This window comes from Rutidosis leptorrhynchoides, chromosome 10 (assembly GCF_046630445.1).
Source record: "Rutidosis leptorrhynchoides isolate AG116_Rl617_1_P2 chromosome 10, CSIRO_AGI_Rlap_v1, whole genome shotgun sequence".
Classification (NCBI taxonomy): Eukaryota; Viridiplantae; Streptophyta; class Magnoliopsida; order Asterales; family Asteraceae; genus Rutidosis; species Rutidosis leptorrhynchoides.
The window spans coordinates 4146383-4218471 of record NC_092342.1 but is presented as its reverse complement, the minus strand read 5'-3'; the positions used below and the strand labels follow the sequence as shown (position 1 = coordinate 4218471).

General features: G+C 33.4%; 3 protein-coding genes across 3 annotated transcripts; 1 reads left to right on the top strand and 2 right to left on the bottom strand.

Annotated features, from left to right (window-relative positions):
- Nucleotides 1-24126: 24126 nt before the first annotated feature.
- Nucleotides 24127-25974, top strand: LOC139872732 (protein trichome birefringence-like 34). The gene is made up of 5 exons (XM_071860653.1): nucleotides 24127-24545; nucleotides 24677-24845; nucleotides 24929-25125; nucleotides 25225-25392; nucleotides 25626-25974. The coding sequence occupies exons 1-5, from the start codon at nucleotides 24127-24129 to the stop codon at nucleotides 25972-25974; spliced, it is 1302 nt and encodes a 433-aa protein (XP_071716754.1).
- Nucleotides 25975-26871: 897 nt separating this feature from the next.
- On the bottom strand, nucleotides 26872-28342 carry LOC139872730 (uncharacterized mitochondrial protein AtMg00810-like). The gene is made up of 4 exons (XM_071860650.1): nucleotides 28226-28342; nucleotides 27961-28128; nucleotides 27103-27786; nucleotides 26872-27015 (listed from the first exon to the last, which is right to left on the bottom strand). The coding sequence occupies exons 1-4, from the start codon at nucleotides 28340-28342 to the stop codon at nucleotides 26872-26874; spliced, it is 1113 nt and encodes a 370-aa protein (XP_071716751.1).
- A 36129-nt stretch (nucleotides 28343-64471) lies between these two features.
- LOC139872103 (abscisic acid receptor PYL4-like) lies at nucleotides 64472-65554 on the bottom strand. Its single transcript, XM_071859911.1, has one exon. It carries the CDS (start codon nucleotides 65332-65334, stop codon nucleotides 64735-64737), a length of 600 nt encoding a protein of 199 aa, XP_071716012.1. The 5' UTR covers nucleotides 65335-65554; the 3' UTR covers nucleotides 64472-64734.
- Between the last annotated feature and the right edge of the window lie 6535 nt (nucleotides 65555-72089).

The following is a 72089-nucleotide window of genomic DNA, read 5'->3' as shown; positions in this document are numbered from 1 at the left end:
TTAATCCTGGTTCCTAGAAATAAAGAATGAAAGCAGGTCTGATCATAATTGATCAGAAAATTCAGCAAGAATGATCACATGCAAAGAGTGATCAGAAGCAGAAAACAACAGCAGATTAGCAAGCAGAAGAAACGCAAATGCAGTATAATTGCGTAGCAGATTGTGTAACAGAAAAGCACAATAAAAAGTAGGTTGATCAGAAGCAGTAAAATTGATCATAAGCAGCAGATTTGCAGTCAAAAAAATGATCTTATGAAAGATCGGCATAATAGCAGAAATTGAAATTGCAGAGGTTCCAACAGCAGAAACTCGCAAAAGCAGAGGGCGGGCAGCAGGTAAACAAGAAGTAGTACAGGTGAACTGTAGTAGAAAATCAATCACATGAAGCAGGTTTTTAACTGCAGAAAATTGCAGCAGCAGATAGCAGTTTAGAAGGAAAATGCAGTAAATTGCAGCATAAAAAGTTGTAGTTTTGTAGCAATTTAGAAGGGTGTAAATTGTAGTGACCCGAACTTTTCCATGTTGATATATATTAATTGAGATTGATATTTACATGATTAAATGTTTCCAACATGTTAAGCAATCAAACTTGTTAAGACTTGATTAATTGAAATATGTTTCATATAGACAATTGACCACCCAAGTTGACCGGTGATTCACGAACGTTAAAACTTGTAAAAACTATATGATGACATATATATGGATATATATATAGTTAACATGATACTATGATAAGTAAACATATCATTAAGTATATTAACAATGAACTACATATGTAAAAACAAGACTACTAACTTAATGATTTTTAAGCGAGACATATATGTAACGATTATCGTTGTAAAGATATTTAATGTATATATATCATATTAAGAGATATTCATACATGATAATATCATGATAATATAATAATTTAAAATCTCATTTGATATTATAAACATTAGGTTAACAACATTTAACAAGATCGTTAACCTAAAGGTTTAAAAACAACACTTACATGTAACGACTAACGATGACTTAACGACTCAGTTAAAATGTATATACATGTAGTGTTTTAATATGTATTTATACACTTTTGAAAGACTTCAATACACTTATCAAAATACTTCTACTTAACAAAAATGCTTACAATTACATCCTCGTTCAGTTTCATCAACAATTCTACTCGTATGCACCCGTATTCGTACTCGTACAATACACAGCTTTTAGATGTATGTACTATTGGTATATACACTCCAATGATCAGCTCTTAGCAGCCCATGTGAGTCACCTAACACATGTGGGAACCATCATTTGGCAACTAGCATGAAATATCTCATAAAATTACAAAAATATGAGTAATCATTCATGACTTATTTACATGAAAACAAAATTACATATCCTTTATATCTAATCCATACACCAACGACCAAAAACACCTACAAACACTTTCATTCTTCAATTTTCTTCATCTAATTGATCTCTCTCAAGTTCTATCTTCAAGTTCTAAGTGTTCTTCATATATTCTACAAGTTCTAGTTACATAAAATCAAGAATACTTTCAAGTTTGCTAGCTCACTTCCAATCTTGTAAGGTGATCATCCAACCTCAAGAAATCTTTGTTTCTTACAGTAGGTTATCATTCTAATACAAGGTAATAATCATATTCAAACTTTGGTTCAATTTCTATAACTATAACAATCTTATTTCAAGTGATGATCTTACTTGAACTTGTTTTCGTGTCATGATTCTGCTTCAAGAACTTCGAGCCATCCAAGGATCCGTTGAAGCTAGATCCATTTTTCTCTTTTCCAGTAGGTTTATCCAAGGAACTTAAGGTAGTAATGATGTTCATAACATCATTCGATTCATACATATAAAGCTATCTTATTCGAAGGTTTAAACTTGTAATCACTAGAACATAGTTTAGTTAATTCTAAACTTGTTCGCAAACAAAAGTTAATCCTTCTAACTTGACTTTTAAAATCAACTAAACACATGTTCTATATCTATATGATATGCTAACTTAATGATTTAAAACCTGGAAACACGAAAAACACCGTAAAACTGGATTTACGCCGTCGTAGTAACACCGCGGGCTGTTTTGGGTTAGTTAATTAAAAACTATGATAAACTTTGATTTAAAAGTTGTTATTCTGAGAAAATTATTTTTATTATGAACATGAAACTATATCCAAAAATTATGGTTAAACTCAAAGTGGAAGTATGTTTTCTAAAATGGTCATCTAGACGTCGTTCTTTCGACTGAAATGACTACCTTTACAAAAACGACTTGTAACTTATTTTTCCGACTATAAACCTATAATTTTTATGTTTAGATTCATAAAATAGAGTTCAATATGAAACCATAGCAATTTGATTCACTCAAAATGGATTTAAAATGAAGAAGTTATGGGTAAAACAAGATTGGATAATTTTTCTCATTTTAGCTACGTGAAAATTGATAACAAATCTATTCCAGCCATAACTTAATCAACTTGTATTGTATATTATGTAATCTTGAGATACCATAGACACGTATACAATGTTTCGACCTATCATGTCGACACATCTATATATATTTCGGAACAACCATAGACACTCTATATGTGAATGTTGGAGTTAGCTATACAGGGTTGAGGTTGATTCCAAAATATATATAGTTTGAGTTGTGATCAATACTGAGATACGTATACACTGGGTCGTGGATTGATTCAAGATAATATTTATCGATTTATTTCTGTACATCTAACTGTGGACAACTAGTTGTAGGTTACTAACGAGGACAGCTGACTTAATAAACTTAAAACATCAAAATATATTAAAAGTGTTGTAAATATATTTTGAACATACTTTGATATATATGTATATATTGTTATAGGTTCGTGAATCAACCAATGGCCAAGTCTTACTTCCCGACGAAGTAAAAATCTGTGAAAGTGAGTTATAGTCCCACTTTTAAAATCTAATATTTTGGGATGAGAATACATGCAGGTTTTATAAATGATTTACAAAATAGACACAAGTACGTGAAACTACATTCTATGGTTGAATTATCGAAATCGAATATGCCCCTTGTTATTAAGTCTGGTAATCTAAGAATTAGGGAACAGACACCCTAATTGACGCGAATCCTAAAGATAGATCTATCGGGCCCAACAAGCCCCATCCAAAGTACCGGATGCTTTAGTACTTCAAAATTTATATCATATCCGAAGGGTGTCCCGGAATGATGGGGATATTCTTATATATGCATCTTGTTAATGTCGGTTACCAGGTGTTCACCATATGAATGATTTTTATCTCTATGTATGGGATGTGTATTGAAATATGAAATCTTGTGGTCTATTATTATGATTTGATATATATAGGTTAAACCTATAACTCACCAACATTTTTGTTGACGTTTTAAGCATGTTTATTCTCAGGTGATTATTAAGAGCTTCCGCTGTCGCATACTTAAATAAGGACGAGATTTGGAGTCCATGCTTGTATGATATTGTGTAAAAACTGCATTCAAGAAACTTATTTTGTTGTAACATATTTGTATTGTAAACCATTATGTAATGGTCGTGTGTAAACAGGATATTTTAGATTATCATTATTTGATAATCTACGTAAAGCTTTTTAAACCTTTATTGATGAAATAAAGGTTATGGTTTGTTTTAAAATGAATGCAGTCTTTGAAAAACGTCTCATATAGAGGTCAAAACCTCGCAACGAAATCAATTAATATGGAATGTTTTTAATCAATAAGAACGGGACATTTCAGTTGGTATCCGAGCGTTGGTCTTAGAGAACCAGAATTTTGCATTAGTGTGTCTTATCGAGTTTGTTAGGATGCATTAGTGAGTCTGGACTTCGACCGTGTTTACTTGAAAAATGATTGCTTAACAAATTTTGTTGGAAACTATATATTTTTAACATGTGAATATTATGTGATATATTAATCTCTTAACGCGTTTGATATTATGTGATAGATGTCTACCTCTAGAACAAGTCCCATTGACTCACCTAATAATAATGAAGAGTCAAATGTAAATTGGAATGATTCGTGGACTGATTCACAAGTTCCCGAAGAGGAACCAGAAGAAGAGTCGGAACCAGAAGAAGAATCGGAACTGGATGAAGAAATAGAACCGGTGGGGGAAGTAATAAAACGGTTAAGTAAAAGAAAATCCTCAACCAACCGACCAAGGTTAATTATGGTCAATGGTGTTTCAACTAAGGAAGCAAAATATTGGGAGGATTACCAATTCTCCGATGAATCGGATTCTGACGAGAATTCCGATGATGTTATAGAAATTACCCCAACTGAATTTAAAAAGGCAAAAGAAAATAATAAGGGAAAGGGCATAAAAATAGAGAAATCTAATTCCAACCCCGATGAACTTTATATGTATCGTCAACCCCCGAAGTCCTTAAGTTGTAACAATGACCCGGGAACCTCTAAACCACCAGGTTTTTCTAAACCAATGTGGAAAATTACGGCTCGTATTAGGGGAACATCATATATCCCTAGAAACTTGACAAAACGAACCAACACCGAAGAAGAAGAAACAAGCGAGTCAGAATAAGATAGTTGTATTCGTGTGGTGTAATATATGTAATATAGTGTGCTTTTGCTTTATGATATATGTAAAAATTGCTTGTATTAATAAGTATTTTTTTTTTATGAATCTAACTCTTGTCTATTTTACAGTATAAAAACACAAAATGGATAGACAACCCAATATTTTAAGAGACCTACCCGGAGACATGATTGATGAAATCTTGTCTAGAGTCGGTCAGAATTCTTCGGCGCAACTATTTAAGGCGAGATCAGTTTGTAAGACATTCGAAGAACGTTCCAAGAATGCCTTGGTTTATAAAAGGCTTTCGTTCGAAAGATGGGGGATATCACATTGGGAAATCCATAAGTTACGATGTGTTTACTTTGACGCATATATTACGGGGAACCCAAATGCTATTTTACGCAATGGGTTAAGAAATTATTTTGACTCAATATATCCGAATATTGGACTTCGTGATTTAGAAAAAGCGGCTAACATGCAACATAAAGAAGCATGTTATGCTTACGGATTAGTAATGTTCGCTTCTCACCAAAGTGAGAACAAGAACATCGGGCTACAACTATTAAACAAAACGTTCCCACAAGTGACGGAGTCGGTAATTGGGGTAAGAAATGAGGTTTTTAGATTGTTACGGGACTGTTGGACATTACGTAACCCTCGTCCCTTTGACGACGTTACAACACGCTGTCTTATCAACGGCCATAACGGTTATGTTCCACAAGACCAAGGATGGGAAGTAATCCTAGTAAAACCAGAATGCATGACTTGTTTCTGGACGTATGAATTACGTGTCTTTATTGCCTTTGCTGAACGACTTGTGTACTAGCTAGAATTATCTTCACAACCATCTTGTATCAAATTTATTGTGTGCTATATTTCATGCTATATGTAAAATAAGCGGTATTGTAAGTTTGTAAAATATTGTGTAAAAGTTTGAACGCGAAATATTATTATAATCAGTTTTTCATATAGAATTGTAGTAGTTGAATTGTATATTAGCTACTAAGTATGAACTTAACGGGTAGGTACTACCCGAATTTAAACTTATAAAACGCTAATATGAAGAAAAAGCTTTTATAAATGAGTTCATATTATGCTACGAAATACTATTAACTACTCTTAATATTTTGTATGATTAACTTGTTCCATTTGACTATTTTGAAGGAAATGGCACCGACTACTCGACACACCGTGAATATGAATGAAGAGGAATTCCGTACTTTTCTAGCTTCAAACATAGCCGCAGTACAGGCTGCACTACATACCAACAATAACCTTGGATCTAGCAGTACAGGAAATCGTGTAGGATGCACCTACAAAGAATTCACTGCCTGCAAACCTTTGGAATTTGATGGAACCGAAGGACCGATCGGATTGAAACGGTGGACCGAGAAGGTCGAATCGGTGTTTGCCATAAGTAAGTGTACTGAAGAGGACAAAGTGAAGTACGCTACGCATACCTTCATAGGTTCTGCGTTAACATGGTGGAATACCTATCTAGAGCAAGTGGGACAAGATGATGTGTACGCACTACCGTGGTCAGCATTCAAGCACTTGATGAACGAGAAGTACCGTCCCAGAACCGAGGTCAATAAGCTCAAGACAGAACTTAGAGGGTTACGAACCCAAGGATTTAATATTACCACATACGAAAGACGATTCACAGAATTGTGCCTATTGTGTCCGGGAGCATTCGAAGATGAGGAAGAGAAGATCGACGCGTTTGTGAAAGGATTACCAGAAAGAATCCAAGAAGATATAAGTTCACACGAGCCTGCCTCCATACAACAGGCATGTAGAATGGCTCACAAACTAGTAAACCAGATTGAAGAAAGAATTAAAGAACAGACTGCTGAAGAGGCCAATGTGAAGCAAGTCAAAAGAAAGTGGGAGGAAAACGGTGATAAGAATCACCAATATAACAACAACAGCAATTACAAAAATAATCGCAATAATTATCCCAACAATCGCAACTACAACAAACGGCCCAACAACAACAACAACAACAACAACAACAACAGCAACTACAACAATCATCCCAACAACAATAATAACCGCAACAACAACAACAATCAGAAGCAGCTATGCCAAAGGTGTGAAAAGTATCACTCGGGGTTCTGCACCAAATTTTTAAACAAGTGTAAAAGAAATGGTCATAGCGCGGCGAAGTGTGAGGTCTACGGACCAGGGGTTAATAGAACGAAAGGAACAAATGGTGTCGGAACGAGTAATGGCGGAGCAAGTAGTGTCGGAGCAAGTTATGCCAATGTAGTTTGTTATAAATGTGGAAAACCGGGCCACATTATTAGAAATTGCCCGAACCAGGAGAACACAAATGGACAAGGCCGCGGAAGAGTTTTCAATATTAATGCGGCAGAGGCACAGGAAGACCCGGAGCTTGTTACGGGTACGTTTCTTATTAACAATAAATCTGCTTACGTTTTATTTGATTCGGGTGCGGATAGAAGCTATATGAGTAGAGATTTTTGTGCTAAATTAAGTTGTCCATTGACGCCTTTGGATAGTAAATTTTTACTCGAATTAGCAAATGGTAAATTAATTTCAGCAGATAATATATGTCGGAATCGAGAAATTAAACTGGTTAGCGAAACATTTAAGATTGACTTGATACCAGTAGAGTTAGGGAGTTTTGATGTGATAATCGGTATGGACTGGTTGAAAGAAGTGAAAGCAGAGATCGTTTGTTACAAAAATGCAATTCGCATTATACGAGAAAAAGGAAAACCCATAATGGTGTACGGAGAAAAGGGCAACACGAAGCTACATCTTATTAGTAATTTGAAGGCACAAAAAACTAATAAGAAAAGGTTGCTATGCTGTTCTAGCACACGTCGAGAAAGTACAAACTGAAGAAAAGAGCATCAATGATGTTCCCGTCGCAAAAGAATTTCCCGATGTATTTCCGAAAGAATTACCGGGATTACCCCCACATCGATCCGTTGAATTTCAAATAGATCTTGTACCAGGAGCTGCACCAATAGCTCGTGCTCCTTACAGACTCGCACCCAGCGAGATGAAAGAACTGCAAAGCCAATTACAAGAATTTTTAGAGCGTGGTTTCATTCGACCAAGCACATCACCGTGGGGAGTTCCTGTTTTGTTTGTCAAGAAGAAAGATGGTACATTCAGGTTGTGTATCGACTACCGAGAGTTGAACAAACTTACCATCAAGAACCGCTACCCACTACCGAGAATCGACGACTTATTTGATCAACTACAAGGCTCGTCTGTTTATTCAAAGATTGACTTACGTTCCGGGTATCATCAAATGCGGGTGAAAGAAGATGATATTCCAAAGACTGCTTTCAGAACACGTTACGGTCATTACGAGTTTATGGTCATGCCGTTTGGTTTAACTAATGCACCAGCTGTGTTCATGGACCTTATGAACCGAGTGTGTGGACCATACCTTGACAAGTTTGTCATTGTTTTCATTGATGACATACTTATTTACTCAAAGAATGACCAAGAACACGGTGAACATTTGAGAAAGGTGTTAGAAGTATTGAGGAAGGAAGAATTGTACGCTAAGTTTTCAAAGTGTGCATTTTGGTTGGAAGAAGTTCAATTCCTCGGTCACATAGTGAACAAAGAAGGTATTAAGGTGGATCCGGCAAAGATAGAAACTGTTGAAAAGTGGGAAACCCCGAAAACTCCGAAACACATACGCCAGCTTTTGGGACTAGCTGGTTACTACAGAAGGTTCATCCAAGAATTTTCTAGAATAGCAAAACCCTTGACTGCATTAACGCATAAAGGGAAGAAATTTGAATGGAATGATGAACAAGAGAAAGCGTTTCAGTTATTGAAGAAAAAGCTAACTACGGCACCTATATTGTCATTGCCTGAAGGGAATGATGATTTTGTGATTTATTGTGACGCATCAAAGCAAGGTCTCGGTTGTGTATTAATGCAACGAACGAAGGTGATTGCTTATGCGTCTAGACAATTGAAGATTCACGAACAAAATTATACGACGCATGATTTGGAATTAGGCGCGGTTGTTTTTGCATTAAAGACTTGGAGGCACTACTTATATGGGGTCAAAAGTATTATATATACCGACCACAAAAGTCTTCAACACATATTTAATTAGAAACAACTGAATATGAGGCAGCGTAGGTGGATTGAATTATTGAATGATTACGACTTTGAGATTCGTTACCACCCAGGGAAGGAAAATGTGGTAGCCGATGCCTTGAGCAGGAAGGACAGAGAACCCATTAGAGTAAAATCTATGAATATAATGATTCATAATAACCTTACTACTCAAATAAAGGAGGCGCAACAAGGAGTTTTAAAAGAGGGAAATTTAAAGGATGAAATACCCAAAGGATCAGAGAAGCATCTTAATATTCGGGAAGACGGAACCCAGTATAGGGCTGAAAGGATTTGGGTACCAAAATTTGAAGATATGAGAGAAATGGTACTTAGAGAAGCTCATAAAACCAGATACTCAATACATCCTGGAACGGGGAAGATGTACAAGGATCTCAAGAAACATTTTTGGTGGCCGGGTATGAAAGCCGATGTTGCTAAATACGTAGGAGAATGTTTGACGTATTCTAAGGTCAAAGCTGAGCATCAGAAACCATCAGGTCTACTTCAACAACCCGAAATCCCAGAATGGAAATGGGAAAACATTACCATGGATTTCATCACTAAATTGCCAAGGACTGCAAGTGGTTTTGATACTATTTGGGTAATAGTTGATCGTCTCACCAAATCAGCACACTTCCTGCCAATAAGAGAAGATGACAACATGGAGAAGTTAGCACGACTGTATTTGAAGGAAGTCGTCTCCAGACATGGAATACCAATCTCTATTATCTCTGATAGGGATGGCAGATTTATTTCAAGATTCTGGCAGACATTACAGCAAGCATTAGGAACTTGTCTAGACATGAGTACTGCCTATCATCCACAAACTGATGGGCAGAGCGAAAGGACGATACAAACGCTTGAAGACATGCTACGAGCATGTGTTATTGATTTCGGAAACAGTTGGGATCGACATCTACCGTTAGCAGAATTTTCCTACAACAACTGTAACATCCCGCCTTTTTTCGTTTACTTTTCCGTTATACTAATATAAAGTCCGTTATATGTTTATAACATCTCCCGTTGATACGTGTTTTAAATTATCTAGTTTAGGTAATTCACGCACCCGAACGAAAGTTGAGGGACTAAACTTGACAAGGGATCAAACCCTTGACTAGGTCAAAGGGTCAAACCCCTTTCACCCATTCATTATCATCTCCATCTCTCTATCTTTCTCTCTAGCAAGAACACACACCCAATTTCCAAATTCATTCAATCATCATCTAAATTCAATCTAGGAGGCTTACAACAAAATAAATTACATATTCGTGATCCTCTCTTCATCCTCTTCATTTTGGTACCAACTTCATCTCGTTTGGGTAACATTTATAAAACTCTAGATTTCTCTAAATTCGTGTTTTTGACTTGAAATGGTGTTAGTTAGTGTCTATGGCTCATTGTGATGTCGTGTATGTAATTTGTATGCTCGATCTCGTTGTTTTAGTATAACTAGCATGAACTTGAATTTTGGTGTGTTGTTCTTGAATTTTGGATGATCATATGTTGTTAGATGTTAAAAATTCATGTTCTAATTGTGTTCCTAGTATCACTAGCTTCAATTTGATGTGTAGGTTGATTAAGAAAACTTCAAAAGCATGATTATTGATTTTGAGATGTTTGACTAGGGTTTGATGGTTCTTGACATGAATTTTTGGATGCTTGAATGCCATGGAATGTTAATTGTTAGTGTTTAGTTGTAATGTATGCCTTATTACCTTCAAAACGGCATATCATATGTGAGAATTGGATTCCCGAAACTCAAAATGCATTTGATGAACTTGAAAATTTGAAAATAGACTTTTATTGATCACTTGACGAGAAATCGGTTGTTGAAAATGATGTTTTTGATTGATGATACATGTTTAGTTGTGTTCCTTGTCAAAAGAGCTTTCCAACGGTATAAGATACGCCTTCTAGTTGTTTACGGTTTGCGTTTTATGGTTGTTTGAAGTTTTGACCAAGACTTGAACATTTGAAACTGACCAGGTACCAGGCCACGCCTAATGTCGCGGCGCGACACCTCTGGCCGCGGCGCGGCATATGCCGTGGTCAGGTTCTGACCTCCATGTCCAAAATACGAAAAATGTTTGGCATACTACGGACCTCCGATTCACATGAAACTTGTTCTAACATGCTCATATATGATTAAAAACCTCAGAAGAATAGTTCGGGACCCGACCCGAACATGTTGAATTTTTCGTTGACTTTGACCCGACCAAGTTGACTTTTAATCAAACTTAATCAAATGGTTGTGCAATCGTTCTAACATGCTTTTATACTTGTATCTTGCATGAAACGTGACAATTTGATTCACATGCTACATAATCGAGTCGTAACGAGCCATAGGACTAATTGAACAACTTTGACCCTGCGTGACTATCGTTATTGATACAATCTATTTGTTTAGGTCAAGACTAGCATTATTCTTTGCACACGTTACTTGTCGAAGTACTTTTTGGTTCGTGCATACAAGGTGAGATCATAGTCCCACTTTTACTCTTTTTGAACTTACTTTTGGGATGAGAAAACATAAACGTTCTTTTAAACTACGTGAACACAAGTACAGGGAAAACAAACATTCTACATACGAGTTTGAACACAAATCCTCAATTCGATTATCATTAGTTACATCAGATGGTGTAAGCGAGAACTTATGTTATATGGCCATATGGGTTTGACAAACCCTCACTTCGGACGGTTCGCTACCGTCTACGGGTGAAATATATTTTCAGGAAACAGTGTATGTTATAACACTATTATTACGGGGTTCAACGGACGGAATGTTAAGCTTTGATAATTGAGTGCTCGTGAATATTAACTTTTAGAATGTACTATGACTTTATCGATGTTGCAAATCTTGTGGTTCAACTTACTTTTACTCACTTACTTATTTAAACCTATGATTTCACCAACGTTTTCGTTGACAGATTTCTATGTTTTTCTCAGGTCTTTGAACGCTATGTGAAACATGCTTCCGCTCATTATTTGATACTTGCATTGGATGTCGAGTATACATGCATTTCATGGAGCGTCTTTTGACTTTCTTTAAAACTGTGTCGCATAGGTTTCACATGTAACTATAACTTTGTAACGTAACTTTTGGATGAACAATTCTTGTAAACTTTGAAACAATCTTTATTTTTGAAAGGAATGCGACATATCTTTGGTCAAACGTCACGTTAAAGACCTATGACCACGCAACGGGACCTAAGTAGTCGACGCCGTCAATTGACGATTTGTCGGGGTCGCTACAAGTGGTATCAGAGCATTGGTTGTAGGGATTTAGAGTTCATTGGTGTCAACCCCGAGTCATAGGGTACATTAGTGAATCTAGACTACAACCGGCATATAGACATGAAGTAGGAATTACTTGACTATTTGTGCATTTATACTCGAACGTTTCTACTCATAACTAACTCTCGCTTCATCTAAATCTTTCGTTGTTTAATTTGATTGACGTGCCACCTTGACTTTATAGAATAATGTCGAATGCACATATGAATCAGGGTAATATAATTGCCGGGATTATATTACGGTGACTCATATGAACGTTCCGACATTACGACATAAAGAATTTAAGGCGAATCAAGGAAAATTTTCTCTTCATCATTATTCCATATCACGATTAGTATTGTTAAGAATACTAATCAACGATATTCTTGTGTCATGAAGGAACAATGGCTCACCAAGGTCAACACAATACCCTTCCCGAAACTTTAGAACAAGCCCTTCAACGAATGATAGCCACCGCCGTGGGTGAGGCCGTGGCCGATCACTTCTCCAACCACAACAACAATCATGGAGCCGATAATTCAAACGAGGGGTGCTCCTACAAAAACTTCATGGGGTACAAACCTCCCACTTTCGATGGAACCGGGGGACCGATTGCTCTCACCCGATGGTTCGAACAAACGGAAGCCGTTTTTAACATAAGCGGTTGTCAGGACCAAGATAAGGTCAAGTTTTCCACCCTCACTTTCACCGGTGTTGCTCTCTCATGGTGGAACATGTATGTACAATCAGTGGGTATCGATGAGGCCCTTACACTCTCTTGGACCGAATTAAGAGAAAGAATGATCACCGAATACTTCCCGCGCGACGAGACTCGAAGGCTCGAACAGGATCTAAGGAATTTAAAAACGGTCGGGAATGACCTCGAAGCTTATAATCAACGGTTTACCGAACTAGTCTTAATGTGTCCAAATCTCATGACTCCCGAATCCCTAAGAGTCGAACTTTACATGGATGGCCTCCCGAAGAGCGTTCAACACGGGTTAATGTCATCCAAACCCGCCAACCTACAAGAGGCTTTAACGATGGCCCGCCAATCTATAAAAACGGTGAATGAAATTGAAGCGCCGACACCTACGACCGAGGACCAACCGGGTAACAACAAAAGAAAATGGGAAGCCTCTCCATCGAGCAACTACAACAACAACTTCACCAAGAAGTCCTTCACCTCCGACGGCAAGAAAGGGTATGCCGGAAACCTGCCCTACTGTAACGAATGTCGCAAACATCATTTGGGTGAATGTGGCAAACCATTTTGCATCAGGTGTCAAAGAAGTGGCCATGTGGCCCATATTTGTAAAAGTACCATTACCGTCGCTCAAAAGACGCCCAATGCGCCAAGGGCGGTTGTTTGTTTCGAATGTGGCCAACCGGGTCATTATAGGAATGCGTACCCAAAGAAGAAAGCCAACCCCAACGCCCGCCGTTGAACTTTCAACATCGACACCTAGGATGCCCTAGACGACGATGGACTAGTCACGGGTACGTATCTTCACAACAACCCGCATATTTCATACTTATTCGATTCGGTTATCGTTAGACGTTTTATAACCAAGACTTTGACTCGTACTCCTTGCACTCCACCACTCCCCCTAGATATTGCTTAGGCCATTCAAGTGACCCACGAAAAACTATTGTGTGCCACCAAATTTATATCGGAGGATGTACGTTAAACTTATTGGGTGAATAATTTGAATTTTGACTTAACACCTATAGAGTTGAGGAGCTCAAAACCTATTCGTTAAGAAGAAATGTTTCCCTATCGTCTTGTATAGATTATTGTGAACTAAATAATTTCCGGTTAAGAACCGATATTCTTTTTCCCCGTATCAATGACCTCTTGATCAAGTACGAGGATCTCGTGTGTATACCAAATCGATCTCCATCCTTGTTATCATCAATTGAGGGTTGAGGGAGACGATGTCTCCTAAACCATTTTCTGAACTCGCTACGATAGTTGTAAATCTCTCTTAGTACCGTTCAGTTAATCTAAGGCTCCGTCTGTATTCATAAACCTCCGGAGCCGCGTGTGCAAACTTATTTAGACGAATCGTTACCGTACTTATAATTGATGTTCTAAACCTATTCAAGCGAAGAAGAAAACGAACAATGTCTCCGACTTACGCTCGAACACTTGAGAAAAGAGCAACTCTATACCGAATTCTCCAAGTGAGAATTTTGGTTAAACGAAGTTCAATTTTTAGACCATGTTGTTAGTGGTCAAAGTATCTCAATACATCTCGCAATCGGAACCACACGTAATCGGGAAACCCTCACGACTCAGACTTGTATTCGTAAAATCTTAGATCTCGCCGGTTATCACTGAAGATTCATTTCCGACTTTTCTCGTGTTGCACGACCTTTAAACTCGTTAACTCACTGAGGGAAAAATTTAAACCTCTCTGTGTCTGAACTTTGAACATGATCTTTCACACAAACCTTACTAGCTAAATTCGTTTAGCACACTGGAACTCAAATATGGAAATATTTCTACTTGAACGCCCGAAAGACATACTCTCTCGACTCGAAATCAAGGAAACAGAAATTCGTTAATTTGCTCGATAAATTTGAATACTTAATCATGGACCCGATCAACCTTCTCATCAACACGTGCCACGTTACATAGCCCTGTTATTTCACCATTTTCTGCCTGATATTACTGGAACTTAAGATAACACCCAATCCAAGGATGCTTCACTCTTCTTTGACTTATCATACAACTACGTGTACTATATCATTATCCCACCAAGCCTCAACATTCGACCACTAAGTGCGCGACATGGTTACCTCAAGGTGTGAACTCATCCTATTCTAAGTTCTCATTTCACTCCTGTCTTATTGCTCGCATTTCCGTGTAAGGAAACTTTTTATAAAACTTCTCAATGGAGAGAGAAACTCTTCACATTATATTAGTATTCGCCACGATGGTGAATAGTCCTAACAACCACTTTCGGGAACCGATGGATCTTCCGCGGTGCGGACCTCTTGAGAAACGAAACCTGTTCAAACGTGTATTAAAGAAAATTCTAGCTCGGCACGGCGTACCATCTCCATTAAAATTTCAGATCGGGGTACTCGTCTCACTTCTAAATTCGGGATGCCTTACAAGGAACTGTAGGGACACGTTTAAACATGAATGCCGTGTATCATCCACAATCAACAGACCAAACAAACGTACGTTTCACATCTTGGAAAGACATGTTACAAACTTGTATTGTTGCCTTTAGTTGTCTCCTCTCACACAGCAGTTACCATTCGTGTATTAACGCCGCACTTCCGAAACCCTATATGACCGCAAATGTCATACCCCTATTCGTTGGATCAAAGCATGTGGCAAGCAAATCACCGAATCCGAACTCATTCAAGAAATAACAGTTGAGATCGTCCAAGTCTGAGAAGGACTCAAGATGACCCGTAGTCGCCAAAAGGACTATACCGATATTCGACGTAAACCTCTCGAATCCCAAGTCAGTAACCGTGTAATATTGAGACCTCGCACCTTGGAAAGGTGAAATCCGTTTCGGGAATCAGGGAAATTTAAACCGCGAAATATTAATCCTTTTGAAACCTTGGGGCGTATTGGAACCGCTCCTACCGTTTAGAACTTCCGACTCAATTAAGTTTCCGTTTACCCTACGTTCCATGCAACAAACTTAGAGACGTGTCCTACGGAATAGGAACGTGCTACTCTCCTAGATAAACTTACTATTGATGACAAACTTCATTTTGTGGAGGAACCGGTTGAAATTGTGGACACCTCCGTCAAGACATTGAAACAAAGCCGAATCCCGATTGTTAAAGTCCGTTGGAACGCCAAAAGGGGACCCGAGTTTACTTGGGAAAGGCAAGATCAAATGCAAAGGAAGTATCCTCATCTATTCGTGAATTCGGAAACGCAAGATCTCGAGGAAGAAACAACGACTATTACGCCTACTTAAATTTCGGGACGAAATTTCTTTTAAGGAGTAGGTAATGTAACATCCCGCCTTTTTTCGTTTACTTTTCCATTATACTAATATAAATTCCGTTATATGTTTATAACATCTCCCGTTGATACGCGTTTTAAATTATCTCGTTTAGGTAATTCACGCACCCGAACGAAAGTTGAGGGACTAAACTTGACAAGGGATCAAACCCTTGACTAGGTCAAAGGGTCAAACCCCTTTCACCCATTCATTATCATCTCCATCTCTCTCTCTTTCTCTCTAGCAAGAACACACACCCAATTTCCAAATTCATTCAATCATCATCTAAATTCAATCTAGGAGGCTTACAACAAAATAAATTACATATTCGTGATCCTCTCTTCATCCTCTTCATTTTGGTACCAACTTCATCTCGTTTGGGTAACATTTCTAAAACTCTAGATTTCTCTAAATTCGTGTTTTTGACTTGAAATGGTGTTAGTTAGTGTCTATGGCTCATTGTGATGTCGTGTATGTAATTTTTATGCTCGATCTCGTTGTTTTAGTATAACTAGCATGAACTTGAATTTTGGTGTGTTGTTCTTGAATTTTGGATGATCATATGTTGTTAGATGTTAAAAGTTCATGTTCTAATTGTGTTCCTAGTATCACTAGCTTCAATTTGATGTGTAGGTTGATTAAGAAAACTTCAAAAGCATGATTATTGATTTTGAGATGTTTGACTAGGGTTTGATGGTTCTTGACATGAATTTTTGGATGCTTGAATGCCATGGAATGTTAATTGTTAGTGTTTAGTTGTAATGTATGCCTTATTACCTTCAAAACGGCATATCATATGTGAGAATTGGATTCCCGAAACTCAAAATGCATTTGATGAACTTGAAAATTTGAAAATAGACTTTTATTGATCACTTGACGAGAAATCGGTTGTTGAAAATGATGTTTTTGATTGATGATACATGTTTAGTTGTGTTCCTTGTCAAAAGAGCTTTCCAACGGTATAAGATACGCCTTCTAGTTGTTTACGGTTTGCGTTTTATGGTTGTTTGAAGTTTTGACCAAGACTTGAACATTTGAAACTGACCAGGTACCAGGCCACGCCTAATGTCGCGGCGCGACACCTCTGGCCGCGGCGCGGCATATGCCGTGGTCAGGTTCTGACCTCCATGTCCAAAATACGAAAAATGTTTGGCATACTACGGACCTCCGATTCACATGAAACTTGTTCTAACATGCTCATATATGATTAAAAACCTCAGAAGAATAGTTCGGGACCCGACCCGAACATGTTGACTTTTTCGTTGACTTTGACCCGACCAAGTTGACTTTTAATCAAACTTAATCAAATGGTGTGCAATCGTTCTAACATGCTTTTATACTTGTATCTTGCATGAAACGTGACAATTTGATTCACATGCTACATAATCGAGTCGTAACGAGCCATAGGACTAATTGAACAACTTTGACCCTGCGTGACTATCGTTATTGATACAATCTATTTGTTTAGGTCAAGACTAGCATTATTCTTTGCACACGTTACTTGTCGAAGTACTTTTTGGTTCGTGCATACAAGGTGAGATCATAGTCCCACTTTTACTCTTTTTGAACTTACTTTTGGGATGAGAAAACATAAACGTTCTTTTAAACTACGTGAACACAAGTACAGGGAAAACAAACATTCTACATACGAGTTTGAACACAAATCCTTAATTCGATTATCATTAGTTACATCAGATGGTGTAAGCGAGAACTTATGTTATATGGCCATATGGGTTTGACAAACCCTCACTTCGGACGGTTCCCTACTGTCTACGGGTGAAATATATTTTCGGGAAACAGTGTATGTTCTAACACTATTATTACGGGGTTCAACGGACGGAATGTTAAGCTTTGATAATTGAGTGCTCGTGAATATTAACTTTTAGAATGTACTATGACTTTATCGATGTTGCAAATCTTGTGGTTCAACTTACTTTTACTCACTTACTTATTTAAACCTATGATTTCACCAACGTTTTCGTTGACAGATTTCTATGTTTTTCTCAGGTCTTTAAACGCTATGTGAAACATGCTTCCGCTCATTATTTGATACTTGCATTGGATGTCGAGTATACATGCATTTCATGGAGCGTCTTTTGACTTTCTTTAAAACTGTGTCGCATAGGTTTCACATGTAACTATAACTTTGTAACGTAACTTTTGGATGAACAATTCTTGTAAACTTTGAAACAATCTTTATTTTTGAAAGGAATGCGACATATCTTTGGTCAAACGTCACGTTAAAGACCTATGACCACGCAACGGGACCTAAGTAGTCGACGCCGTCAATTGACGATTTGTCGGGGTCGCTACAACAACAGCTACCATTCAAGCATTGAGATGGTGCCATTTGAAGCACTTTATGGTAGAAAGTGCAGGTCTCCGATTTGTTGGAGTGAAGTGGGGGATAGACAGATTACGGGTCCGGAGATTATACAAGAAACTACCGAGAAGATCATCCAAATTCAACAACGGTTGAAAACCGCCCAAAGTCGACAAAAGAGCTACGCTGACATTAAAAGAAAAGATATAGAATTTGAAATTGGAGAGATGGTCATGCTTAAAGTTGCACCTTGGAAAGGCATTGTTCGATTTGGTAAACGAGGGAAATTAAATCCAAGGTATATTGGACCATTCAAGATTATTGATCGTGTCGGACCAGTAGCTTACCGACTTGAGTTACCTCAACAACTCGCGGCTGTACATAACACTTTCCACGTCTCGAATTTGAAGAAATGTTTTGCTAAAGAAGATCTCACTATTCCGTTAGATGAAATCCAAATCAACGAAAAACTCCAATTCATCGAAGAACCCGTCGAAATAATGGATCGTGAGGTTAAAAGACTTAAGCAAAACAAGATACCAATTGTTAAGGTTCGATGGGATACTCGTAGAGGACCCGATTTCACCTGGGAGCGTGAAGATCAGATGAAAAAGAAATACCCGCATCTATTTCCAGAAGATTCGTCAACACCTTCAACAGCTTAAAATTTCGGGACGAAATTTATTTAACGGGTAGGTACTGTAGTGACCCGAACTTTTCCATGTTTATATATATTAATTGAGATTGATATTTACATGATTAAATATTTCCAACATGTTAAACAATCAAACTTGTTAAGACTTGATTAATTGAAATATGTTTCATATAGACAATTGACCACCCAAGTTGATCGGTGATTCACGAACGTTAAAACTTGTAAAAACTATATGATGACATATATATGGATATATATATAGTTAACATGATACTATGATAAGTAAACATATCATTAAGTATATTAACAATGAACTACATATGTAAAAACAAGACTACTAACTTAATGATTTTTAAACGAGACATATATGTAACGATTATCGTTGTAAAGACATTTAATGTATCTATATCATATTAAGAGATATTCATACATGATAATATCATGATAATATAATAATTTAAAATCTCATTTGATATTATAAACATTAGGTTAACAATATTTAACAAGATCGTTAACCTAAAGGTTTAAAAACAACACTTACATGTAACGACTAACGATGACTTAACGACTCAGTTAAAATGTATATACATGTAGTGTTTTAATATGTATTTATACACTTTTGAAAGACTTCAATACACTTATCAAAATACTTCTACTTAACAAAAATGCTTACAATTACATCCTCGTTCAGTTTCATCAACAATTCTACTCGTATGCACCCGTATTCGTACTCGTACAATACACAGCTTTTAGATGTATGTACTATTGGTATATACACTCCAATGATCAGCTCTTAGCAGCCCATGTGAGTCACCTAACACATGTGGGAACCATCATTTGGCAACTAGCATGAAATATCTCATAAAATTACAAAAATATGAGTAATCATTCATGACTTATTTACATGAAAACAAAATTACATATCCTTTATATCTAATCCATACACCAACGACCAAAAACACCTACAAACACTTTCATTCTTCAATTTTCTTCATCTAATTGATCTCTCTCAAGTTCTATCTTCAAGTTTTAAGTGTTCTTCAGATATTCTACAAGTTCTAGTTACATAAAATCAAGAATACTTTCAAGTTTGCTAGCTCACTTCCAATCTTGTAAGGTGATCATCCAACCTCAAGAAATCTTTGTTTCTTACAGTAGGTTATCATTCTAATACAAGGTAATAATCATATTCAAACTTTGGTTCAATTTCTATAACTATAACAATCTTATTTCAAGTGATGATCTTACTTGAACTTGTTTTCGTGTCATGATTCTGCTTCAAGAACTTCGAGCCATCCAAGGATCCGTTGAAGCTAGATCCATTTTTCTCTTTTCCAATAGGTTTATCCAAGGAACTTAAGGTAGTAATGATGTTCATAACATCATTCGATTCATACATATAAAGCTATCTTATTCGAAGGTTTAAACTTGTAATCACTAGAACATAGTTTAGTTAATTCTAAACTTGTTCGCAAACAAAAGTTAATCCTTCTAACTTGACTTTTAAAATCAACTAAACACATGTTCTATATCTATATGATATGCTAACTTAATGATTTAAAACCTGGAAACACGAAAAACAACGTAAAACTGGATTTACGCCGTCGTAGTAACACCGCGGGCTGTTTTGGGTTAGTTAATTAAAAACTATGATAAACTTTGATTTAAAATTTGTTATTCTGAGAAAATGATTTTTATTATGAACATGAAACTATATCCAAAAATTATGGTTAAACTCAAAGTGGAAGTATGTTTTCTAAAATGGTCATCCAGACGTCGTTCTTTCGACTGAAATGACTACCTTTACAAAAACGACTTGTAACTTATTTTTCCGACTATAAACCTATAATTTTTCTGTTTAGATTCATAAAATAGAGTTCAATATGAAACCATAGCAATTTGATTCACTCAAAACGGATTTAAAATGAAGAAGTTATGGGTAAAACAAGATTGGATAATTTTTCTCATTTTAGCTACGTGAAAATTGGTAACAAATCTATTCCAGCCATAACTTAATCAACTTGTATTGTATATTATGTAATCTTGAGATACCATAGACACGTATACAATGTTTCGACCTATCATGTCGACACATCTATATATATTTCGGAACAACCATAGACACTCTATATGTGAATGTTAGAGTTAGCTATACAGGGTTGAGGTTGATTCCAAAATATATATAGTTTGAGTTGTGATCAATACTGAGATACGTATACACTGGGTCGTGGATTGATTCAAGATAATATTTATCGATTTATTTCTGTACATCTAACTGTGGACAACTAGTTGTAGGTTACTAACGATGACAGCTGACTTAATAAACTTAAAACATCAAAATATATTAAAAGTGTTGTAAATATATTTTGAACATACTTTGATATATATGTATATATTGTTATAGGTTCGTGAATCAACCAGTGGCCAAGTCTTACTTCCCGACGAAGTAAAAATCTGTGAAAGTGAGTTATAGTCCCACTTTTAAAATCTAATATTTTTGGGATGAGAATACATGCAGGTTTTATAAATGATTTACAAAATAGACACAAGTACGTGAAACTACATTCTATGGTTGAATTATCGAAATCGAATATGCCCCTTTTTATTAAGTCTGGTAATCTAAGAATTAGGGAACAGACACCCTAATTGACGCGAATCCTAAAGATAGATCTATTGGGCCTAACAAACCCCATCCAAAGTACCGGATGCTTTAGTACTTCGAAATTTATATCATATCCGAAGGGTGTCCCGGAATGATGGGGATATTCTTATATATGCATCTTGTTAATGTCGGTTACCAGGTGTTCACCATATGAATGATTTTTATCTCTATGTATGGGATGTGTATTGAAATATGAAATCTTGTGGTCTATTATTATGATTTGATATATATAGGTTAAACCTATAACTCACCAACATTTTTGTTGACGTTTTAAGCATGTTTATTCTCAGGTGATTATTAAGAGCTTCCGCTGTCGCATACTTAAATAAGGACGAGATTTGGAGTCCATGCTTGTATGATATTGTGTAAAAACTGCATTCAAGAAACTTATTTTGTTGTAACATATTTGTATTGTAAACCATTATGTAATGGTCGTGTGTAAACAGGATATTTTAGATTATCATTATTTGATAATCTACGTAAAGCTTTTTAAACCTTTATTGATGAAATAAAGGTTATGGTTTGTTTTAAAATGAATGCAGTCTTTGAAAAACGTCTCATATAGAGGTTAAAACCTCGCAACGAAATCAATTAATATGGAACGTTTTTAATCAATAAGAACGGGACATTTCATAAATAGCAACAGAACTAGCAGTTTAGGAAAAGCAGTCGCAGCAATTAAAAAAAAGGCAGAACCGTGAAAAAAATGTAGCTAGGTTTTCAAGATTAAGGAGGTGATTGTTAGTGTAATCTTGAAAGCCCAAAGATTTGGCCCAAGTTGCAGCCCAAGTTAATGTTGCTGAACAAGTGGCGGTTTGAATTGAATAAAGGGAAATTGATGAAAATACACTTTTTAAGGCTTCAAACAAAATACACTTTTTTAAAAAAATTGCCTTTTTACACCATTCGGTAGACGGGATTTCTGTCTACCACCTTTATCTGTCGTCTACTACCATTTTTACAAAGTAGTAGACAGTAACAACAAGGTAGTAGACAGTGAGAACAAAGCAGTAGACAGCCAATTTCAAAGTAGCTGACCGTCTACTGCCTTGTTGTTACTGTCTACTACCTTGTTGTAGGTGTCGACTGATATGTATTATTGGTGTCGACACCTACAACAAGGTAGTAGACAATAACAACAAGACAGTAGACGGTCAGCTACCTTGTAATTGGCTGTCTACTGCTTTGTTCTCACTGTCTACTACCTTGTTGTTACTGTCTACTACTTTGTAAAAATGGTAGTAGACGACAGATAAAGGTGGTAGACAGAAATTCCGTCTACCGAATGGTGTAAAAAGACAATTTTTTTAAAAAAAGTGTATTTTGTTTGAAGCCTAAAAAAAAGTGTATTTTGAACAATTTCCCTTGAATAAAATGTACACGTGAAGGTAGAATTGGTATTCTAGTGAGACCAAAATTGTAGGGACTTGCAGTTGGAAAAATAGTGGGTCATAGCTTGAAAGTAGGAGTAATATTTAGTGGGTCTTTATTGTAGTACGTGAGAGTTTAGTTAGTTTTATTTTTTTAGTATATATAGCATGTATTGTATAGAGTCTTTTATGTAGAGAATATTTACAATGTAGTCCATGGTGTTTTTTGTGTTCTTTAACTCTTATATATTTGTTTTATATTTGAGTGGTGTGCAATTAAAAGCAAGTAGGAATAAGTATGTTCCAACAAACTCTTCAAAAAGGGACGTTTTGGGTTCGAGTTTGGGTAAACATTGTATATATTTGTGAAAATTTCATGTAGGACGTGTGAATTTGCCTTAAATAACGCTTTTACAAAATTATTTATCATTTATAGCGAAGTGATTAGAGAGAAGCTATTAGTTAGAGTAACCGGGAAGGTTGATCCGGCCATTTATTTGAGGTTACCCAACTCATATATAATGGAATAAAAAAGAAAGTTAAGGTTGGGCCGAAGGAAGCCCAACTCATGGAATTGTAGATAGTGCTGTTAAAACTGGTTATGGATCTTTTGGATGTATTGAAATAGAGTGGAACTTGATCAACGTAGCCAAAATGCAGATAATTTGGCCTATGACAAGAAGATCTTCTCATATATCTGGATCTCAATCAAAAGTTTTAAACAAATCATATTTGGAATAAACGTATATTAAATTCAATGTTCGTGTGTAAATAATCATACTTTGCTAGTAGGAGTAATAAATACATGTTTCACCGTTTAATATAAGTCCTCAATATAAATTAATTCACCGTTTGAAAAACTCGCTCCATATTAAATAGCTCTTGGGATTGGTAACTTTGACTTCAGATTAGAAAGAAACGTTGACTTGTTTAATAATCTTTCTATATATGAACTACTGTATAAAATACTCCTCATTCAAAAGCACATAGTTGAAATTATAAACTAGTTGGAACTCATGCATTACATTTACACCTCATTATTATCTTCCTTAATGTACAAGGATACTATACTAACCACAATTAAATATGAATGATTAAGCTAGTTGCCTTTAATTTTTAGTCTCTAGGTGATTATTTCTTCTGTGTGTATCGATCTATGTGATCAAAAAGATTAAAGATCATAGATTAATGGGAAGAAAGCATCATGTTGTATTGGGATTATGGGACATGCAGACCGTGATCCAATTCAGCTTATTTATCTTTCTTTTAGGTGGATTAACTTTAATCATTTATACAAATAGTAATCAAGGATTAAAGACTAGCAAATTTGAAGCTGCTCTTATGAGCTCAAGTAACACTACAACCACAAAAAGAAATGCACAAGTTTTTGATCATGAGAAAAGCTTGAAGGTCACGCAATTGTCGTTCACAAACGGTTGTGATTTGTTCTCTGGCAGATGGGTTCATGATAATAAGAGTCATTACCCTTTATATAAGGAACACGAGTGTCCTTATATCGAAGGAACTTTCGCTTGCCAAACTTACGGTCGAAATGAATCTAAGTATCAACAGTGGAGATGGCAACCGTACAGCTGCGACTTCCCTAAGTCGGTCTCTTTTTCTCCTTCTCGAACTGTCGTTTTAGTGATACAAACATCACAAGTCAAATGTTACTAAATATAGTATGTACTATGTTCTATGATCTTTAACTAAGTGATGCCATTTTTTGTGGATGTAGGTTTGATGGGAAAGCAATAGTAGAGAAACTAAAGGGAAAAAGAATTTTATTTGTGGGTGATTCCTTAAATAGAAACCAATGGAATTCAATGATTTGCATGCTTCAACCATCAATTCCAGGTGTCAAAAAGGCTGGGGGAGATCTAAATTTGTACACATTTAAGGCTATGGTAATTAGTCTTAATTAACTTTCATTTGCAAAGGGTGTTATTTAACTTATGTATGTAATTAACTGTTTGTTAAAATGATGCAGGACTACAATATTTCAGTAGACTTCTACTGGGCTCCAATGTTAGTTGAATCTAACGGCGACAGTTCAACAAATCATCGCGTTGGCGATAGAGTTGTTAAAATTAAAGCCATTGAGAAACATGCTAGGCATTGGGCTGATGCGGATATACTCGTTTTTAACTCCTATCATTGGTGGAAATTGCCGGTAGTGAAGCTCTTGTAAGAGTTAAATTAATGTAGTTTTATGCACTTGATTAACTGTTTTACTAGAAAATTAACATGTTAATAACTTTGCCTCCTTTGTTATTTCATAATTAGGAGGAATGTGGGATCATTGTTGGATGATCCTAACAATGAGTATGATGAAGTTGATAGTCTTCTTGCCTACGAAATGAGTCTTAAAACGTGGTCCAAATGGGCACTTACCCATATTGACACTTCCAAAACCAAGCTGTTTTTTATGGGCGCGACAGCAACTCATTCGAGGTATGAAAACAAACCTTCTGTCATTATTATATACTGTATGTGTCCCAAATTGTACTATGGATGTTCCAAAATAATTGTTCACTTATGGATTTCATGAATCAATAAAAAAACTCTGATATAATTACCTGCAGTTTGTAGAAAGTATCTGGTAAACACTAAAGTTATATTATTATTTTTTTGTTGCCATTATTTGTTCATAAAATTAGGAATTAAAACATGTGTTGTTTTCGAAGGGCTAAAGGGTGGAAAGGAAAAAACCATGCAAATTGTTACCGAGAAACAGAGCCGGTGACAAATGTAACATTTCGTGAAAGCAAAACAAATCGACAAATGCAGAGTATATTGGATTCGTCATTGAGTAAATTGAAAGCAGCTGGTGTGAATGTACAATATATGAACATAACCAAACTAACGGAGTACAGAAAAGATGCACACACAACTATTTACAAAAAAATATGGCATCCTTTAACTGAGGTTGAAAATAAGAACCCGCAACGTTCATCCGATTGTTCACATTGGTGTCTTCCTGGAGTTCCTGATACCTGGAATGAGATTCTCTTGGCTTACATTTTAGGACGTTGATATCTCATATGGAACAGTTTTCATTATATCGTATATGGCTAAAGACTAAAGAGTAGAATATACGTTTTGAGCATTTACGTTTGTTTGTGTACATTTATATTAACATTCTTTAATTGGCTATCTATTTAGCTTGTGTTGTAGTTCATATGGCAATGGTCTGCCTCTCTTAACGATTAGAATTGTGTTTATGTATCGATTGTCACGTGGAAGAGGAGTTCTTTGAGAATTTAAGGCAGGGATTTTGTCTCCTTATTTGATGCACTTTATCCACTATGTTAGTGCGAATGTCGTGTTTGGTAGCTAGGTTGTTGTGTACGTGTTTATTGTGTTTGTAGATTAAGCTTGTATTTGATATAGATCAGTTAAACAAGGGACATAACTATTCACGCATTCATCTCCTGTAGTTGCATAACCCGCCCCCAACTACTGACCTGGAGGAAACCCGGATCAATCCGAGGGCATTACCGATAAAACCTTCCCTCCCCGCTGCCCCCGCACTAAGAGAAAGGCGACCTAAGTTGATACTTCAGTTTAGGGATCACATTGAGTGCAATGTTGCAACTCAACGGAGTCGAACTCTTGACCTCTCGCTAAGAGAGTCAGACCACTACCAGCTACGTTACAACTCAATGTTATTAATCAAAGTAATTAATATTGATCCTTACGTATATTTTCTTGTTAGTGCAAGTAGCAAGTTGCAAGTTTCTTTAATTATATTTATAGTTGTTAAGAGAGATAGTCGACATATGATTTTGGTGTATTATTTCTCAACGCCATCAACAAGTAACAGTGAGTACAAATACATGAAGTGCTAGAGCCCTACAAGATAAATGGACTAGAGCCCAATACAAATAATAATGGACGAATACAAATAATAATGGACTGCATAAATATAGTCTAACATTCCCCCATAGTTGGAGCGGTAGTGCTACGAACGTTCAAACTGAATCTGAAGTCATCAAACAACGCATACGGCAGGCCTTTGTTGAAGATGTAAGCAAACTGGTACCTGGATGGAACATGAAGGACCCGTACTTGACCCTGAGCACCAAGATCAAGAACAAAGTGGATGTCAATCTCAATGTGTTTGGTTCGCTGATGTTAAACCGGGTTGGAGGCCAAATATACGGAACTGATGTTATCACAATAAACCAAAGTAGCAGTAGTAAGAGGGCAATGCAACTCTCTGAGAAGATTACGAATCCAACAAGTTTCTGCAACCGCGTTGGCAACCCCACGATACTCTGCTTCGGCGCTGGAGCGAGAGGGTGTGAGTTGTCTCTTAGATGACCAGGAGAGTAGGTTGTTACCGAGAAAAACACAGTAACCAGAAGTGGATCGTCTAGTGGTTGGGCAACCGGCACAGTCAGCGTCAGAGTAGGCAACCAAGGTGGAGGTAGATGATGAGTACAACTGTAATCCAAGATCAGTAGTGCCCTGTATATAGCGTATAACTCGTCTAAGGGTGTGCATGTGTTGTTCTCGAGGATCGTGCATATTTAGGCATATTTGCTGAACAGAATAAGATATGTCAGGCCGAGTGATAGTTAGAAACTGTAGAGCACCAGCAAGGCTCCGATAGAGAGTCAGGTCCTGGACTGGAGGACCGTGGCTAGTACGTTTGGCACCCGATTCTACCGGGGTCCTGCAAGGGTGGCATGTAGTCATACCAGCACGCTCAATAATCTCGATAGCATATTTCCACTGTGAGAGTGACATGCCAGACGTAGTACGTGTGACGTGAATCCCGAGAAAATAGTTCAAGGGACCCAAGTCAGTCATCAAAAATTCCTTATGCAAGGAAGAAATAACCTGTTGTAGTAAAAACGTAGAAGAAGCAGTCAAAACAATGTCATCAACATATAAAAGCAGGTAGGCAGTGTCGGATCCCCGTTAATAAATGAAAAGGGATGTGTCACAACGGATTTGGTGAAAACCAATCCGCTGAGCATATCCAGCAAAGTGCTGAAACCATGCGCGAGGTGCCTGCTTAAGACCATATAAAGACTTCTGCAATAAGGAGACGTGATTCGGGTATTTGGGATCCTGAAATCCTGGAGGCTGATGCATATAAACAGTCTCTAAAAGCTGCCCATGAAGGAAGGCGTCTTGACATCTAGCTGATGAACGAGCCAGTGTCGAGTAACCACCAAACTGAGAACAGTACGAATCGTAGCTGGTTTGACTACCGGGCTAAATGTCTCATCGCAATCAATCCCAACATGGAGCGGGCAACAAGCTTGTTGCTTACGTCTGCGTTAAGCTTGTGCTTAAAGAGCCACATGGAGCGAACAATGTTCGTGTTCGATGGGTGAGGCACAAGAGTCCAAGTACTGTTGTTAATTAAAGTAGTATATTCATCAGTCATAGCTTGTTTTCAGTTAGGATCAGTGAGGGCATCAGGGTAGGTGTGAGGGACAGGAGATATGACAGAGGTGTGGAGGTTAAGGCGTTGAACGGGTTTATCGGTACCAACGCGTGTTCGGGAATCATGGGATGAGTGGAGATAGATGAGGATGTAGCCCAGTGGGAGGAGGTTGTGTCGTCGTGATAGAAGCGGGCATGGTGAGGATAGTCTCTGTCGGAGGAGGCTGAGTCTCCGTGGTAGTATGAGAGGGAGATGTTCGGTTGGTAGCCTCAATAGGAGGAGGCTGAGTCTCCGGGAGAGTAGGAGTGGTAGCAGTAGCCTCATTGGGAAGAGGCTGTGTCTCCGAAGGTGTCGGATGTAGAGAATATGAGAAGGAAAAGAGGCTGGATGGAGGATCAAGAAACTCATAAGAAGGTGGTTGAGTAGATGTCATAGAACCAAAAGGAAAAGATGTCTCATCGAAGGTGACATGGCGAGAGAGGATATTTTTGTTAGTGGTGAGGTCAAGACATCGGTATCCCCAATGGTTGGAGGGATACCCTATGAAGATGCAAGGGGTGGAGCGTGGTTCAAGTTTATGTGCGGTCGAGAGGTGAGGGTAGTATAGGAAACCAAAAACACGAAGAGAGGTGTAATCAGGGTTTTGTTGTATAGACGGTGGTGTGGGATATCGTGATTAATTGCGGACGAGGGTAGGATGTTGAGAAGATAGGCTGTCATGTGGAGAGCTTCTACCCAGTACGTAGGTGGAAGATGAGCCTGAAAGAGTAAAGTACGAATGAGGTTGTTTATTATGCGAAGCATACGTTCAGACTTCCCGTTTTGTTGAGAAGTGTGAGGGCATGAGAATCGAAACTGAATGTCATTAGATTGAAGAAGTTGGTGAAAGGTGGTGTTATCGAATTCGCCACCATTGTCACATTGAAAAGCTTTTATTTCTTGTTTAAATTGAGTTCGTACGAAAGCGCGAAAGTTTACAAATGTATTGAGAAAATCTGATTTATTACGAAGAGGAAAAACCCTTACATAATGAGAATAATGATCAAGAAATATAACATAATATCTTAAACCACTAAGGCTAGCAACACGAGAAGTCCATAAGTCAGAATGTATAATATCAAAAGTACCATTAACATTATTACTAGAAACAGAAAAAGGCAGTCGAACGTGTTTGTCAAGTTGACAAACATGACAAAATAAAGGTGTCGACGTTTAAATTGTAATTAGAAAGTTTGAATTCAGTACCTTTTTGTTACTCTTTGACCCGTGAATATTATTGATTACATTAACGATTATTTATAGATATAGAGTAACAAAAAGGTAATGAACTTAAACTTTCTAATTATAATTTAAAAGTTGTTATAATTCTGTACATTACTTTTTAAAAAGTTCTTTCAATTTTAATTCTCATTTGAATATTTGACAAATATGTATTACACATTATACAATATCATAAAAATATGGTTCATAGTGTATACATGAATAAAATTTTGATGCGTAGATCACTCGCATAGTCGCATTCTATTTATGTGATGAACAATATCATAAAACTTGTTGCAAGTTGGTAATAGAAAAATGTGACTTTAAAGGGGATTTGGTTGTTGGAAATAGGGGTGTTCATCGGTTCAGTTTTCGATTTGTTCAGTTTATTCGGTTCGGTGTATTTGATTTTGAAATTTTTTTGGGCAAAACCGAAAACCGAACCGAAAACCGAATTCGGATTCGGTTCGGTTTTCGGTTAAAACCGAATATTATGAAAAAGTTGAGAACGGTGGTAGTTTAATTGTGACGTTATTGATGTCTTAGTTATTTATATCCTAAAACAATGAGGTACTATTAAATTATTCAGAATCCGACAATTTATTAATATTTACAGCTTAATTATGGCGTTTGCTATTTCTGTTATTAAGAAGAAGAACATAACAATTTGAGTAACATAATTATAATGTGAGCTACCAAATCGTTATATGAGTGAGAACATATATTATTGATTGGATCCCAAATGAAAATGATATTAAAACATAAATAACGATTATAACGATTAAGCACCGCTTGTAATGGTCCAGAATTCGCAGATATAAATTTCGGAATGAACATTGTTAATGTTCTAAGAAGGAAATTGTAATGGCATGATCTTGACTTGTCAAATTACCAGAATACCTCGGAAAAGGCCGAATCATCAAGAAATATTTTCTTGATATTTAGAGATCAAAGAGAATACAAGAGTCGTGTAACATAGCACATGATGACGTTATGATCTGTGAATCATCATGTTCCATTTAGAAACTCAGCATGAATTACTGTAATATAATCACGTTGATCAAGTGTCATTATATTATACTAACTCATGCTTCAGCTCCCAACACTTCTTCAAGAATATTCCTATTTTAAACTCGAATGTTTCAGAATTTAGAAACTAAAATAATTTCTTTTATGATATAATACAGATAGCGCGAAGAGGTAAATGATTTCAGATAAGAATAATTATAAAAATATCTTCAGAAGTATGGATGATATTTATAATGAAATATACGATGATATCTTAGAATGTCTAACATTAGAGGATGATGAAGGATATTGTCCGCAGGGGTTTAGAGTCAGGAGCAAGGTATTCATTAATGACTTCAGTAAGTACTGAATTATTTGGATTCTTTGAAGACAGGTTCATCCTTTGTGATTTGTCCACAGCCTCCTTCATACTTTGCTCAATCCGTTTTCCAGTTCCAAAGCTTCTCTTTTTCTGAGCTTTGCCAATATACTATCCTTTATCATCCAACTTTTTACTGTTAAGGTCATTTACAGTTTTTGCTGCTTCATCAGCATTTTTCAAAATTTCAAGAACTGGTTCGCAGTTTAGGGTGTTTTTCAGAAATTTCTCATTCAAAGAATGTAAGTCTTGGAGGTAGACGTTGTGTGTATATGTAATTGTTGATGTAGACATGCTGCGAGGTTTCAAAATACTGATTGCTGATTCTCAATAATTGGTATGGCAATTCTTGTTATAAGGTACGAATGAGTATATGATAGGGTTTCGATAATTATAATGATTTTTTTTTTTTTGGAAAGTCAAAGATCAGTGAAGTTGTTGGTAAGTTTATTGCTAATGTGGTGAATATAAACGATTCCCCAGTAACGTTGGCGAAAGGGCAACGTATCTATCGAGAGCCACTCATGTGCCGTTGGGGTGTTACAGAGTGGCTCTGATACCATTCTGTAACACCCCAGCTTAACATGACCACAATATTGTCCGCTTTGCCCGCAGGCGCACGGCTTTTTCTTGGCCGGTCAAAACGACAATAGTAGAAAAGGGGGAAAAAAAACCAACCACCCCCTCAACTTTCTCCCAACTTTCAAATCCAACCCCTCTTTCAGGGGTTAAACATGAAACTTAATATTTTACTTAAAAATCTTAATTAATCTTCACCCATTTTTTCAACGGGACATATCTTTCCGCTCGCCTCGCGTTAAATTTTTTCGAACACACCGCTCAACTCAAAAAAACCTTATGAACACAACGGGACTAACTATACGCGAAACGGACACTTCTAAAAAAACGTTAAATATCTCGGATATATTTAATACATACACACACACCTAGGTACTATCTATTCTGTAAATACATAACGCTCCGTTAACTATGAATGCGCAACCCAGAAGCCCCGCAGCATCGCGCGGGCCCATTTTACTAGTTACTCATATTACCGTAAACTTACAATAACTTGACTTTATGCATAACTACAAAATCTCCACTCATCTTTGATTTATATACATCAAACATACATATATTCCCCCTCTATATAAAAAGACGAGTTAATGAATGGTAACTCAATTTTGACTTAAAACATTTGTATCATGTGCTTACATATATACCATCAAGAACAAACACTATAAATGATCACTCTTGGTAAATTAAAGGGTACTTTAATAAAAACTCACCAACTAAAACTCACCTAAATTTTTGACGAAATTTATTTTTTGTTCGTCGCGAGTTAGGTTTCATCACTATAACCATTAAACTCAAAATAATTTTACGAAATAAACGCAACAAATTATCAATATATATAACAGCCGGCAGCAATGAACAGTACCGCTACAGTACTTTTTTTTTAACGAACTTCGTTTAGTAGCAAATTTTCTGGCCCAACGAAGTGGGCCAACGGTCACTTCCTAGTTATATATGAAACGGAACTATATTTTTGAGTACTAAATATGAAAGTGAATTGTACCCTTATATGGCTGAAATGACTGATAACTTTTGTAATAGTTAAACTTGAGGACTGAACTGAAAAATTAATTTAAAACAACCAATTTGGGTTTTACCCACTTCAATTCATTTTCTTTGCGTCTATTTTTTATTTTTATTTTTGACAATCGAATTTAGCAAACCTTTTTCGTCGCGGAGCGAGAACTCTTCAACTAGTTATACATTAACTATTAACTAGTTATACATCAAAATAGAAGAAGAAAAATTAAAGACAGTAACTCCAATATCAATCATTATAATCACTGTTGTAAAAAACCCGATTAATCGCCGACTAATTCACGATTACTCATTTTTAAGAGCAATCCGTTCCGATTTTCCAAAATTCTTTTAATTAATCGGTCAACGTCGATTGATGGGTCAAATTCAAATTTTGTAATAAAAGTAGTTCAAAGTCAAAATTGGTCAACATTTTAACACGAATTTAAAATAAAACTTTAGAGTTTTTGAACAAAATGAATAATTTTAGACAATTTTGTTAAAGTTTACGCTTATGTTTATGGTTTTCTTCTATATTTACACATATATTTATTGAAATTTAATATTTTAATGTATAAAGTACAATCCGATTAATCCCCGATTAATCTCCGAATTGCCGATTAATCCTTCCAAAGTCCCGACCGATTAATCTCCGAATAGCGAATTTTGCAACCTTGAATTTATAATCACTTGTAAATATATTTTAACAATTTATATCGTACTATAAGGACAAAAAAGTTATACGGAGTATATTATCTACATATCTAATAGACAAAACCTTGTAGCACTATTCATCAATAGTAATCAGGGGTATTTTTGTCATTTCACCTTTTTTTTTGTCTCCAATGATAAAAGAAGCAACTTTCGTAAAAGAACCAACCATTTAATGTTACCAAAAGATGATGAAAAAAATTCTTTTTTACAAAAAAATCAACTAACTTTTTTTTCCTTCTTCAACGATAAAAGTGGCAACTTTCAAATGAACAACCCTTCAATGCTACCAAAAGATGTCGAAAAACATTCTTTTTTACAAAATAGATCAACTAACTTTCTAAAAAAATACCCAACGCTAAAAGAAGCAACTTTCACAAAAGGAACAACCCTTCAATGTTAGATGTCGAATTTTTTTTTTTACAAAATAGATCAAGACTTTTTTTTTTAACTCGCATTCAAAATGGTGCCCCCGACGCGAAGCGAGGGCTCCACAACTAGTTTATTTTGAAAGTAAAATAATCACATAATCTAACCATTTTTCACAAATATAAATATTTCACAACCTGAGCTCTCTAAGATGATGATTCAAACCGACTTTGGCCTTTGATTCGTGTGACTATATACAACAACAACAACAATAATAAAACTCAATCCCGCACATGCGAGATTTGAAGAGGTGAGATGTAGACAATCTTTTCTCTATCCTAAAATAAAAGAGAAGTCATTTCTCCACCCGGAGTGAAACACTCGCAAGAGTAGAGAAAGTCTTCCCTCTCTCTGTTCACCAGATAAAGAGATTGCTTCCAAGAAAACATCCAACCAATAAGTAGGAAAAAAAAGACATCATGGAAAATAATAAAATCAAGTTTCCATGAATTTTTAAATCATGTCTGGAAGAATCACACGAGTTTTACAGTCAAATGACCCACAAATGTAACATAAATGTTCGAAATTATCAATCTAGGTAATATGATTTTCCCTAACGCCCTGAAAGAATCAAATACTTTAGTTCATTCTCAAAAAGTATTACAGTAGTATTTTTAAAAAGTGTGAAATTGAGATAATATTGCCCAACTTCTTAACGATCGTTACTTAAATTTCGTTAAGTTCTTAAGTTTCGTTACACGGTTAGTCCCTAGAACAAAATAAATAAAAACAAAAAATAATAAATAATAATAATAATAATTAAAATGGAAATAATAAATAAAAATTAAAAAAGGATACTGAAATGACTATTTTTGTAAGATTTTAATTATAATATATTTTAATTATAATTTTTTTTTTGTTTCATGGACCAACCGTGACACAAAATTTGACGACATTTGAGCACCTAACAAAATTTAACTAACGATCGTGAATTAGTTGGATAATATTACTCTAATTTCACATTTTTAAAATTATAATTCTTGTTTGAGAATGAATTAAAATATATAGTCTTTTTAGGGCAGTAGGAAAGTAACATTATATTAATTGGTAAATTTGAACACTTATATTACTCTTTTGTGCCATTTGCACTATATATATACACTAGTTTTATGAGCATGTACGTTGCACGAAACTTTTATAAATTAGTATACGATTACATTAGTATTGACAGGTTGCAAAATTCGCTATTCAGGGATTAATCGATTTGAACTTTGAAAGGATTAATTGGAAATTCGGGGATTAATCGGGGATTAATCGGATTGTACTATTTACATAAAATTATTAAATTTCAAAAATTATATGTGAAAATATAGAATAAAACCATAAATATAAACATAAAGTTTAAAATAATTGACTAAAAATGTTCATTTTGTTTAAAATTTTAAAATTCTAGTTCAACATCATGTTAAAATGTTGACCAATTTTGACTTTGACCGACTTTAATTACCAAATTTGATTTTAACCCATCAATCGATGTTGACCAATTAATTAAACGGATTTTTAAAAATCGGAACGGACTGCTCTTAAAAATGATTAATCGGGGATTAAACGGTGAGTAAACGGGTTTTTTGCAACACTGAGTATTGATACTCACCAAATGTATAATACAATTATAATAAAAAATCGTTTATCACTGATAACATTTGTATCGAAAATATTAGTATCAAAAGCATTGTATACGATAGCATTAGTATTACACACACTTTATATAATGTATGATAACATGAGTATGATGTATTGAAAACATTAGTATCGTAAATGTTAGTATTGAATACAATTACAATACAACAATCAGTTGTTCTCATTAAATGTCGCAAAGTTTAATGAACATAGAGTGTTGTGATAACCCAGAAATTTCCGACCAAATTTAAACTTTAATCTTTATATATTCCCGACACGATAAGCAAAGTTTGTAAGTTGAATCTCAAGAATTTTAAACTATGTTCGTACAATCATTTAACCTCGACCAAATTCCCATGATTCACGAACCATTAAATGAACGTAAATGATCATATATGAATATGTGTATATATTAAAAATTGATAACGTTAACGAAATATTAAGTATAAATACTTTACAATATAGTATTTGGTTCCATATGTTTGTCGATGGAATTCCATAGTAATCAATTGATGTAGTTTTCAACTGTACGAAAACACTTTTTCATATAAAAGGACTTGTCTATCTAAACTGCCTTTGAATAAATAAACGTAAGTTGAAATATTGGTTGTAACGTGTATTTAAAACGTGTTCATTAAATATATATGTTTTCAAATTAAGTATACGGTAGTAACACCCGCCTAGTGACGCATTTGATATTTAAAAACGATTAGTACTTGTATCCATTTAAATTCTTAAAAAGAAAAACGTTACGCGCTAAACTATTTTCCTAAATGAAATGAAAATAAACTTTGAAAAATAAATAGTTTTGAAAAACTAAATGTTATATTGTTAGATGAAAGATTTTGGATACAAAATTTATATTTCTAAAAATGTATGTATATATATATATATATATATATATATATATATATATATATATATATATATATATATATATATATATATATATATATATATATATATATATATATATTAACCTCGTCATAAAACGTCTTAATTTAAAATAAAATATTTTGGTAAACAACGAGTCACTGATTTATAGAAGCAAATGACCACGATGGTCAAATTTTATAAGATACATTTTTACAAAGTAATTTATTGATGAATAAATCAAACTACTACTAAAGGTACACGTCGCGTAACGTAAAAGGCTAGTTTTCTAAACGTACGAAAGTGCGCTCGAAAAACCGAAAGTGGTACATGAGTCGAGTGACAACGTACGAGTCATTTTTGTAAAAATTATATTTTTACCATACACGTAAATATAATATAATATTTAATTAATTCTAAAGATTAAATATATTATATATTAAATAATATATATAAATCAATATATTACGTATGATATAGAGTGTTGGCAGGAGTTGTTAATGCATATGAGCTGGGTTAAGCAAGCATGCGATCGCATGCAAATCTCAAGGAACCCCCATGCGATCGCATGGGGGAGTTGGTGAGGTCAGGTCTTTAAAGTTCGCTCGATTTCATTTTTGGGATTAAATTTTTTCATTCACTCGCACACACACATATACTCCCTCTATATTACTTTATTTATTATTAATTATATTACTATTATTATTTATATTAAGATTAATATTATTAGTAATAATATTATTAGGAGTATTGGTAATATTATTAGTATAATTTACATAAAATACTACGACAAGGGGTGCGCGCGAGTTATTTCAAAACACGTTTTACGAGCGGGATAGGGCTAAGAAAATTATGGGTTATAGCTATGGAGGTGATGGGTATGGTTCATGGGTATGCTCGTGAGGTCAAATTTAGTGTTTGTCATCTCCGTTGCGTCTACGTACCTTTCCTGCAATATTGAATCTCAATATTGATACGTGAGTACTCGTAAATTAATTTTTACATATCAATAGTATATCCCTGACTAGTGCTCGAGTAGTTAGGATTATGCATGCTTGTACTTTTGATATTGCCCTTAGTTAGGTTGTGTTGAATCTCGAATTAGCTACACCTGCGGTTGAGATAAGGTATAAGATATGCATGTCGTTGGAAAGCTAGCGAAAAATTAAGAACTTTTCCTTTAGATGTCGAATGGGTTCGATGAACGGATTAGAAGATATAGTCAATTGAATTTTGATATTATTATTAAAAATGATTATTATTATTATCGTCGTTATTATTGTCGTTCTAGTGTTTATCAAACTATTATTATTACTATTATTATTATTATTATCATTAAAAAGTATTATCATTAAAAATTGTATTTTTTTTATTATTATTATTATCGTTAAAATTATAATTAGTACTATTATCATGTTTATCATTAAAATAGTTATTAGTAATAATATTATCATAACATTTATTATTATTAGTATTATTATAATTAAACTAATGTTAGTAACACTTAGTTATTTTAATTACTATTATTATCATTAAAATGAACGCGACATAAAAGCTGATTTAAAAACTATTAACAAAATTAATTAGAAAATAATGTGTATGGGTATCATGATGAAATTTAAAATATTGTAAGAAATTGATTTAGATAAAATTATCGTTTTTCATTATTTTTATCACTATTATTATTAAAAGTATTATTAATATTGAAAGTACCATTTAAAAAAAATTATTATTTAAGAAGAGTATCATTGTTAATATAAAAATTTCATTATTTTTATGAATTAGAACTATCATTTTATCATAATATCATTTTTAGTAAATATAAAAATTAATATTTTTATTAATAAAATAATAATAATTATTATTACAAAATAATACAACTTTTACTTATTATTATTACCAATGTTATTTTATAAAATAAATAAGTAATACAAATAATATAATTACCTTAATGAAACCTATCATAATATTTTTATGAACTTTATAAATTTTGTTACTTAAGATATATAAAAGTATATTTTTATATAAAATTATAATTATTAATAAAAGAATTATATTATTTACTCTAGTAAAATCTTTTAAAAATATTTAAAACAAAACGACGATATTTAAAGTATATAATAATCATGTATAAATTTTGGAAAACATTTTGAGTCAAATTAACTTTTGTTGACTTTTGCGTATTAGTCTCGAGCATTAGGATTGTGGTACACTATGACTTGACTTAATTTATTAAATAAATATTGACCAACACATAAATATATATAATTAATATAGGTTCGTGAATCCGAGGCCAACCTTTCACTTGTTCAATGACGTTATATGTATTTTACTACGAAATACAGTATGGTGAGTTTCATTTGCCTTTTTACCCTTTATATTTTTGGGCTGAGAATACATGCGCAACTTTTATAAATGTTTTACGAAATAGACACAAGTAATTGAAACTACATTATATGGTTGAATGATCGAAGCCGAATATGCCCCTTTTGCTTGGTAACCTAAGAATTAGTAAACCGATCTACTAATTGACGCGAATCCTAAAGATAGATCTATGGGACCGACGAACCCCATCCAACGTACTGGATGCTTTAGTACTTTGATGTTGTTTTATATCATGTCCGAAGGATTTCCCGAAATGATAGGGGATATTCTTATATGCATCTAGTTAATGTCGGTTACCAGGTCTTCAATCCATATGAATGATTTTTGTCTCTATGCATGGGACGTATATTTATGAGAAATGGAAATGAAAATCTTGTGGTCTATTAAAACGATGAAAATGATCGATTATGATAAACTAATGAACTCACCAACCGTTTGGTTGACACTTTAAAGCATGTTTATTCTCAGGTGTTAAAGAAATCTTCCGTTGTGCATTTGCTCATTTTAAAGATATCACTTGGAGTCATTCATGGTATATTTCAAAAGACATTGCATTCAAGTCGTTGAGTTCAATAGAGATTATTATTAAGTAAATAACAGATTAGGTCATTTATAGTTGGATATTATGAAATGGTATGCATGACTGTCAATTTTCGATGTAAAGAAAGTTTATCTTTTAAAAACGAATGCAATGTCTGAAAAATGTATCATATAGAGGTCAAATACGTCGCGATGTAATCAACTATTGAAAATCGTTTATAATGTATATGAACGGGTCCTTTCAGTTGGTATCAAAGCGGTGGTCTTAGCGAACCAGGTGTGCATTAGTGTGTCTAACTGATAAGTCGTTAGGATGCATTAGTGAGTCTGGACTTCGGCCGTGTCTGCATGTCAAAAGTTTTGCTTATCATTTCTAGTCAGAAATCATCTGCTTATCATCCTTAGAAAATTATCTGCTTATCATTATTAGTCTAGACACGTCTTGCTACATTAATTGCATGAGTAGTGAATGGACAAAATTCATATCTTAGCGTATCTGCTAAATCATATCTTATCGTATCTGTTACTTTAGACTTTGCCTGATATATTCCGTAATTTATGAAATCTTTTGCTCTACATATATAGATATTCTATGTAATTAGAATACCATCCGATAGCCGGAAGATCATTTCATATCGAAAAAAAAATCCTTTATCCAATCGTACGAAATGGAATTCGTCGTTAGTTCAAGTCACTCGGATTCCGAAATGGAATCTCACTTAAGCTCCGAAAGCAGTGTGACCGAAATGGATCAATCAATCAGTCATCACCTATTCTGGATGAATTGGGGATGGGTTCGTAGCCTCCTCAATCATTGGAGACAAGAAGAAGGCGATCCTTTCCATCCACCACATTGCCCTCTTGACGAAGAACCTGAAGCACTTACCGGCGAACCTGTCCGAAACACCATTTTCTCTCTCATTTCCAGAGTATCTCGTCACGATTATATATTACATCAAATTTTAGATTTTATTTATCATCTCATCCAAACCGACAATCACCCCAGTGTAATAGAGGAAGTCAACGAGCTTCGCGCTCGTGTAGTGGCTTTGGAGAATATGGTGCAAAGGTTACAAACACCAGCAGCAGCATAAACAGTACCACCATCAGAAACATCAACAGTACCACCACCATCCATAACAGCAACATCCGTATCTCACACCTCAAATTCACAATCTGTCCCACGAACATCAACATCATACGCACCATAGATACCAAGGAGTACCAACAACAATAACCGATGAAGTATTGATCCATAACTTCATTAATATTCTGTGAAGAATATGTGATTCCTAATAGTTAACGATGAAGTATTGACCCATAACTTCGTTAATATTCTACGAAGAATATGTAGTTCCTAATAGTCTTAGAGATTACTTATTCTAGCTCAAACCGAAAATCATATGAGTTTAATATCATATTAACTCATTAAATCTATGATTACATCTGAAGAAAATATATATGTATATTTGTTTTCATAAAGATTGTAATTAAAAATTCTTTCGTACAAACTGTTAATGATGAAAATATTTTAACAAGTAGGTAATACCCGAGGAATATTTAGATTTCATATTAATAAGTTACATTGTACATTCTTCGAATATGATTCAACAGTCATTTACTATCCTATTTACATTCACCGATATACGAATCTGTTCACCACAAAATAACCATTTTCATTCAAATTTCATATTTAGATTTTGACTTATCAGAATCCAAAAAGTGGCATAAAGAAGAAAACATTGGACAAATAAAATTTGTTAGAAACAAATAATTTAACTATGAGAAGAATTTTGTTAAGAATCCACGCTAACTGTTCCTAGCTAACTGGTTACATTTTATTTATCGTAATTTAATTATCGCAATTTACATTCTCGCAATTTGCATTCTCGCAATTTACATTCTCGCAATTTTGTTTATCATCATTTAATTTCTGTGTTATTTTACGCACTTTAAATATCGGGACACATATACAAAGTTTTGACATATCATATCGACGCATGTATATATATTATTTGGAATAACCATAGACACTCTATATGCTGTAATGCTAGAGTTCGCTATACAGGGTTGAGGTTGATTATACAATAATATATATATATACTTTGAGTTGTGATCGAGTCTGAGACATGTACACGGGTCACGATACGTATTATTTAATTCGAATATTATATATTAAACTATATATGAATTATTGAATTACTAACCGTGGGCTATCAACTGAGGACCAACATTGGACAATTAAAATGAAGTAAAATATTGATTATAACATATGAAACTAAACAATTCTTCAAGTTTTCCACTTGATTTCATCTAAAACCTCAATTGTATCTTAAACGATTACAATCTGCGTTCAAATTTTTCGAAATTCCTGAAGACACTTAAAATAATGAACAATCGAGATGATAATCCAACCACATATTACCAACAGTTGTATACCTAAAAAGCTCTCGAAACCAAAGTTATAATTCGACACGTATCCATGTCAGATCTTTTGGCATTTACTAGCAAAAACGACTTTTCAATTCCGTTTCAAAATAGACATTTTTGTCACAGCTTCTGCAAGTCAACTTCGACTTTTCCGTCAAAATAGCCTTATTATAACCTTGATATATACGTTGCCTTTTCGCCATTGTTAATGGGGAACCTTTTATATCTCACCACATTAGCAGTAAATTTACCAACAACTCCGTTGATCTTTGACTTTCCGAAAAATCACTATATTCAGTGAAACCCTATCATTTACTCATTTACATTTTATAACGAGAATTACTATACCAACTACCGGGAATTAGCAATCAGTATTTTGAAATCTCGCAGCATATCTACATCAACAGTTATAAGTATACATATAATCCTTATCTCATAGAATTATGATCTTCCACTCTGAAATTTTAAAAAGCACCCAGTCTACAAATCAATACTTCAAATTCTGAAAAAGCTGAATACAGCAGCAAAAACTGTACAAGCTGAATACAGCAGCAAAAACTGTACACGACCTTAACCGTCGAAGGTATAAAGATAAAGAATAGTAAGGTGGTAAAGCTGAGAAAAATAGAAGGTTTGGAACTGGAAAATGGATTGAACAGACTATGAAAGAGTCTGTGGACAAATTACCAAGACTAAATCTGCCTTCAAAGAATCCAAATGATTCAGTGCCTGCTAAAGTCATTTACGAATACCTTACTCCTTATTCTAAACCTTTGCAGACAAATCTTCATCATCATCCATCAATATTAGAAATTCTAAGATGTTATCATATCTTTCATTATAAATATCAGCGATATTTCTGAAGATATTTTCACAACTAATCTTATCTGAAGTCATTTATCCCTTTGCGCTATCAGTGTTACATCATATAAGAAACTATTAGTTTCTATATTCGGTAAACTTTCGAGTTTAAACTATGAATGTTTTTGAAGTAGTGTTGGGAACTGATGCATGAGTTAGTATAATATAATGACACTTGATCAACGTGATTATATTACAGTAATTCATGCTGAGTTTCTAAATGGAACATGATGATTCACAGATCATAACATCATTATGTGCCATGTTATAAGACTCTTGTATTCGATTTAACCTCTAAAATATCAAGAAAATATTTCTTGATGATTCGGCCTTTTTCAAGGTATTCTGGTAATTTGACAAGTCAAGATCGTGCCATCACAATTTCCTTCCTAGAACATTAACAATGTTCATTTCGAAATTCATATCTGCGAATTCTGGACCATTACAAGCAGTGCTTAATCGCAAGAAGAAGAAACGAAAGGACAAACCTCCGAAATAGAAATTGGGGTATAAATCGCAGCAAATAAAAGAGAGCATTAACTGTGGATGACAATGATTATATAAGACAGAAGCAGAGACTTTGAAATATAAGGGAAGATATAAAGCCCAACGACAAACCAGAAATTATAAACCATATATATCGATGCATATAGCAATATAAAGACATGGGAGAACTAAAAATACTATAAACCCAAGAGTATAGTAGAAGTAAATAGATTATTCCGGCGGTAGATGAAAAAGAAGAATGACCGATATGAAAGTTAGAAGTATATCGAGAATCAGAACTGGATGGAGCATATTGATGAATACTTTAAAATATGAGTTGAGGGAGAAAGAATAGAAGGTGATGAAACATGACTAGGAACTTAGAAATCAACATATTTAACTCACACAATGGCGGAATAAGTGAATCAAACCCTCTAGTGAATAGGTTAAGCTTTTTTGGATTAATTTAGTCAAACCACAACTAAATCAAGTGTGATTAGATCAACACCTAGAGCTATTATTTGAAAGGACCCGTCCTAATCCATCCGGACGAAGTCCATATCGATTATAAACGATTCCCAACAGTTGATTACATCGCGAGGTACTTGACCTCTATATGGTACATTTTACAAACATTGCATTCGTTTTGAAAAGACAATCTTTCATTACATCTGAAGTTGACAGACATGCATACCATTTCATAATATATCCAACTATAATTGACTTAATAATGATCTTGATAAACTCAACGACTCGAATGCAACGTCTTTTGAAATATGTCATGAATGACTCCAAGTAATATCTTTAAAATGATCAAATGCACAGCGGAAGATTTCTTTCGTACCTGAGAATAAACATGCTTTCAAGTGTCAACTAAAAGGTTGGTGAGTTCATTAGTTTAGCATAAATAATCATTTCATAATTTTAATAGACCACAAGATTTCATATTTCTAATTCTCATAAACATACGTCCCATACATAGAGACAAAAATATCATTCATATGGATTGAACACCTGGTAACCGACATTAACAATATGCATATAAGAATATCCCCATCATTCCGGGATCCTCCTTCGGACATGATATAAATTTCGAAGTACTAAAGCATCCGGTACTTTGGATGGGGCTTGTTGGGCCCGATAGATCTATCTTTAGAGTTCGCGTCAATTAGGGTGTCTGTTCTCTAATTCTTAGATTACCAGACTTAATAAAAAGGGCATATTCGATTAGATAATCCAACCATAGAATGTAGTTTCAATTACTTGTGTCTATTTCGTAAAACAATTATAAAAACAGCGCATGTATTCTCAGTCCCAAAAATATATATTGCAAAAGCATTTAAAAAGGGAGTAATGAAACTCACCTAATGTATTTTGTAGTAAAAATACATATGACTATTTTGAACAACTGAACAATGCAGGGTTGGCCTCGGATTCACGAACCTATATCATTTGTTTACTTATTAATATACATAACTGTAATCGAATAAGTTTACATATATATAGAATTTATTAATTATTTCATTTTTATATTAATAATATATATATGCTTCATATATTCATTCTGTATATAGAAATATTAATTTTTGTTATGTTATATATATTAAATATATTATTTTTTTTAAAATAGTTATTATAATAATATTATCGTAATATTAGTAATGGTAAAAATAATAATAATAATACTTATAATAGTAGTAAAATGATAAGATTTATATTTTTAAGTGATGATAGATAAAAATCATATTTGTGGTTATAGTCATAATGAAGTTTTTTTTTTCTTCATAATATTTGTTTTAATAATAATAATCTTAATAATTATAATATTAGTAATAATAACAATAATAATAATAATGATAATATTAATAATAAGGATATTTATAAGACTTAATAATAATAATAATAATACCACTACTTAATAATAATAAATATAATCATGATACATATAATAATAACAATAATAATAATAATGGAAATAAAATAATAAAGTATACCCTTTAAATTCTTTGAGTAAAAAGAAATGCTGCAAACAGGACTCGAACCTGCGACCTCTCGCGACCCATAACCACTCATAACCACTCTTCCATGTCTGTTTATCTGTTTTAGTAATACCATAATTGTATTTAACTCTTATAACTATTTATCTCTTTTCTTCTTAAACTTGCAGCTGATTATCATCAAGTAATACCATTATCATCATCGACTACATCCTATCCTATGTCATCATCAATCATTATCTATACCATATTATTATCTCATCTTCATCATATGATTACTACATCATCATCATACTTAAACTATCATCTATCATCTATTATCATTATAATAACATCAATATCATATGGTGTTTTCATGATCATAATCGTATTATCTAATCATAACCATTATCCTACTTCATTGTGACATCAATTAAACTTCAAACCCGTCTTCATAATCTCTTTCACTTAATCTTAATTGCTATCCTAATCTTCATGATGTTATTATCATCTTTACCATTCTAGTCGACCCCAAAAAAAAAATAGATTTTAGGACACAAGGGTGGCCCAACAAAACAGTCCTTGAGCCACTATCTAAAAATACGTCCACCCTTGTGTTAGATTAGTTATGCTTTGTGAAACCAATAGTTGGAAGTGAGGCTTGATCACAATCATAAGCTTTTCTTAATCAACTAAAGCACGTTCCTTATTATATCTATTTAGTTCGGCCAGCATGAAAAGAAAAAAAAATTCGCATAATAAGGCTTCAATACCAATTGAAATCTGGCCCACCTTCCATAATCTTGCATAATCTATTAGCTTTTATTTTGTATTGTTATTTTGGGTTGGTTTGTTTGATTCCTCTTGGTCGACGACAACAGCAACAGTGCACACATAAATGTCGATTATTATTATCATCATAATCATATGCTTTGGCAACATAAAATATACATGGCCCAATTTACCAACTACATTTGTTTCTATACTCTTTTAATAATCAAAGGGATTACCTTCTTCAAAAGTGTCGGCCATTAACATGTTCCATATGCATCCACTTGATGATTTAATTAAAGTTATGAGTTTTAATATTTAATACATCATGTCGTCCTTTACAGTTGGAATTAGGAAGGAACCGAAAACAGGAGCAAGGATAAAATAGTTGTAGTCGTGGTTTGTATTTCGAATAGAAACAGATTAAGCAGGTGCAGCAGTTTCAAATGGATTGTTCGATTGTTGGGTTCAATTTCCTCAAAAGTTGTTTTAGAGTAAACCGAGAGAAACAAAAAATATATATACATGCGTATAATAGTAGCAGTTTTGTGGCGATGTTTTAAGAGAGATAGAAGATGAAAGTGAGCATGATGGTTTTGTATTTGCAGTCGTGAAAGGAACTAGATGGGTGGTGAGTTTATGTTGGTTCCAGATGGTGAGGGTTTACATGAATGAAAAATAAATATATGGTGGTCTCGGCTTTTGGCGGTGAAGACAGGATATGAATGAAAAAAAAAAAGTTTGTAACACTTGCTTTGTGAGGTGATTCATATTATGAAATTCGAATTATTGGTTCAGTGGAGTAGTTGATTTGTTTGCTTGTAGGGTTTGAGTGTCACAAGTTAAATAGAAATAAAGTTTGAAAGTGATCTTTTATTATATATGTATTTGTATATCTATATATCTGTAATTCTGTAATCGTATATGTATTTACATATAATCGGTATTTATATCTGTTATTTTATATAATTAATTCTTAAATGTCTTAGTAATAATAATACATGTTAATATTAATAGTAATAATTCTCATAATTACACTAATATTAATAATAATTATTATTATATTAATAACGAAAATCATAATTATAATATTGTTAATAATAGAAATAACAATATTAATAATAAATGATAGTTTTTATAATAATATTTATATTAACAATAAAAGTAATTAAATACCATTAATAACAATGTAAATAATGAATTTCTTAATAATAATAATAATACAATTATTAATATTAATATTAACAGTAAAGTAAAAATAACAACTTTGTTTTACTTTGCATTTAAACTTAGTATTTTAATATTACCTATCATTATTTATATAATATGTATATATATTTGTATAGATATTTATTTTAAAAGCAATTTAATTATTTGGTATTTTACATAATTAACTCTAATGATGAATTTACATTTTAAATTTCAATTTGTTACATCTACCTACATTTATACACATATACATATTTAGTTACAAACAATAGTTCGTGAATCGTCGGATATGGTCAAAGGTTAAATGCATCCCGGTACACAGTTTAAAATTTTTAGATTTACTTAAATAGACTTTTGCTCATCGTTTTGAAATCCAATAAGAATTAAGTATAAATTTGGTCGGAAATTTCCGGGTCGTCACATTATTCACCACCTGGGTGATTTGGACTGAGAGAGAATCGGAAAAGCTCACCAGATCTGAGTGTGTGTAACAAATGAGAGGCTTAACCTAAAATGAAGAACATAAGACTTTATATACCCCTGTTGTTGACTCACCCGCACGATTCATCCATCACACGTACGAGTTGGCTTCATCAGCCGTACGGGTGATCACTCACTCGTGTCTTCTCATTTAGGTTGTAATTGTGACTTAGCTCATGTGACAATCGCTCTAAATCCACTTGGACGAACACGTCATTCATCGATTTCATTGCGAGGTATTTGACCTCTATATGATACGTCATTCATATAGATTTCATTGCGAGGCACACCATAAATGAATATTTAAATCAAAGGTTTTCGACAGCTGATGATTTCTACATATAGACAATCACCTTAAATAATAGTTTACAATAGTACTTCCGTTGACATTGCAGTCAAAATAAGATACATGGTGATGATTTGGTGAATGCAACGTTTCCTTGAAAAATATGCCATGTATGACTCCATGCACATAGCTTGTCTAACATATAAGCAAACAACGAAAGACTTCTAGGGAACCTGAGAATAGACATGCTAACAAGTGTCAACACAAAGGTTGGTGAGTTCATAGTTTTAATGTTGCGCATAATCTGTATATAAAGGTGGATCACAAGATTTCAGTTGTTCAATCCAGAAACTTTTATCAAAATATTCTACGAAATTGAGCACCCTGGTAACTAAACTTAACGTATATATAATTTTTACCCTTTGTATAATCATCTTAATAATACACGCAAACCAACGTGTACGCTTCTCAAATAGCATACGTCCGTTAAAAGGCTAGTGCTCTAGCTCGGACGGGGATATCAAGCCCTATGGATCCATATACTACTACTCGCGCCCACCAGTTCTTATAACTGGCAGTTAACAGTTACCAAAGCTAAGGGATTTTCGGTTCAAACTCAGTGTAGAATTTAGTATGTACTTGTATCCATTGCGTTTAAAATAAAGTGCATGTATTCTCAGCCCAAAAATATATATTACAAAAGCAATTAAAAAGGGATCAATGAAACTCACCTTAGCAGCATATAAAGTCGTTCACCAAAATGTGATCGAAACTCAGATTACCAAATAACCGTAGATCTCAACCTAGAGAACATATGTTGGTCAATAAATATCTATCAAGCTAGGTCAGGTCATAGTGTATCACAATCCTAATGCTCGAGATCGACATACAATAGTTATCCAAAGTCGTTTCAAAAAGTCAATTTTGACAATAGTTCAACAAAACGAGACGTGCCTTATAAAAGGATTCATTTACTCGGCTGGTAATATTCAAAAATCCAATTTATCAATCTTACAAACAAGTGGTTTAAATATTAATTGCAGATTCAAAAGCAATTTCAATTAATGTCAATCATAATTCAGTTGATCATATCTTTTAATTCGTTCACCGAAATTACGCGATTTCTAAATGAAAAGTTATTGGTTTTTCGCCAGCTTTCCAAAAACATGCATATCATATACCTTTTGTATTTACTTCGTGATTCATCATAACTGTTTAACGACAAAATTTAGCATACAAGCATGCATAAATATATATACTCGAGCACAAGACATGGATACACAATTAATATATAAAAGATAAAATATGAGTGCTTACGTATCAATATTGAGATTCAATATTGTAGGAAAGTACGTAGACGTAACGGAGATGATAAACACTAGGTTTGACTTGCGAATATTACCCACGAATATTACCCATAACCTCCATAGCTATAACCCATAATTTCCTTAGCTCTATCCCGCTCGAAACCCATTTTGAAAGTGACACGTTCATAACCTCGTCGTAGTATTTTATGTATAGTACTAATAATAACGATATCTAAAAATACTAATAATAATAATAAGATTAATAATAATAATATTAATCTTAATAATAATAATAATAATAATAATAATAATAATAATAATAATAATAATAATAATAATAATAATAATAATAATAATAATAATAATAATAATAATAATATAAAGGGAGTATGAGATAGATAGAAGTGAAGAATGCATCATAAATCAGAAAACGATCGAATTTATAGATGTGGCCAGATTTCAGACCCCATGCGATCGCATGGGTTTTATGCCTATTTCTCATGCGATCGCATGGCCCCAAAATCCAGCTCACAATTTTTTAACATTTAGCTTGTCGACATATTTTTATATAATATTTATAATATATTTAATTTAAATAATTAATTATATATTATATTAAATTCACGTGCATAGTTGACTTGTAATTTTTGTTCCGATAAGTCGTACGTCATCACTCGACTCATGTCTCGGTTCCGGTTTCTCGAACGCATTTTCGTACGCTTAGAAAACTTGCATTTTACGTTTCGTGTCACGTACCTTTGTCAAAATATAGCCTTAAATTATCCCTAAACTATACCACTCAAAGTATATCTTAAACTTTCGAGTATTTTGGTCATTTACTTCTATAAATCATTATCTCGCTATTTGTTAATATATATATATATAATAACAATTCGTTTTATGACCAGTTTAATATTATATTTTATATATTTTCAATATTAATATATACGTTTTAAAATACATATCACAAGTTATTCATATATCTAATTCCAACTGTTAATATTCCTTATTATTGTATGTCTCCAAATTACGTTATTTAAACAAACACTTTACCATTTATTTCGAATATTGTTAAAAATGAACGATTTCTCAAATCAATGTGTACCTCACAACAGAGACTCATAATAATATCATAATCTTTAAGGGACTCAATAAATATCTTTTAATTCAATCGTTTGGCATAATCTTTTAACTCCGTAGTTAAATATATCAATCAGATAATCAAACCAATAAGGTTAATGCACAGTATCATTTTCATAACACTTTGTTACGTTTTCAAGTTATAGTATATATATGTATCTATTTACATATATTTGTTCGCAAATCGTTGAGAACAATCGAAGGGTATTTGAATAGTTCATGAATTTTAGGATTCAACTTCATAGACTTTGCTTATCGTGTCGGAAACGTTAAAGATTATGTTTAAATTTGGTCAAAAATTTCCGGGTCATCACAGTACCTCCCCGTTAAAGAAATTTCGTCCCGAAATTTGAGTGAGGTCGTCATGGCTAACAATAAAAATGTTTTCATGACGAATATGTGTTGATAAATAGAATTTTTATCACCGTTGAATAATATGGATACAAAAAATCCAATTACTCGAAGCGTATGAGGGAAGTTATCGTAATAGAGTGAAATGGAGAATAGAGATTCGTCTTATCTCTTGACGTAGTAACGATTGATTTTCCGAAATTTAAGGAATAGAAAATCTTCATAATTTAAATAAGATTTGATTCTTCGGAATTTAAGGAAATTCGGATTTCCTTTGATTAAATGCGTAATCTGCCTTGATTGCCATGTCTGATATTTTGCTATAAATTGACCTCTTCCGTTTCATTTATTTTCACCACTCCTATAATCTTCTTCCTTATTTCATACTTACAAAATATTTGTGAAAATGCTTCATCCAGTTCTGATTCTTGATATTTTCTTGACTATCATATCATTCATTCTTCTTTTTCATCTGCCATCAGATGAGGTTATTTTCTTCTACTATTACCTTGAGGTTATATTGTTTTTCATTCTCTCGTGTCTTTATATTGCTATACGCATTGATATACACGGTTTGTAATTTCGGGGTTATTTTCGGGCTTTATATTTTCCATTATATTTCGGAGCTTCATGCTTTCGTTTTCTCTTCCCGACTTTAAGTCAAGCGAATAATGGTCCAGAATTCGTAAGTATGAATTTCGGAATGAACATAATTAATATTCTAAGAAAGAAACGGTAATGGCACAATCTGACTTGTCAAATTACCAGAATTACTCGAAAAAAACCGAATCATCAAAAAAAATATTTTCTTGATATGTTTAGAGGTTAAATAGAATGAAAAAGTTATGTAACATGGTTCATGATGAGGGTGTGATCTGTGAACCTTTGTCACGTTCCATTAGAAACTCAACATGACTTACTGTAATATAATCACGTTGATCAAGTGTCATTATATTATACTAACTCATGCTTCAGTTCCCAACATTACTTCAAAACATCCATTTTTCGAATTTTTTAGATTTTAGAAACTAAATTAGTTTCTTTTATGATGTAACACAGATAGCGCGAAGTGGTAATGATTTCAGATAAGAATGGTTTCGAAAAATATCTTCAGAAATATGGAGGATATTTATAATGGGAGATACGATGATATCTTAGAATATTTAAGATAAGATGATGATGAAGAATATTGTTCGCAAAGGTTTTAGAGTAAGGAGCAAGGTATTCGCTAATGATTTCAGCAGACTCTGAATCATTTGGATTCTTTGAAGGTAGATTTAGTCTTTGTGATTTGTCCACAGCCTCCTTCATGGTCTGCTCAATCCGTTTTTCAATTCCAAACCTTCTCTTTTTCTCAGCTTTACCACCATACTATTTTTTATCATCAAACTTTTGACTGTTAAGGTCGTTTACAGTTTTTGCTGCTTCATCAACATTTTTCCAAAATTCGGAGAACTAGTTTCGTAGTTTGGGGTGTTTTTCGGAAACTTCACATTCGAAGTATGTAAGTCCAGGAGGTAGACGTTATATGTACACATATAACTGTTGGCGTAGACGTGCTACAAGATTTCAAAATACCGATTGCTAATTCTCTATAGTTGGTATGGCAATTGCCGTTACAAGATGTGGATGAGTACATGATACAGTTTCAATGAGTATAAGGATTTTTCGGAAGGTCAAGGATCAATGAAGTTGTTGGTAAATTTACTGCTAATGTGGTGGAACATAAAAGGTTCCCCAGTAACGAAAACGTATATGCCAAAATTACAAGTCTGAAAGGTCGTCGTTGACTGGTTGAATGGTTGATAATACTGGATACTTTGAAAAGGAATTGCAAGGTTATTTTTGGTAAAAACAATGCTAAAGGATCTTGCATAGTTTTGAAGTCAAAGTATAGCTTTGAAAGATGTAGAGATCTAAGAATGATGTCACCGGTTCAGAGTTATGGCTTGGATTCTGATCCGTCGATATCAGAATATGTGATTGAATTTGCATGAAATGATTGTGTATCATTGTAAAGATAGTGAGTATAGTTAATGATTTTTGAATCAAAATTGAAGAATGTACAGTGTAACATATTAATTGTGAACTTAAATATTTCTCGAGTAGTACCTACCCGTTAAAGATTTCACAATTAATACTTTGTACAAAAGAATTTTTATTACCGTCTTTATGAAAATATATGTATGTACATTTTTTTCAAATCTAATACAGATTTAATGAGTTAATATCATATTAAGCTCATTTGATTTTTGACTTGACTTAGAAATGATTAATCTCTAAAACATTAAAGATTACATAATCTTTGCGGAGTATTTCGCTAATGTAATCGATACTTCATTATTTATACTTATTTCTCGGTGAAGGATGTTGATGCTTGTGGAATCTTTGTGAACCTTACAAGGTACAGATGATATTTTCTGGAAAGTTTCGAGTACATCGAAAATGAAAATGTAAAATCAATTATGTAATTGAATAATACACTTGGTTTGTTAGGAATGGAATTTATTAATTTGAAATAGAGATTGTAGTTAACGATGGCTAAGTTGTTAATGAAAGATGTACCTTATATCATATTAGTAATATGAATTAACTGAGTAATATTTACCCTTTTTCAATTCATACATAATAGCTTAGTACGAAAAGATTTATGATGGTTTTAAAATTTATATATATATATATATATATATATATATATATATATATATATATATATATATATATATATATATATATATATATATATATATATATATATATATATATATATATATATATATATATATATAAGATATACATATAAATTCTTTAGAGGAATTGAGTTATTACTTCATAACTCATTGATACAATATACTCGTTGTTGTCTCGTAATGATGTCCACGGTGCTTTCTTGAACTGGCAGAGCTTGTGATGTTAGAGGCGATGTTGATAGTACTGACTGTGCTGGTGAGGCTAAGGGTACTATTGATGTTGTTGGTAAAACAAGTCTAGCTTGTACCTTACGCACAATTCTTGTCAGGGTTTCTATTCTTCCTTCTATCATTTCTATTCATCTGATTTACGGTTAGAACTGGGATAAAAAATCTCTAAGATTTTAGAGATTACCTAATCGCCGTAGAATATTTCTCCGATGAAGTTATGAATCAATACTTCATCATTTATTGTTGTTGGTACTCCTTGGTACCTATGGTGAGTATGATGTTGATATCCGAGGTACAGATTGTGATGTTGAGGCGTGTGATGGGGATGTTATTGTTGGTGGTGGTAATGATACTGTTGGTGTTGATGATGGTGGTACCGGTTATGTTGTTGGTGCTGTTGCTGGTGTTCGTAACCCTTGCACCATATTCTCCAAAGCCACTACCCGAGCACGAAGCTCGTTGACTTCTTCTACTACCCCCGGATGATTGGCGGTTCGGACAAGTGGATGAATAAGATTTACAATATTGGATATTACGCAGTCGTTGCGAGCTGTTCTGGAAATGAGGGTGAAAATGGTGTTACGAATAGGTTCGCCAGTAAGTGCTTCAGGTTCTTCGCCAAAAGGGCAATGTGGTGGATGGAAGGGATCGCCTTCTTCTTGTCTCCAATAATTAAGTAGGCTACGAACCCATACCCAATTCATCCAGAATAGATGATGGCTAATTGGTTGATCCATTCCGGTTACACAGTCTTCGGAATTCAGGTGAATATCCATATCGGAATAGCTGTCAGAGTTTAAGGAATTTGAACAAGATACGGGATCCATCTTGTATAATTAGGGAGATGATTTTTTTTATATGAATTAGATTATAGAATTTAGTTTGGTATTCTTCAATACATAATTTACATATGTATATATAATACCAAATTCCATAAATCACGGAGAAATTTTAGGAAGATGTCAGGAAAAGTTTACAGTAACAGATACGCTAAGATATGAATTTTGTCTATACACTATTCATGCAATCAATGCAGTAAAATGTGTCTAGACTAGGAATGATAAGCAGGTAATTTTCGACAAAAAATTATAAGCAAAACTTTTGACATGCAGACACGGTCGAAGTCCAGACTTACTAATGCATCCTAACAACTATCAGTTAGACACACTAATGCAAGACCTGGTTCACTAGGACCAACGCTCTGATACCAACTGTGACGATCGCTCTAAATCCACTTGGACGAACACGTCATTCATCGATTTCATTGCGAGGTATTTGACCTCTATATGATACGTTTTGTAAACATTGCATTCTTTTGAAAAGGCACACCATAAATGAGTATTTAAATCAAAGGTTTTCGACATCTGATGATTTCTACATATAGACAATCACCGTAATATAATTATTTACAATAATACTTCCGTTGACAATGTAGTCAAAATAAGATACATGGTGATGATTTGGTGAATGCAACGTTTCCTTGAAAAATATGCCATGTATGACTCCATGCACATAGCTTGTCTAACATATAAGCAAACAGCGAAAGACTTCTAGAGAACCTGAGAATAAACATGCTAACAAGTGTCAACACAAAGGTTGGTGAGTTCATAGTTTTAATGTTGCGCATAATCTGTATATAAAGGTGGATCACAAGATTTCAGTTGTTCAATTCAGAAACGTTTATCAAAATATTCTACGAAATTGAGCACCCTGGTAACTAAACTTAACGTATATATAATTTTTACCCTTTGTATAATCATCTTAATAATACACGCAAACCAACGTGTACGCTTCTCAAATAGCATACGTCCGTTAAAAGGCTAGTGCTCTAGCTCGTACGGGGATATCAAGCCCTATGGATCCATATACTACTACTCGCGCCCACCAGTTCTTATAACTGGCAGTTAACAGTTACCAAAGCTAAGGGATTTTCGGTTCAAACTCAGTGTAGAATTTAGTATGTACTTGTATCCATTGCGTTTAAAATAAAGTGCATGTATTCTCAGCCCAAAAATATATATTGCAAAAGCAATTAAAAAGGGATCAATGAAACTCACCTTAGCAGCATATAAAGTCGTTCACCAAAATATGATCGAAACTCGGATTACCAAATAACCGTAGATCTCAACCTAGAGAACATATGTTGGTCAATAAATGTCTATCAAGCTAGGTCATTTCATAGTGTATCACAATCCTAATGCTCGAGATCGACATACAATAGTTATCCAAAGTCGTTTCAAAAAGTCAATTTTGACAATAGTTCAACAAAACAAGACGTGCCTTATATAAGGATTCATTTACCCGGCTGGTAATATTCAAAAATCCAAATTATCAATCTTACAAACAAGTGGTTTAAATATTAATTGCAGATTCAAAAGCAATTTCAATTAATGTCAATCATAATTCAGTTGATCATATCTTTTAATTCGTTCACCGAAATTACGCGATTTCTAAATGAAAAGTTATTGGTTTTTCGCCAGCTTTCCAAAAACATGCATATCATATACCTTTTATCAGTAATATATGTATTTACTTCGTGATTCATCATAACTGTTTAACGACAAAATTTAGCATACTAGCATGCATAAATATATATTTACTCGAGCACTAGACATGGATACACAATTAATATATAAAAGATAAAATATGAGTGCTTACGTATCAATATTGAGATTCAATATTGTAGGAAAGTACGTAGACGTAACGGAGATGATAAACACTAGGTTTGACTTGCGAATATTACCCACGAATATTACCCATAACCTCCATAGCTATAACCCATAATTTCCTTAGCTCTATCCCGCTCGAAACCCATTTTGAAAGTGACACGTTCATAACCTCGTCGTAGTATTTTATGTATAATACTAATAATAACGATATATAATAAGAGGGAGTATGAGATAGATAGAAGCGAAGAATGCATCATAAATCAGAAAAACGATCGAATTTATAGATGTGGCCAGATTTCAGACCCCATGCGATCGCATGGGTTTTATGCCTATTTCTCATGCGATCGCATGGCCCCAAAATCCAGCTCACAATTTTTTAACTTTTAGCTTGTCGACATATTTTTATATAATATATATAATATATTTAATTTAAATAATTAATTATATATTATATTAAATTCATGTGCGTAGTTGACTTGTAATTTTTGTTCCGATAAGTCGTACGTCATCACTCGACTCATGTCCCGGTTCCAGTTTGTCGAACGCATTTTCGTACGCTTAGAAAACTTGCATTTTACGTTTCGTGTCACGTACCTTTGTCAAAATATAGCCTTAAATTATCCCTAAACTATACCACTCAAAGTATATCTTAAACTTTCGAGTATTTTGGTCATTTACTTCTATAAATCATTATCTCGCTATTTGTTAATATATATATATATATATATATATAATAACAATTCGTTTTATGACCAGTTTAATATTATATTTTATATATTTTCAATATTAATATATACGTTTTAAAATACATATCACAAGTTATTCATATATCTAATTTCAACTGTTAATATTCCTTATTATTGTATGTCTCCAAATTACGTTATTTAAACAAACACTTTACCATTTATTTCGAATATCGTTAAAAATGAACGATTTCCCAAATCAACGTGGACCTCACAACAGAGACTCGTAATAATATCATAATCTTTAAGGGACTCAATAAATATCTTTTAATTCAATCGTTTGGCATAATCTTTTAACTCCGTAGTTAAATATATCAATCAGATAATCAAACCAATAAGGTTAATGCACAGTATCGTTTTCATAACACTTTGTTACGTTTTCAAGTTATAGTATATATATGTATCTATTTACATATATTTGTTCGCAAATCATTGAGAACAATCGAAGGGTATTTGAATAGTTCATGAATTTTAGGATTCAACTTCATAGACTTTACTTATCGTGTCGGAAACGTTAAAGATTAAGTTTAAATTTGGTCAGAAATTTCCGGGTCATCACAGCTCAGCATCAACCGTGCGTATGAGACTGTCAGCCGTACTAGTGAGGCTTCACTCGTACGTCTGACTAAGTCTAACATAGTCAAACATCCAAATCTCGTTCCTGCAGTTCCTGTAACCATATACAATCACGGATAGGATAATAACGAGCAATCATGGTGGCCTGTAAACTGTTGTACCTGCAATGGACGTGGGTAGATGTCTAGGCACTTGCATAAAATGCATCAACATAAGGTGTGAGTTGTAAGGAAACGAAGGGAGTGGATTTATAGTAAAATATCCGACCGAGTAATCAAAATGGATGATCGCATTTAAAGCGGATCCTAATTTCCTTAATCAAATCCTATTACGAAGATTTTATCCAAATCTCTTGAACTTGGAAATCAATCCTATCTATGTCAAAAGATATGACGAATCTATACCTACTCATTTCACTCTTTTGGTAATAACTTCACTTGTACTCTTCACAAAATCAAATGGTTTTATCCATATTACACAATGATGATAAAACCCTAATCTTCAGATTATATGCGTCATGAAAACATACTTATTGTCAGCCATGACCATCCCAATAAAATTTCGGGACGAAATTTCTTTAACGGGTAGGTACTGTGATAACCCAGAAATTTCCGACCAAATTTAAAATTTAATCTTTATATATTCCCGACACGATAAGCAAAGTTTGTAAGTTAAATCTCAAGAATTTTAAACTATGTTCATACAATCATTTAACCTCGACCAAATTTCCATGATTCACGAACCATTAAATGAACGTAAATGATTATATATGAATATGTGTATATATTATAACTTGATAACGTTAACAAAATATTAAGTATAAATACTTTACAATATAGTATTTGGTTCCATATGTTTGTCGATGGAATTCCATAATAATCAATTGATGTAGTTTTTAACTGTACGAAAACACTTTTTCATATAAAAGGACTTGTCTATCTAAACTGCCTTTGAATAAATAAACGTAAGTTGAAATATTGGTTGTAACGTGTATTTAAAATGTGTTCATTAAATATATATGTTTTCAAACTAAGTATACGGTAGTAACACCCGCCTAGTGACGCATTTGATATTTAAAAACGATTAGTACTTGTATCCATTTAAATTCTTAAAAAGAAAAACGTTACGCGCTAAACTATTTTCCTAAATGAAATGAAAATAAACTTTGAAAAATAAATAGTTTTGAAAAACTAAATGTTATATTGTTAGATGAAAGATTTTGGATACAAAATTTATATTTCTAAAAATGTGAGTATATATATATATATATATATATATATATATATATATATATATATATATATATATATATATATATATATATATATATATATATATCTCTATATATTTTAACCTCGTCATAAAACGTCTTAATTTAAAATAAAATATTTTGGTAAACAACGAGTCACTGATTTATAGAAGCAAATGACCACGATGCTCAAATTTTATAAGATACATTTTTACAAAGTAATTTATTGATGAATAAATCAAACTATTACTAAAGGTACACGTCGCGTAACGTAAAAGGCTAGTTTTCTAAACGTAAGAAAGTGCGCTCGAAAAACCGAAAGTGGTACATGAGTCGAGTGACAACGTACGAGTCATTTTTGTAAAAATTAGATTTTTACCATGCACGTAAATATAATATAATATTTAATTAATTCTAAAGATTAAATATATTATATATTAAATAATATATATAAATCAATATATTACATATGATATAGAGTGTCGGCAGGAGTTGTTAATGCATATGAGCTGGGTTAAGCAAGCATGCGATCGCATGCAAATCTCAAGGAACCCCCATGCGATCGCATGGGGGAGTTGGTGAGGTCAGGTCTTTAAAGTTCGCTCGATTTTATTTTTGGGATTAAATTTTTTCATTCACTCGCACACACACATATACTCCCTCTATATTACTTTATTTATTATTATTTATATTACTATTATTATTTATATTAAGATTAATATTATTAGTAATAATATTGTTAGGAGTATTGGTAATATTATTAGTATTATTTACATAAAATACTACGACAAGGGGTGCGCGCGAGTTATTTCAAAACACGTTTTATGAGCGGGATAGGGCTAAGGAAATTATGGGTTATAGCTATGGAGGTGATGGGTATGGTTCATGGGTATGCTCGTGAGGTCAAATTTAGTGTTTGTCATCTCCGTTGCGTCTACGTACCTTTCCTGCAATATTGAATCTCAATATTGATATGTGAGTACTCGTAAATTAATTTTTACATATCAATAGTGTATCCCTGACTAGTGCTCGAGTAGTTAGGATTACGCATGCTTGTACTTTTGATATTGCCCTTAGTTAGGTTATGTTGAATCTCGAATTAGTTACACCTGCGGTTGAGATAAGATATAAGATATGCATGTCGTTGGAAAGCTAGCGAAAAATTAAGAACTTTTCCTTTAGATGTCGAATGGGTTCAATGAACGGATTATAAGATATAGTTAATTGAATTTTGATATTATTATTATCATCGTTATTATTGTCGTTCTAGTTTTTATCAAACTATTATTATTACTATTATTATTATTATCATTAAAAAGTATTATCATTAAAAATTGTATTTTTTTATTATTATTATTATCGTTAAAATTATAATTAGTACTATTATTATGTTTATCATTAAAATAGTTATTAGTAATAATATTATCATAACATTTATTATTATTAGTATTATTATAATTAAACTAATGTTAGTAACACTTAATTATTTTAATTACTATTATTATCATTAAAATGAACGCGACATAAAAGACGATTTAAAAACTATTAACAAAATTAATTAGGAAATAATGTGTATGGGTATCATGATGAAATTTAAAATATTGTAAGAAATTGATTTAGATAAAATTATCGTTTTTCATTATTTTTATCACTATTATTATTAAAAGTATTATTAATATTGAAAGTACCATTTAAAAAAAAATTATTATTTAAGAAGAGTATCATTGTTAATATAAAAATTTCATTATTTTTATGAATTAGAACTATCATTTTATCATAATATCATTTTTAGTAAATATAAAAATTAATATTTTTATTAATAAAATAATAATAATTATTATTATAAAATAATACAACTTTTACTTATTATTATTACCAATGTTATTTTATAAAATAAATAAGTAATACAAATAATATAATTACCTTAATGAAACCTATCATAATATTTTTATGAACTTTATAAATTTTGTTACTTAAGATATATAAAAGTATATTTTTATATAAAATTATAAGTATATTTTATAAATTTTTGTGACTTAATTTATTAAACAAATATTGACCAACACATAAATATATATAATTAATATAGGTTCGTGAATCCGAGGCCAACATTTCACTTGTTCAATGACGTTATATGTATTTTACTACGAAATACAGTATGGTGAGTTTCATTTGCATTTTTACCCTTTATATTTTTGGGCTGAGAATACATGCGCAACTTTTATAAATATTTTACGAAATAGACACAAGTAATTGAAACTACATTATATGGTTGAATGATCGAAGCCGAATATGCCCCTTTTGCTTGATAACCTAAGAATTAGTAAACCGATCTACTAATTGACGCGAATCCTAAAGATAGATCTATGGGCCCGACGAACCCCATCCAACGTACCAGATGCTTTAGTACTTCGATGTTGTTTTATATCATGTCCGAAGGATTTCTCGGAATGATAGGGAATATTCTTATATGCATCTAGTTAATGTCGGTTACCAGGTGTTCAATCCATATGAATGATTTTTGTCTCTATGCATGGGACGTATATTTATGAGAAATGGAAATGAAAATCTTGTGGTGTATTAAAATGATGAAAATGATCGATTATGATAAACTAATGAACTCACCAACCGTTTGGCTGACACTTTAAAGCATGTTTATTCTCAGGTGTTAAAGAAATCTTCCGCTGTGCATTTGCTCATTTTAAAGATATCACTTGGAGTCATTCATGGCATATTTCAAAAGACGTTGCATTCAAGTCGTTGAGTTCAATAGAGATTATTATTAAGTAAATAACAGATTAGGTCATTTATAGTTGGATATTATGAAATGGTATGCATGCCTGTCAATTTTCGATGTAAAGAAAGTTTATCTTTTAAAAACGAATGCAATGTCTGAAAAATGTATCATATAGAGGTCAAATACGTCGCGATGTAATCAACTATTGAGAATCGTTTATAATGTATATGAACGGGTCCCTTCAAGTGATACGTTTATGAGCCCGTCCGTTAAAATACATATCACAAATGTCAAAAAGTTGTTATACTTTAAATTTATTTAAATATCATATTTTGTATTTAGTATGGATATTTGATTGTTTATTTAAATTAAGTTATATACCTAATTTTATTTAAAGTTTATTCATTTATTTTCCGTACATTTCACACAGACATTTGTGTTGTGGAGTATAATTTATGCTCAAATATAATCTATTAGGGTGCACATCTTGTTTACTATTTTTTATGTGTATACATGCTAATAGGTGATTTAATATTTAAGTAATTATATTGTACTTAGAATATGATTAAGCAATATTAAACTTATATATATATATATATATATATATATATATATATATATATATATATATATATATATATATATATATTATTTTATTTATTTAAGTAACTTAAATTATTCTATAATTTTATATTTTTGTTAACGTCAAAGGAAGTTGTTACTTCTATTTTTATATTTATATTATTTTATTTAATTTGATATATAAAGTAATTGTATTTTATTTATAATACGAATACTTTTCTTATTTAAAAAAATCAATTAAATAGATGAGAAGAACAATAGAAAGACACGTGGCAAGAATAAAGGAGGAGTTGACACGTTAGCATAATGGCACGTGTTTATATAATATATATATATATATATATATATATATATATATATATATATATATATATATATATCAATTACGAAAATGTTCTAGTTATTTCAACGAGTGTCAGAGTCAGTATTTCAATTAGAAATATTATAATTTTTAGACTTGAACAAAGAAAAAAAATCCAACACCATGAAGACTTTATTGTTGTTTTCAAATCATGTATCTTTCCAAATCATTCGATTTTTTTGTTGTTTATTATTTTTGTTTATTTTGTTCTATTGTTAGTGTAGTCGTTATTTAAGTTTTCATTAATTATAGCTTTCGTTGTACTTTATCTGCTAAATTAAACGGAATTTTTCATCCTGTTTGTGAAACCGCTTGATATTGTTTGTTTAGATCGGGTTATTGTTGAATTTTTATGTATCGATTTTATTTGCAGATTTTCTAGCCCATTCTAATGTTATCGATTTTTTTCAATTACGGGAATATATTTTTCCGAGAATTTAACTTTGTACAGTAGTACTCTGTAATAATTTTATGCCAAATCGTACAATATAGTTGGATTTTATATTTGAGAATCCCAAGATCATATCCACTTGCTGTATTTAAAGTTCCAAACGGTTCAAAAATGAATTTTTCGATTTTTTATGCCCCACTAGACTAATTAAGACCAACAATTCGTAGGTTCAATGCAAAAAATAAATTTCAAAAGACAAAATTGCCAAATTCGTCCCCGTATTTGACCATTTTCTTTTTTTAGTCCCTCTCCCTCAAAATCATTTAAAATAGTCCCTAAATGCCATTTGCAATCCCAATTTCATCCCTGCTTGAAATCTTCAATCTCAATTTAGTCCCTTGTGATAACAGTTGCCGTTAGTGATAGCTTGTGCTAGTCACGTGATATTTAAAAACATACAAAATAAGCTGATAGAAGATAGAACCCTAATTCAGTTTAATTTAACTCACCGGGGTAATCCTACTCCTACCAACTCAGCTACTATCACCATTCTCAGCAACACAACAGCAATCTAAATACAAATAGAATCAGGTCTGCACAAAACCAAACTAAGTTAAAAACATGTACTTAATTATAGCAAAGCTAAGATTAAGAATAGAATTTATATTTTAAGCACATATCTTACAAGAAAGACTAACCTTGGAGGACTGGGAATCCATGCTGTGTCACGGATAGGAGTCCTCATGCCAGAATGAATAGGCGTTGCTAATAATAAATAAAAAATAACAGTTAAATAAAATATTAATATTAATAAAACATGATAAAGAAAATTTTAACTCAATATGACTGGAATGCATAGTACAGTAACAAACAAACCAACCTCCAAGATCTCTCATAGGCGTCATGAACGGATGGAGCAAAGTTCGTGAAGGACGCATAGGGGTCTTGCTTCCAGAGCCATATGTATCTGATTCTCTGGTAACAATAAAACATTAGATGACATGATTCGCAGTAGTAGGACAAAAAAACAAAACAAAACAAAACAAAAAGGTATTCCAAGTATAATACCGATATGGGGCCGTATTCCGTAGTAGCAGAACTATTCACAGTATCGGATATTTGAGAGCGATCAACTGCAAGTAGAAAGTAATGGGAGCAGAATATTTAGTACTACTCATCACCAATAATAAAATTGTAGTAAACAGAGATATACAGAGAATTAAAAAAAAAAAGGAGAAGATACTTGCAGAACCTTGATTGCTCTTCGGCTCTCAAGTTCAATAAGAAAATTGGCAGTCCCTGTTTTTGCTTTCTCTATAAAACGTTCGAGTTCCATATCCTTCCCTGAGAATTGAAAATGGCATATTAAAGTAGTTACCAAAACGCTTACAACCAAACCAGAAGAATTCAAGCTTTCTTTACTTGAATTCGTGTTTGATCCGTCACTAGTTAATCTGGGAATTTGCGTGACTTAAATTGAACTAAAATTAGGGTTCTATCTTCACTGTTTATTTTGTATGTTTTTAAATATCACATGACTAGCACAAGCTATCACTAACAGCAACTTTAAACGGACGTTTACTTTTGTGATTAAATTGGGATTGAAGATTTCAAGCAGGGACGAAATTGGGATTGCAAATGCCATTTAGGGACTATTTTAATTGATTTTGAGGAGAGGGACTAAAAAAAAGAAAATGGTCAAACAAGGGGACGAATTTGGCAATTTTGTCATTTAAAAATATCAAATTGATGAAAGATTGTAAATATGTAAATAACAAAATCCAGATTAAGATCAAGAACGCAGTTTCTCATACATAAACCGATCAAACACATCAAAAAATTAGATCTTGATACCCAAATACACCGAAAAACCTTCAAAAAAGTCACAAAAAAATTCCGATGATGAAAATATACATCAACAAAATAGATCATAAAAGAAGGTTTTTAATCACTTGGGTCTTCATTGTTATTTATCTTTTAGCAGTCTTCAATCGGAAAATAGCTTTTCTCTACTTCTCTCCAATATGGGTCCATTTCAAGATTATAAATCTTGATTTTCCGATCACTTTCACCGGAGTTTATTCTCTGCAATTTGCGCTAACGATTGTAAGTTACATTTCACAATTGTATCAACAAACACACAAGTTTCTTCTTTTGTATTCCCCGGCGGTGTATCAACGACATATGACTCAACAACCACTGTACCATTTCCGGCGAGTGTAGGGTGTAAAGTTGTCACCGATCGGTAGTTAGCTAACCGGTGATCACCATCAACAACACTGAAACTGAGGACGTGGCGTTCATCGTCTAAGATTTCAAGACGTTCAGTTGACCGGGCTGCTGGTAATCCGGAGATAACGTGGATTTCTCTAAGTGTTCCGACATCGCCGTTTCCGACGAGTACGTGGCAGCTTTTGACGAAATGTTTGTATGCTTGTGGGTTGTCGAAACGACGAACGACGGACCATACGGTGGAGATTGGTGCGTTGATTTGTTGGATTACAGCGGAGCAACATTGGCTTGAGTTGACCGGATGTGTGTGGTAGATTGCGACGGATTCCGGTACTGGAGTTGTGACGGTTGACCGTATATTGTTGTTACCACATCCTGTGGTTGTATTGATTCCATCTAATAAAAAAGATGGTGCCTTTTGAAGGTTAGAAAGCATATTTTTTAAGCTTTTGATCTATTGAAATGAATAGATCAAAAGAGTTTTTTTCTTATATTTTTCGGATCTTGATATGTTGGTGTTTATGATCCAGGGTTTGTTGATGGTGGTGGTGGTGTTATAAATTGTAAGGGTGATGGTTCATGTGAAAGAAGTAAAATAAGGCTAGTTGGCTTTGGTTGAACCCTAAATAAGGGCCATGAATAATACTTACTTCCGTAGTCCTTTTTTACATTTGATAAGATGGAATGACATGTTTGACCTTATCAAATGGGCTTTTTTTTAGATTTTGTGTCAAATTGCAAGTTGTTTATATATTCATGTTGAAAAGTATTATTTTGCCCCTCAAAGTTATAGCGTAGTTGCATTTGATCCTTGAAGTGTTTTATTGGCAATCCTTCAAGATTATTAGGGATTCTAAGAGTTTGATCTTCTAGTTTTAGAATCCTAAGCTCTTACAAAAAATAAATAAATAAATAAATAAATAAATAAATAAAAATGTTAATCCTAGTTTGGCAATTAAATATAAGTAGGCTTATGCGAGACTAGAAGCCTTATAAATCTTGAATTACAAGCTTCATCAAGTAGTTTATAGAATGTACTAAGCTCTTAAGCTTCGTCATAATTTTGACAATCAACTCCACTTATTAACTTCAATATTAACTCAATAATCAATATTGGGGTCAAACACATATTACTAATAGAACTAGTGCTAATATATGTTCTAGTTTGAAACACATATTACTAATAGAACTAGTGCTAATATATGTTCTAGTTTGAAATGATTAAGAAAGATATTGATGTAAAAGAGTTACACATAACAACACTAAAAATTATAACTTCAAAATCATATAAATTAATTAATAATCATGTAAAATTTTGATTTCTACTATACAAAGGTCAGAGGTGTCTTTAAGTATATGTATGATAGACAATCGCCTAGGGTTTAAAAATTTAGAAGGGCCAAATTCTTTGAATATGTAAATATTTTTTTCAATATATTTAATTAAATCAAATAAAAAATTATCAATTAAAGTTGAAATACATTGTTTTTAATAGTTAAATACAATGTAAGTAAATAAATAGATAAATTTGAGTATTATTTTTTATGCGTAATAAACAAATTTTAACGTATATATGAGCTCATTTTTATTTTCGTCTAGGGCCTTTAAATTGTTGAAACGGCTCTGATAAAAGTTATGCATTTTATGTGTTGGAATAGAAAGAGCAAATGTCATTTAATGCTTTAGGAATATTGTTCATGAAGGTTGTTTTTATCGACTGGATAACTCATTGGGGATTTGAAGTTAACAAATATTATCAACATCAACTATTTTAGATATCTAAATTCAAATTCTGAGTGATGAACATCAACATTAATTTTAAATGTGAACTCGTGAGTTTTAATCACTAAGTGATAACATAATGAAAACATAATTGGTATAGTAAGAGTACGTTATATTGTGATGGTCTATTTCGGTGTCTATTTCAAAGTCTAAAAACGATTTTATCAATAAAGTGGAGGAGTGATTCGGTGTTAATTTTCAAAATCTTGATGCGAAAAAATATTATGTAGACCAGTAAGAAATCTAAATATGTAAAAAATCTTGGATCCCCCGACGTCCATTTCTGAACTTCAAAAAATTGACGCCGAAATCAACACTGAGGTAATGTCGATAGAATGTCGATTTCAAACATCCATTAACAAGCGACACCCAGAGCTCTAATAGATTTTATTACAAATTTGAATTATAAAATTATGTACACCTAAAAGTAAGCATACCCATACAGATAAAGAGAAGAAAAAATTATACAATGTAGACCTCACTTAGATTAGATTTTGTAAAACATATATTCTTCTCATTAGAAAAAAACAACATATATGTACATATTTGGAAATGTAGATGCCAGTGAGAGGAAACAATGATTAATGTAGGGACCAAGTGGTAACTTTTGCAAATAAGTGGGCCATGGGCGTCCTATTTAAAAATTGAAAGAACGTAATCTCATAAACTTTGTTTAAAGATGAAGTTGAGCAAGTTGCATGACATTTTATAATACCAATGGGAAAGTGGGGCTCATAAAAAGACCGCCAATTCCAGACGAGCCTTCTTTGTTCCCGAATCATCCTCCGTACTTTGCCTTGATATTTTTCTTTATCATTATTTTAATCCAAATCCAAGTTGTACTCAATAATTATACATTGCTTTCTATTAAAAGTGTCCCATTTCAAGTGTTTGATTAAAGGTGAATCTTTCTTCTAAGACCACTCTCAACCATGACGTCGTCATGGGCACCTCCTCAGCGCCACATCAGCTTTCTCTCTCCTCCTTTCTCACCACTTCCTCCCATAACACTCCCATAACACACCATTGCCAACCATGATATACTTCATCCTCATCACATACCCCACAAAATTAATTAAATACATAAGGTACAAGGTGTTTATGCTGAGGTACAAGTAAATAATGCAAAGAATTAAAGAAAGAGACAATCTCCTCGTGCTGGAAGAAGTCCTGGGGAAGAAAACTTGCAGGGCGAGAGAAGTGAGGGCGAGGTGAGGGCTTGTGAGGGCATACCATTGCCAATGGAGCCCTCGAGGAAGTGCAAGGAGGGCGGACCGATGGCTCACCGTTGGGAGTGGTCTAACTGACTATCGGATTTTAACTTAAAAAAACCTAGCCTCCTTGTAGACGCTAATTGGGATTTTAGATCAGACGTATACTCGATCTAGAGTCAAAAAATACTACACAAAATTTTATAGAATAAACACGGATTTTTGGATCGTAGAATCAAACTTACAAGAGATAAAAACGATACCAAGAATTGTAATTCGTGTTGGGCATGTTTGGGACCAATTAGAGACGTTAACACACGGTTAGGGTATGTGTAGGTGTGTAACATAACAATGTAACCTTTAACCCATATTTATAGAATCTGCAGTGTCAGTCAATCAACAGACTCCGTCTGTCGGTCGACTAACCTCTTAAGTCGACAAATAGTCAACTTGCACCGACTTACTCTGTCTATCTACAGAGGCTTCTGTCGATTGACAGACTCCGTCTTTCGTTCGACAGTAAGTCAGTTTAACTATTGGTTCGTTGTACTTGCCTTGTTCCTCTTCGATGTTCTATCACTTTGGACCTTGGTCGTACTGTGGTTCATTGTTGTTTGTTTTTCTATTTTTCTAGCAGCTCGTCGGAGAGTTGCTAGCGTTTATGGTTATGTAAGCGAGCTTTTTCTGTTCATCTACCCTGTTTGTTTATGTTTCCCGTTTGATTTCGTGTAGCTGATATTTTGGTGTCCATTTGTTATTGCTTTAGTTTCACCTAGTAGGTAGCAAATGATGATTATGATAATTGAAAGGGATGAATGTTTATATTTAAAGAAATGGATAGAAAGATGTGATGGAGACGATTGTTAGATACAAAAAAGTTGGGTGTGAAGGATAGAAATATCACTACCTCTTGATAAAGGGGAGGGGAAGAAAAAAGTGGAGGGGGAGAAGAAAAAGAAAAAGAAATAGGTAAAAGAACTGAAATACTCTCATGTGACTTAATGTGATACCGGATAACGAATAAATTTTAACAGACGTTGCAATGAGGACCAAGCGGGTTAATATCTCAAACAAAAGGGATCATCAACGTTGAAAAAAAAGGTTTAACCATGAATATGCATTTACCACATAGACCCATGACGCAACTTTTGTCCGAAAGAAAAGAAAATATATGAAAGTGAAAAAAACAATGAAGAAAACGGTTTACACAAATAAGGGTGTGCTTAGTTGGGAGTATTACGAGGTGAGTAATTGAAATGAAAATGATTAATATTGTGTAACATCCCAAAATTTTAAGATAATATTTTATGAGAATTTATTAATGATTTAGTTTGTTTTAGTGTTATCTTATGTGAAATAATTATTATGAATGGATGGTATGGTTTAATGAAATAAATGGACAATAGTTAATGTTTGTTGGTTAAGTTGAAAGGGGACTAGTGATGCAAAGTTAATTTAAGGACCTCCCTTAATATGGTTTTGGTGGGGAGGGTAGAAAATGCAATTTGAGCAAAGTTGTTTTAATAAAAGAAAAATTAAACACTGATAATTCATTTTATCGGTTGTAAAAAAAAATACAGAGAGTGTGAATGTGTGTGTATATGTCGACTTTGGCAAGGAGGAAGAAGAGGGAAGCTCCAACTAAGAAATTGTGTTCATGCAATTATAAACTTGTGAAATCTAAGGCACTCTAAGCATCCTAGCAAGTTTTATTTCTTCAAATTCTTCTTCTTTGTGCACAATTAGGGTTCTTGAATCCTAAAAGACAAGGTATGAATATTCTTAAGTTTTGTATCACAATTATTGAGTGTTTGTGATGAGTTTTATGCTTAAAGGTTGTTGTTTGTTGAAGTTATGCACATTTGAATGATTTAGAACGAATTTGTTGGTAATTTTGGGAGTGAGTTCAAGTATGAACTTGCATTTTGAGTAAAGGATATGAATATGGTGAATTTGGTAGTGTTCTAGCTTAATTTCTAGTAATGCACACCAAGTGTTTGATAAAATGCCTCAATGAAGAGTCTATGTGTTCTAGCTAGTAATTTTGAAGAAGATTGCTCATGTATGAATTGTGGTTAATGTAATAAGCTATGAAATTTGGATGATTGATAATTTAGGGTTGTTAGTAATGGAAATGGATTTATGCATATTTGATGAGTAATGGAAGAATTGAAGGAAATTGCATGTTATGTTCATAATAGATGAATTTGAGATTTGCATGATTAAGGAAATGAGATTTACTTGATAATGATGTTATAAGGAAGTTATAATGCTATGGTTGTATGTGTTCATGTGTATTTGGATGTAATTAGGGAATTAAGTAAATGTGTAAATGAATGGATGTGTTAAAAGCTTGTGAAAGTTGTGATTTTGATTTAGTTGTGTTATTAATGAGATTAGCTCATGTATAGGTGCTAATCAAGGTAAGGGAGCTTCAAGTGACCAAGGAACTTCGTTTAATCAAGGTGAGTTATATGGGGTAATATGGGCGGGTCAAAGGTGATCATAGAATCCATGATCACAAGTTATGTAATAGAAATTTTTTATAAATTGTTCTATGCTTTGAGCTTAACTATGCAGGAGTACTTATGGTTGTTTTTGGATACGATATATGGTAACAAGGGTGACTTAATACTCCCGGATTGCATCCGTGCAAGAGGGTGGCGATTAAGTTCACTAGTTAAAAAGCTTAGACTCTACGTCTATGTTAATGTGTAAAGCTTAGACCTTGTGTCTATGTTAAGATGTAAAGCTTAGACTTTGTGTCTATGTTAAGATGTAAAGCTTAGACTTTGTGTCTATGTTAAGATGTAAAGCTTAGACTTTGTGTCTATGTTAAGGTGTAAAGCTTAGACTTGTTGTCTATGTCTAAATTACGTAATGAGTTTGGATTCATATCCATGTTATGAGTAAGCTTGGACGATGTCCATATAACGTGTTAGTTTGAACTTACACATATGATAATGTTTTAAGGTTGAAATATGTATATGTTATGTATCAAGAATTGGCTATGACTAGGAGGCAAGTTGATCAAGTTCGAATTACGAAATCAACCTTCGGGTTGGAAGGTTATGGTTGTGTTTACGATTATGTTTATGTTTTAAGTTTAAGATACGCACTTACCCTTAACTCACTAAGCGTTTTGCTTACCCCGCTATGTTGTTAATGTTTGCTAGGTTCTTATGCGTTGCGAAGATTTGGGACATCAAGGTTGTAGGAGAACAATCGGCATTTATCAAGTGGTATGCAAGTCTCTTAATTGAATCTAGCTTCACGATAACCGCTTATGAACGCCAAGAGTCAAATGTGTATTAAGACAAAAGATGTTTAAATCATGTTTTGAAACTAAGTGCTAAATTCGGTATTTTGGGTCAAAAGAGACACGTTTATATTGGACTACGGGTCGTGTGCGACCAAGTAATAATCGTGTTTCTAAATGATGAATGTAAGTCTTAGAAGTTTAGCTTGTTTATGTATTCTGTTGTCGAAACGTTTTGAGAAATGATGAAATGTTAAAATGTGAAAATTTTGGTTTAAATTCAAAGTTGCAGGTCAGGACCTGGACCCGTGTTGGGTCGCGCCGCGGCAAGAGGCTTCGCGCCGCGGCAATACAAAGCATTTGAAATCAGAACTTGAGTTAAGAAGGCAATTTTTACAGTGATATGTCGCACCGCGACAGTATGGGCCGCGCCGCGGCATAAGCCGTGGTCAGGCCAGATGTTTAACTTTTTTAAAAAAAAAAATAAAAAATTTACTCGTTTCAAGGCGTTAAAAGTTGGTATCAGAGCTATGGTTTAAGAGACTTGGATAATCCACCGTAGGGTTATCTAGGCTTAAACCAACCCTAAGTTTTAAATAAGCGGTTTGTGACTTGCATGATAGATAATGTTTAAAGTATTATGCCATGTTCATTAAGATTGTGTAGGATGCTAGAACTTAGAAGAAGGGGATGGTAAGAATGAATATGAGTTATACATGAGTTTGTTTGAATTTTTGAGAGAACCACACATTTATGATGTGATGTACGAGAGTGGTTTGGTACACCCGGATTGCATCCGTGCAAGAGGGTGATGATCAAACCCACTAGAATGAAGCTTGGATCCATGTTAATAATGATGAGCTTGGACTTGTGTCCATGTTAATGATGATGAGCTTGGACTTGTGTCCATGTTAATGATGATGAGCTTGGACTTTTGTC

Bases quoted from the DNA above. Each gene is read 5' to 3' on its own strand.
- LOC139872730 (XM_071860650.1), bottom strand. From the start codon at position 28,342: ATGACTGATGAATATACTACTTTAATTAACAACAGTACTTGGACTCTT. The intron at 28,129-28,225 runs GTAAGCAACAAG...TACTGTTCTCAG, and splicing joins AGCACAAGCTTAACGCAGAC to TTTGGTGGTTACTCGACACT. The intron at 27,016-27,102 runs GTATATTTGGCC...CTTGGTGCTCAG, and splicing joins ATTGTGATAACATCAGTTCC to GGTCAAGTACGGGTCCTTCA.
- LOC139872732 (XM_071860653.1), top strand. From the start codon at position 24,127: ATGGGAAGAAAGCATCATGTTGTATTGGGATTATGGGACATGCAGACC. The intron at 25,126-25,224 runs GTAAGAGTTAAA...TTTCATAATTAG, and splicing joins TTGCCGGTAGTGAAGCTCTT to GAGGAATGTGGGATCATTGT. The intron at 25,393-25,625 runs GTATGAAAACAA...TTGTTTTCGAAG, and splicing joins GCGACAGCAACTCATTCGAG to GGCTAAAGGGTGGAAAGGAA.
- LOC139872103 (XM_071859911.1), bottom strand. From the start codon at position 65,334: ATGCTTTCTAACCTTCAAAAGGCACCATCTTTTTTATTAGATGGAATC.